Source organism: Eumetopias jubatus, unplaced genomic scaffold (genome assembly GCF_037043125.1).
Source record: "Eumetopias jubatus isolate StellerSeaLion01/CBP00866 unplaced genomic scaffold, mEumJub1_p1.0 scaffold_6, whole genome shotgun sequence".
Lineage (NCBI taxonomy): Eukaryota > Metazoa > Chordata > Mammalia > Carnivora > Otariidae > Eumetopias > Eumetopias jubatus.
Genome location: NW_028274812.1, coordinates 147,554,005 through 147,623,770, shown reverse-complemented (window position 1 = coordinate 147,623,770; position 69,766 = coordinate 147,554,005). Strand labels below are relative to the sequence as shown.

The 69,766-nt window shown below is 45.1% G+C and overlaps 3 protein-coding genes, 1 long non-coding RNA gene, 1 other non-coding gene and 2 pseudogenes across 14 annotated transcripts; 6 read left to right on the top strand and 1 right to left on the bottom strand.

Annotated features, from left to right (window-relative positions):
* The first annotated feature begins 4,323 nt into the window (after positions 1-4,323).
* Positions 4,324-4,397, top strand: TRNAT-UGU (transfer RNA threonine (anticodon UGU)). The gene has a single exon. It is a non-coding gene; the product is annotated as a tRNA-Thr (tRNA).
* A 7,963-nt stretch (positions 4,398-12,360) lies between these two features.
* Positions 12,361-13,296, top strand: LOC114199750 (olfactory receptor 2B11-like; annotated as a pseudogene).
* A 3,440-nt stretch (positions 13,297-16,736) lies between these two features.
* Positions 16,737-17,558, top strand: LOC114199751 (zinc finger and SCAN domain-containing protein 31-like). The gene is given in 3 exon segments (XM_088023783.1): positions 16,737-16,908; positions 16,911-17,124; positions 17,385-17,558. Coding segments are annotated over 3 exon segments (432 nt in total). The 3' UTR covers positions 17,431-17,558.
* Positions 17,559-27,642: 10,084 nt separating this feature from the next.
* Positions 27,643-39,216, top strand: ZSCAN23 (zinc finger and SCAN domain containing 23). 6 transcript variants are annotated; one of them, XM_088024178.1, is made up of 6 exons: positions 27,643-27,730; positions 30,799-30,960; positions 32,375-32,458; positions 33,839-34,318; positions 34,557-34,704; positions 35,044-39,216. In XM_088024178.1, the coding sequence occupies exons 4-6, from the start codon at positions 33,914-33,916 to the stop codon at positions 35,700-35,702; spliced, it is 1,212 nt and encodes a 403-aa protein (XP_087880304.1). In that variant the 5' UTR covers positions 27,643-27,730; positions 30,799-30,960; positions 32,375-32,458; positions 33,839-33,913; the 3' UTR covers positions 35,703-39,216. The 6 variants fall into 6 exon arrangements, with proteins under 6 accessions (XP_087880304.1, XP_087880305.1, XP_087880306.1 ...); XM_088024179.1 differs by having other exon boundaries at positions 32,375-32,462; XM_088024180.1 differs by having other exon boundaries at positions 32,375-32,466.
* A 2,246-nt stretch (positions 39,217-41,462) lies between these two features.
* On the top strand, positions 41,463-53,424 carry LOC114199805 (uncharacterized). 4 transcript variants are annotated; one of them, XR_003607352.2, is made up of 4 exons: positions 41,463-41,723; positions 42,094-42,362; positions 43,867-44,812; positions 50,155-53,424. It is a non-coding gene; the product is annotated as an uncharacterized LOC114199805 (long non-coding RNA). The 4 variants fall into 4 exon arrangements; XR_003607348.2 differs by lacking the exon at positions 42,094-42,362; XR_003607351.2 differs by lacking the exon at positions 42,094-42,362 and having other exon boundaries at positions 41,463-41,799.
* LOC148164215 (large ribosomal subunit protein uL4 pseudogene) lies at positions 45,938-46,551 on the bottom strand (annotated as a pseudogene).
* Positions 53,425-54,629: 1,205 nt separating the features above from the next.
* ZSCAN12 (zinc finger and SCAN domain containing 12) lies at positions 54,630-69,385 on the top strand. 2 transcript variants are annotated; one of them, XM_088024172.1, is made up of 4 exons: positions 54,630-55,668; positions 58,856-59,003; positions 60,514-61,639; positions 68,171-69,385. In XM_088024172.1, the coding sequence occupies exons 1-4, from the start codon at positions 55,255-55,257 to the stop codon at positions 68,298-68,300; spliced, it is 1,818 nt and encodes a 605-aa protein (XP_087880298.1). In that variant the 5' UTR covers positions 54,630-55,254; the 3' UTR covers positions 68,301-69,385. The 2 variants fall into 2 exon arrangements, with proteins under 2 accessions (XP_087880298.1, XP_087880297.1); XM_088024171.1 differs by lacking the exon at positions 68,171-69,385 and having other exon boundaries at positions 60,514-64,431.
* The last annotated feature ends 381 nt before the right edge of the window (positions 69,386-69,766 follow it).

Below are 69,766 nucleotides of genomic sequence, written 5' to 3'. Positions count from 1 at the left end.
ATCATAGTTATTTTGAGATTCACGTATGTCTCCTATTACCACTAGCTCATTCCCTCTTATAGCTGAGTGGTGTTTCAGGGTATGGGTAGACCCCGGTTTAACTACCCACCCATCGAAGGACCTTTGGACTTCCAGTTTTATGCTATTAGAAATAAAACTTCTCTGAACATTCGTATCCAGGCTTCAGGTGATGTAAGTTTCATTCCTCTGAGATAAGTAAGCACCAGTGTAATGGCTGGGTCATGAGATCGTTGTATTTTTAGTTTTTCAAGAACAAAACATTTTTTTATTTGCTTCAAACAGGCCATTATCTTTTTAGACATTTTTAAAACCTTACGTTTTTTGAGCAGTTTTAGGTTTATAGAAAAAATTGAGCAAAAAGTACAGTTTACATATTACCTCTTTGTGTCCCCCACTAATTTCCTCTCTTATTATCTTGCGTTAGGCTGGTGCCTTTGTTGTTATAATCAGAGAGCCAATGTTGATACATTATTATTAACTAAAATCCACAATTTCTAGTAAGATTCAACTTTTGCATTGAGCTTTCTATGGGTTTTGACAAATATGTAATGACATGCATCTACTGATACAGTATCACACAAAATCATATTTTCCTGGCCCCAAACACCTCCTGTGTTCCCCGTATTCATCCTTCCCTCCCTCCTCCAGAACCCCTTGCAACACTGGCCTCTTAACTGTCTCCATAGTTTTGCATTTTCACAATGTCATAATGTTGGAATCATACAAGATGACTGGCTTTTCAGATTGGCTTCTTTTACTTCGTACTACGTACTTATGATTCTTCCATGTCTTTTTGTGATTTGGTAACTCATTTCTTTCCATCACTGAATAACATTGCACTGTATGGATGTACCGCTGTCTGTTTATCCATCCACCTAATGAAGGACGACTCGGTTCCTTCCCAGTTTTGGCAATTATAAATAAAGCTACTATAAAGATTTGTGTACAGACTTTTGTGTGGTTGTAAGTTTTTAGTTCATTTGGGTTAAGTGCGGAGAGGCGTTACTGCTGGGTCATATGGCAAGACCGTGTTTAGTTTTGTAGGAAACTGCCCGGCTATTTTCCACAGTGGCTGCAGCATTTTGCATTCCCACCAGCTATGAATTAGAGTTCCTATGACTCCACATCCTCACCAACAACTGGTGTTGTCAGGGTATTGGATTTGGGCCATACTCATAGTTCTCTAGTGGTATCTTATTGCTGTTTTAGTCTGCAATCCCCTGGTGACATATGGTGTTGAGCATCTTTCCATATGCTTATTTGTCATCTCTATATCTTCCTTGTTGAGTTGTCTGTTCAGATCTTTGCACATTTAAAAAACTGAGTTGTTTGGGACTACCTCAAAATAAAAAAAAAAAAAAAGCTTCTGCACAGCAAGGGAAACAATCAAGGAAACTAAAAGTCAACCAAGTGAATGGGAGAAGATATTTGCAAACGACATACCTGATAAAGGGTTAGTATCCAAGATAGATCAAGAACTGACAAAACTCAACACCCACAAACAAATAACCCAGTTAAAAAATGGGCAGAAGACCTGAACAGACATTTCTCCCAAGAAGACTTACAGGTGGCTAACAGACACATGAAAGGATGCTCCACATCACTGATCATCAGGAAAATGCAAATAAAAACTACCCTGAGATATCACCTCACACCTGTCAGAATCAGCTCAACGGCTCCAGAAAAAAGAAGTGTTTGCGAGGATGTGCAGAAAAAGGAACACCTCTTGCATTGTTGGTGGGAATGGGAATTGATGCAGCCACCGTGGAAAACAGTATGGAGCTTCCTCAAAAATCTAAAAATAAAACTACTCTCTGATCCAAGAATCACACTACTGGGTATTTACCTAAAAAAATATAAAAACACTAATTCAAAAGGATACATGCACCCCTATGTTTATTGCAACATTATCAACAATGGCCAGATTATGGAAGCAGCCGAGTGTCTACTGATGGATGAATGGTTAGGGAAGATGTGGTTTATATATATATGATAGAATATTACTCAGCCATTTAAAAATGAAACCTTGCCATTTGCGGCGACATGGATGGAGCTAGAGAGTAAAATGCTGAGCAAAATCAGTCAGTCAGAGAAAGACAAATACCAGATGATTTCCCTCATATGTGGAATTCAAGAAACAAAGCAAATGAGCAAAGGGGGGAAAAAAAACAAAGGCAGAGAAAACAAGAGAGAGCAAGAAACAGACTATTAACTATAGACAAACTGATGGTTGCGGGGGGGGGTGAGTGGGGGAAAGAGGCATAGGGATTAAAGAGTACGTGGGAAAACAGTGTAAATTGAGTTGTTTCTTTTCTTATTGTTGTGTTTTAAGAGTTCTTTGCATATGTTGGGTGACAGTCCTTTCTCAGATATGTCTTTTGCAAATATTTTCTCCCAGTCTGTGGCGTGTCTTCTCGTTTTCTTATCAGTGTCTTGCAGAACAGAAACTCTAAATTCTCATGAAGTCCAACTTATCACGTTTTCCTCTCATGAATCATGTTTTTGGTGTTGTACCTAAGAAGCTATCAGTGAACCCAAAGTCACCTGTTTCCCTCTGTGTTACTTTCTAGGAATTTCATGGTCTTACATTTTAGATTTAGGTCTAGGATCCATTTTGAGTTAAGTTTTGTAAAAGGCATAGGTCTGTGTCTAGTTCTGTACTAGATTCATTTTTTTTTTCTGCATGTGGACATCCAGTTTTTCCAGCACCATTTGTTGAGAGACTATCTTTGCCCCATGTACTGCCTTTCCTCGGTGATCAGGTGACTATGCGGGTCTATTTCTGGGCTCTCTATTCTGCTCCATTGATCGGTTTGTCTATTTTTTTCACCAACACCACACTCTTTATTACTGTCACTTTATGGTAAATCTGAGCTCAAGTAGTGACAGTCCTCCAACTTTGTTCTTCAATTTCGCGTTGCTTGTTCCGAGTCCTTTGTGTCTACATGTAAACTTTAGAATCAGTTTGTCAATATTCATGAAATAACTTGCTGCAGTTCTGCTTGGGATTGCACTGAATCTATAGGTCACGCTGAGTCTGGTCTCCGGTACGCGGCGGGCCGCGTCTGGGGCCTGGTGGGGGGCAGCAGGGAGGTGTTTCGAACTCTGCCGGTGGAAGTCAGAGAGCCTCCCACCCCATCCCCGCATCCCCCCGACCTGAGCTGGAGTGGAGCTGAAGTCCCGGTTGCGCGTGCGGGACGTGTGTGTGAGAGAGAGACAGAGACAGAGACAAAGACCCAAAGTTTAGGGCAGGGATCCGTTCGTATTAGTGAGGGTCTTCAGGCCCTGCCGGTGGGAGAGTAGAGGTCCCGGCGGCCCGGAGCCCACAACGCGGTCTGGGTCGGTCCTGGGGTCTCTTCCCTCGCCCAGCCGAGCCTCCCAGCCTCAGCCCCTACGCCCCTCATCTTCGGCGGTCCAGGCCCCGCCCGGAGACCCCCGGAGTCCCAGGCCCCTGCCACCGGCGCAAAGGGCCGCCAGGTGCCACCCGCCAGCCCAGCTCTCCGCGCCCCGCGTATGAGCTAGGGGAGGGGGTGCGGGTCACCGCGGGGGTGCGACCTCGGGTAGGGGGTGCGGGTCACCGCGAGGGTGCGACCTCGGAGGATGGTGTTAGAGGGGAGATCCGCGAGCTGATGACGCATTGCCCTGGATATGAGGCCTTGGTTATGCGGGAGTGGGCAAAGCAGTGGTCCGCAGGAACCATAAAGCTCCCCACCTTAGGAGGGTCGTACCTGGACCCAGGATACACCTTGGGCCGGGCGGGGCCCCCTCCGCCTCCGCCCCCCCCCGCCCGCCCTCCACCTGCGCTTGTGTGACCGGTCTGAGACGGCGACGTGACTGACGCAGCGGAGGTCCGCATCCCCGCACCCTCTTCTCGGCCCCCGACCCCCGGTCGGAGAGCGGGTGCCGGACGCCCCAATCCTGCGGGCCAGGAGTCTTGCACGAAGCTCCTTTTCAGAGATCCTCGTGCATTCGAAGGTAGCGTCTACGTTACAAAGGACGAGGTGCAGCCCCAGCGAGGCGTGCTTTGGGAAGACTTCATCCCAGTTGGGGAGGGAAAGTGGTGGCCGTGACTGTCACTGAGGGTTATTCTCGGGCTGAGTGAAGTGTTAGGAGTCCTAACAGGCAAGCTGTGCCAAGCGGTTCCCGCTTATGTCAGCTCTGCGGCGCAGCCAAGGAAGCAAAACGTCTTCTCGGAATTCGTCCAGTTTCTCACGAGAAACCGCTCTGCCTTCCACCCGCCCTGGCACGAATATTTAATCTAATAGCAAGGACAGATCTAGCATTATCTCAGACGTGCGCGTGGGCTCCATGGCTTAGCTGGTTAAAGCGCCTGTCTTGTAAACAGGAGATCCTGGGTTCGACTCCCAGTGGGGCCTTGGCTTTTCCTCTTCTGGGAAAGCTTATTTCTGCATTAACCCCCTCTGCTCTTTATTCTCCACTGTATTCATTGTTACGCTAAATTCTGATCCAATCACACCTAAGCGGTTGTTGACTGCAAAATTCTCACTTGCAAGGAAAAGGGATGTATTTCTTTATGATCAGAGTGAAACTGAATGAAAATGGACTTCCTGTGGCTCTGAGAGCTGAGAAAGCCAGAAATCCGTACCTTCCTTTGTGATATCTTTGCTGAAGCTCCTTCCTGTCCTCTCTTTTTTGGGGACGGATGGGGGAAGAACAACAAAAATGTTCCCAACTCTTAAAGCCTTTTTCTGAATTCCCATATAATCGATTAGTGATTCGAGAGAACCTAGCATGTTATGTTTTACATATGATTTTCCAAATACTACTAAATTATAAAATAGTAATGTATATTTTCTTATATGTCTTCAGTCTTCAAGGAAGGGTTTTAGCCCCCAAGGAAATAAATAAATTAGCCCCACTGGAAGCTGAATTTTAGTTCTGCAATTAGAAACACAGAATGATCCTATAATGCAATGATTCCCAAGCTGGGTGTGCATTTAAATCACCTAGGGAGCTTGTTAAAATACAGTGTCTTGGGACGCATCCCCAGAAGTTTTAATTCTGGTTTGGTGAAGGACCCAGAAATGCATACTTTTAGCAAGTAAGTACTCCAAGTGATTTTGAAGCAAGTGAATTACATTTGCAAAACCCCACATTACAGACATAGCTGAACAAAAAGTGAGGTCAACAAAAGCCCTTAGCACTTTGTACTGATTCAGGAACATCTACTTACCCTCCTATCATCAAATTAGAATTATTCTAATCCAAACTGAATTGATCTCTATCTCCTAGGCTCTGTCTGCTTTTGCCTTGGACACCCTCTCTTCATCCCGATTCTTTCGATATAAACATAGCGTATTAGTCAGCAAGGGCCGCCATAATAAAATATCACAGACCGGGTCGCTTAAACGACAGAAGTTTATCTTCTCATCGTTCTGGAGGCCAGAAGTCCAAGATGAAGGTGCCCTCGGAGCTGGTTTCCTGGTGAGGCCTTTCCTCTGTCTTGCAGACCTCCACTTCCCTGCTGTACCCTCACATGGCCTTTCAAGGAGAGAGACAGTGAGACAGCCCTGGTATGTCTTTCCCTTCTTATAAGCCCTTATTAAGTGAGGGCACCGCCCTATGACCTCATTTAATCTTGATTAATTCCTTAAAGATCCTATCCCAAAATACAGTCGCATTAGCGGTAAAGGGCTTCAACATATGCTTTGGAAGGGGGGACACAGTTCAATCCATAACAAGTAGGAGAGGGAGAATTGTATGCCTTAGCTCTGAGTGACAGCTTCATCAGGACAGCATCTAATTCGCTAAAGTGCCACCTGAAGAGGGAGATTTGTGGATGTGATGAAAGTGTGGAGATAAAAGTATTGTCACAGAGTTAGCAAGGATTTGGCCTTTAAAGCACTTTTTTTTTAAAGATTTTATTTCTTTGCCAGAGAGAGAGAGCATGCACACAAGCAGGGGGAGCTGGAGGCAGAGGGAGAAGCAGGCTCCTGCCTAGCAAGGAACCTGATGTGGAACTTGATCCCAGGGATCATGACCCAAGACAAAGGCAGATGCCCAACCAGCTGAGCCACCCAGGCATTCTACTTTCAAAACACTTTTTAAATTACTTCTTCTGTTCTATTTTGTCCTGAGATGTGACCTGCTCTGTGATATTCTTCACATGACAGAGATGGCTGGAAATTGTACCTGCCTTTGTAAGAAATAAAAGGAGGACTTAATTTAACTAACACTGCGCTGAAGCCAGTAGATAAACAAGACGTGAACCTTGTCTCTAAGGAGACTTCAGTATATGGTTGAACAGGCCAAGTAAACACACACCCAAACACTACAGATGTAAGAAAACCCACGTTTACTCATAACATTTGCAAAGCATTCACTTCATGTTTGAATTCTGAAAATGTGTGAGCCTTGCCTATGGTGGACAAATGACACCTGTTTAGGCTTCAAGCTCCTCAACTATAAAATGAGGACAATAATAGTACCCGCCTCAAGGAATTGTTAGGAACATTATATGAGACCATTCATGTAAAGTATCTACATATATTAAGCTAATGTCATCATCATCATTATTAATGCAGTATTTGTTTGTTTACTGAAAATTGTTGGGGTAAATCCTACTCTCCCTTGCTATTAAGATGGGATTAATGAGTGGAAGAACTGATGTAATCTATAATCATAACCAGAACTGTAAATAAAAGATGGATACTGTTTCTCTAGGGAGATTCATTTGCCAATGACAGCCCCGCCAGGGCCACTGGCATAATGGGTGAGAACTGGTTTTATCTGCCTTTGAATCAGACTTGGAACCTATTTCTCCAGAAGTACATTCACCCTACCTGCCATATCAAGACCTTTAGTGGCTCTTACTGAAGCCCTAGCCAAATTGTACCTGCTTCCCTCTCTCAGGACTTTTGGAATCCAACCCTTTTGCAACCTTTCTCTTGACTACATTTCTATAGCGAAAGACACCTGTTGATACAAGTTCAAGTGAGAAGAGGTATGTTCTGGTGATGTCTCTTTCTATGCACACCAGCCTAGATGGCACTGGGTTTTGTTCAGTTTTGTCTTGAGACAGAAAATGAAGGTTCCGAATTTTGAACAAGATCAGGCAGGGTGAGATGACTCCATGAGCTAAATGATTTCTCATTAAGCCAGACCAATGGCTATCATTTGTTGAGTTCAATCTCAGAATTATGTCCAAGAATTCCTGTTATCTAGGAGACAGAGGAAAGAGAGCAGGTCAAATCACTAAAGATCAGTTCTCTAAAGGGCAATGCTCTGAAGATAAATTTGAAGATCAAACATTAATGAACAATGACCAGTAAGCCCAAGTACTGAGGATTTTTTGGGGGCGGGGTGCTGTGGGATCTTGTTTTACTCTTTTCCATCTTATATGCAGATGCAGGAACTTGCTGGCAAAGGTAGGTCAGTACATTCTCTGTCTTTGGATACGTGTTCCTTTGCCACACCTCTGCCTCAGTATCTGCCTCTGTCCCTGTCCTTGGCAGTTAAACAGCAACAACAAACCATCCTAGCAATGGATTCAGGTAGTTGCATGACATTTTGTGAAGGGGAAGTTGGTCAAGTCGACCTAGAGGTGTCTTGGGGAAGCAGGAATCCATCCTCTGGTGAATGGACTCTCAGGCCGTCTTTTTCAGGAGGCCTTTTTTGGTTGAATCATGTATTCCTATCAATTCTCACATACATGCTCCTTTCTGTTCACTGTTTTTCCATTCTCTCAGCACCTCACGCACAGCTGGCTCTTGATTTCCCAGATGACGATCTCAGCCTCTTTCCCTGGACTCCTGCAGATTTCCAGCCAACCCCCCAGCTTCCAGTCTCCTCCTCTTTGATCCCTCATCCAGTGGCTGTAGTAAATGTTCTGAGTGCTGCGCCCACTATTTCACAGCCCTTCCGAAAACATTTTCATTTGATCAGTCTCCTTAACCTAGTATTCAAGATTGTCCGTATTACCCAGGTTATTTTGACAACCTGGTTTTACTACACCACTTTATGTACCCTATGCTGCAATAATTGATAATGTGTGCCTCCATCCATCAAAAAATGTATACATACCTCCCTAATGTCCTTTGTCATCACTTAGGGATATTAAGATCCCCTTCCATTACTCCTTACCTTCTCACTTCCACAGCTGCTGTTAGTAACTTCAGGGCCATTTTTTATTTATCGTACTTCATATGTGCATTTCCCCCTTCTGTAAGTCTTTGGGATCATCTCATCCTGACTTGCCTGACTTTTATGAATAATGCCACCAGATGTGGGCCTTTTTTCTTTCACTATGCTTGGATACCTGGACACTCATGTCTTTTAGTTTTGGAATTTCTAAAGATAAATTCACTGCTGATTTCTTCCTCTATATTTTCTATATTCTTTCTAGATAGAACTCTGCCATTCACATTTGAATGTTGATGAGGGAGGAAGAACACTTATTTTCTAATCCCCGCTTTTAATACAGTGGAATAAGTTCTGGTACATTCACCAGGCAGGAAAAGTATGGGGGAATGTTTCCAATTTATCTCAACTCTCTCCTGTCCGATTTTAGAGGAGTTGATTAATAATACTTCTGTCTTCTCTTCTTGAATTCAAAACAAAATGAAAAATGGACATAGATGCCAGAGAAGATGATTAAAATTTGTTTGCATTATTGTTGTTAGAACTGTTTGAAGATCACGGTTTATGTCATGCAATCAAATCATCTTGCTTTTTCTCCACCCCTGAAAGCACTTACCCCATCAGTTACTGGCACAAATGGACAACCCCCCCTCCTCTGTCCCCAACACACACACACACACAACCACATGATGAATCTGTGCCTATAGGTCAGGCATATGGCAAAGCAGAACAGGATGAATCCTGAAGACAGGTTCGATTCAAACAGAGAGAAAGTGGCTGAGTCAAGCATACTCAGCTCCATTTGCAAGCCGACCCATCTTAATTTAACACTGTATGTTTTTTAAAAAAGATTTATTTATTTTTTAGAGACAAAGCTGCCCCTAACACCATGTATTAATTGCACTTCAATTTAGAAAAATAAAATAGGGGTGCCTGGGTGGCTCAGTCAGTTAAGCAGCTGACTCTTGATTTCAACTCAGGTTATGAACTCGGGGTCCTGGGATGCAGCCCTGCATGGGGCTCCTCACTCAGCAGTGAGTCTGCTTGTCTCCTTCTCCCTCTGCCCCTCCTCCTGCTCGCTCTCTTAAATAAATAAATAAATCTTTTAAAAATATATTAAAAAATTTTTTAAATATAATATTGTAAGTCATACTTCAATTTTTTTAATTAAAAAATTCAGTTTACCTATCTGATAAATTCCTTTTTCTTTCTCAAAACTACGAAAGCCTCTCAAGGCCTCTGCTTTCTCAGATCTTCTAAGATAACCACTGCCCAAACACCTGCTTTCCAGCTTCCAAAATACTGTTGACATTGCTTCTCTGTTGTCATCTCCTTTCCCAACCTCTTTTCCTTTGTGTTTATACCTTTTCAAAATTCTTTTAATGCCATTGTGGTAGACAACTGCCTTTGTTATATGTGTCATGTTTAACCTGAAATCCATATCTAATATTTGCGATTTCGTTCAGTAGCACTCACCTTCATGATACCATCAACATCTTGATTCCTGCCACCTCCAAATTCTCTTCACCCTTTACCTAGGATAGCACATCTAGGATAGCACTTAACACATTTTTAGTTATTCTTAGTTATTTATGCACATGTAGATAGATACTGGTGTATGATCTTCTTGGAATGGAGGATAGATCTGGTTAGTTTTCCTGCCCTGCAGTGCCCAATATTGTGCCCTGTGCTTAGTAGGCATAAAAGTTATGTTAATTTAATGAGTGAATGGATAAATGACTGTACATGAATCAGCCAAAATATTCTGATTTTAAATTTAAGGCCATATGCTATGTCTGGAGAATTGTAGGTATGTTAATTTTCTTTTATATACATTTCCTCTTATGAAATATCTTGCTTTCATGAATAGTTTACAAAGTCTTTAAAGGAAGAGGGGTAATTGTTGGATCATATGGTAAGAGTATGTTTAGGGGCGCCTGGGTGGCTCAGTTGTTAAGCGTCTGCCTTCGGCTCAGGTCATGGTCCCAGGGTCCTGGGATGGAGGCCCGCATCGGGCTCCCTGCTCGGTGGGGAGCCTGCTTCTCCCTCTCCCTCTGCCTCTACTTGTGTTCCCTCTCTCGCTGTGTCTCTGTCAAATAAATGAATAAAAAGTCTTAAAAAAAAAAGTATGTTTAGTTTTGTAAGGAACTTCCAGACTGTCTTCCAAGGTAGCTGTACCATTTTGTATTCCCACCAGCAATGAATGAGAGGTCCTATTGCGCCACATCCTTGCCAGCAGTTGGTGTCATTGTTCTGAATTTTGGCCGTTCTAATAGTCATGTAGTGGAATCTCATTGTTGTTCTAATTTGCATTTCCCTAAGGACATATGTCTTAGCCCATTTGGGCTGCTAAAACAAAATGCCCAAGACTGGGGGGCTTATAACTTTTATCTCACAGTTCTGGAGGCTGGGAAGTCCAAGATCATGGCACTGGCAGATTTGGTGTCTGGTAAGGAACCACTTTTTGGTTAACAGCACCTTCTAGCTGTAACCTCCCATGGTACAAGGGAGGTACAAGGGGTCTGTGTGTCCTTTTATTATAAGAGCACCCCTCGCATGCATAAAGGCCCACCTTCATGACCTAAGGCCTCTAAAAGGCCCTACCTCCTAACACTATCTCATTGGGAATTAGGTTGTAATGTATGAATTTGGTGAAGGGGGTGGGGATAAAACATTTAGTCTAAAGCAACATATGATGTGGAACATCTTTACATATGCTTATTTGCCACCTGCATTTCTTCTTAGATGAGCTAAGGTCTTTGGCCTGTTTTAAAATTGGGTTGTTTCTTTATTGTTTAGTTTTAAGTGTTCTTTATATATTCTGGATATTCTAAGTGTTCTTTATATATGTTTAGATATTTTATCAGATATGTCTTTTGCAAATATTTTCTCCCAGTCTGTAGCTGACCTTTTCACTTTCTTGGTAGGGATAGCATTGTCAAGCAAGGCAGCTTTACTAGACAAAAGAAACGTGCCTTGGCTAGAATGGGAGGGTGGGTGGCGCCACGAATACCCCGACGCCACATATATCCACGCTCCAGTTCTCAGAGCCCCACTCTCTCCCCATCAGTGCCCTGACGAACAAGAGATCTTCAGAACACTTCAACCCGCTTTCTGGTACTATTTTCTGTATTAGTCAGCGTCCGTGGTTGTAAACAAAGAAAATAATTCTGGGGGCGCCCGGGTGGCTCAGTCTGTTAAGCGTCTGCTTTTGGCTCAGGTCATGATCCTGGGATCCCGGGGTCCTGGGATGGAGTCCACATCAGGCTCCCTGCTCAGTGGGGAGTCTGCCTCTCCCTCCGCCCCTCACCCCGCTTATGCTCTGTCTCCCTCCCTCTCGCTCTCAAATAAATAAAATCTTCAAAAAAAAATTCTGAGAACTTAAGCAGAAAGAAGATATTGGAAGAGTGGTAGTTCACAGAATCAAAGTGAAAGGTGAAGAACCAAACTTGACAAACAGGCAGACATGAAGGGAAGCAAGATTTAGCCAAGATCCCACTCCAGAAAGACACCATGTAGGACATAACGTTAGTGCTGTCACCTGGGACAATAATCAGGAAGGCATCTGCTCCAACAGTCCCTTCCTCCCCCTCATTCTTTTGCCTCATTTTACTAAGATTCAAATCCTTTGTAGAAACATCTGATTGACTAAATCTAGATCACATGCACCCTTAGCAGCAAAGTTGCTGGGAGAATACACTGCCCACCTCCCAACAGCTTCTTTAATCATACAAAAGCGCCATAACCAATAATGTCCACTAACCTATCACACAGTGCTTTGATTTAGGGAAAAAATATTTATGTTTGAAACTTGTCTACTGAAAGGCCTTTTTTTTTTTTTTTTAAGATTTCATTTATTTGACATACAGAGAGAGAGCACAAGCAAGGGGAGCGGCAGAGGGAGAGGGAGAATCAGACTCCCCACTGAGCAGGGAGCTTGATGTGGCGCTCGATCCCAGGACTACAGGACCATGACCTGGGCTGAAGGCAGACGCTTAACCAACGGAGCGACCCAGGTGCCCTGAAAGGACTTTTCAAATGTTACTTTATAATGTTAATTGTAATTATTATATTCATTAACTTTGTGATTTCTGTTGAGGGTGTAACCCATCTCTCTTCCAAGAAAGTATACATTTTCTTCCTCATGTCGTCAAAACTTCTGCTAACTTGGGGTTTTTTAAATCACTCTTATCTTCTTTGATTTTAGCAAGTGTCTCCCGTCAAAATTCAACGAAGCACATGAATGAAAGTTTTCCAGAGGATTTCATTCTTATGGGCTTTACCAAATACCCTTGGTTGGATCTTCCTCTCTTCTTTGCCCTCCTGATCTCCTACACGTTCACACTGTTGGGAAATATTGCTATTATTCTGGTTTCCCAACTAGATTCTCAACTCCAAAGTCCTATGTATTTCTTCCTCACAAACCTCTCCTTTTTGGACCTCTGTTTCACCACCACGACTGTAACCCAAATGCTATTCCACTTGGGGGGCCCCAACAAGAACATCACTTACATAGTGTATGGCCCAGGCCTATATATTCCACTGGCCAGGCTGTACTGAATGCATCCTGCTTGGCATCATGGCCTTAGACCGCTACAGGGCTTGTGTAAGCCTCTGAGGTAATCTGTAATTATGGACCCCAAGCACTGCCTGCAGCTCTCCAGCACCGTGTGGCTCATCGGTCTGGCAAATTCCCTGCTGCAGTCCACACTCACGGTCCAGCTGCCCCTGCGTGGGAACCAGGAGCTAGACCACTTCTTTTGTGAGCTGCCAGGGCTTATTAAGATGGCTTATGTGGACACCATGATCAACGAGGTCACTTTAGCTGTGGTGGCCACCTTTCTGATAATGGGTCCCCTCTCCATGATTCTTGTCTCTTACAGTTGCATTGCCCAAGCCGTATTTCGAATCCCCTCCACTGATAAGAGACTTAAGGCCTTCAACACTTGTTCTTCACATCCACATCACTGGTGGTGTCTTTATTTTATGGCCCAGGCATCTACATCTATATGCAGCCCACGTGGGTAGCCCTCAAGACCTTACCAAAGCTCTGATGCTGTTTTACTGTGTTATACCCCAATGGCCAACCCATTCATCTACACCCCGAGGAACAACGATGTTAAAGGAGCTTTGAGGAGACTTCTCAGGGGGGCCATTTTGTCCAAAAGAATATGAGAAAATGATGCTTTATTCTGAATGGAAAAGCCCAACAATAATCTAAAATACATCCTCCTTTAAATATATGTTTCACAAAAATCATACCCGAAAGTCAAGAAAGCCTTCATGTGCTGCGTTTACCTACACCACTTCTGACACCAAGTATGTTGGGGTTTTTTCCACACCAGCCAATTCTCGGACCCCACCTGGGTGGCCTACAATTCAATTCAATTGTGACACTAACTACCTAGAGTTAGCACAGACTCCACAATTTAAGGGCTCAGTCCCACAAAAACAGCCTCTGCCTCGGACGAAAACACACATATTTGTCCATCCAGCAATCTTGTGAGAACCTATCCCCTAGAAATAAAATCATTTGTGCGTGCGGAAGAGATCATGCATAAGAATAAATATTGCCAAAAAAAAATATTGCAGACTTGTTCATAAAAAAATAGAAATATATTTTAGTATGCCTACTGATAGTAAATTAACTATTAAAATAAGTGCCTTAAGACCATTAAAAATAATGCTTAAGACTTATTCCAGATGACTTGGAAGGATCTACCTGGCCGCAGGGGCTCTTTACATGTTAATCATTCAATACTCATAACTGTCTGATGTTTATACTATTATTATTTTACAGAAAAGGAAAATGAGGCACAGAGACATTAAGTAACTGGATCTTGTAGGGGCCGCCCCAAGATGGGCCTCCTAGGCACGAAGATTATTTTGAGTTAAGGTTGCTGGAGGGGAGGTGGGTAGGGCAATGGGGTAACTGGGTGATGGGCATTAAGGAGGTCAATGGAAGTAATGAGCACACGGTGTTATATGCAACTGATGAATCACTAAATTCCACTCCTGAAATTAATACAGTATATGTTAACTAACTGAATTTAAATATTTAATGTAATTTAATGTAAATAAAAAATTTTTTAAAAAGCAATTGAAACCCAGCAGATTCTGGAAAAGTTCTTTACCTCCCTCCCAACTGGCTAAAAAGAATTTAGATAGAGGTCCCGCTCCAGGAAGAGAGCTGTCACCATGGATACCTACGTTATGGTATGAACCAGGGACGCTGGACAGGGAGGAACCTAGCAAGGCCTGTTTGATCGAAGTCCTCTATGCCCCATTGTTTCTGAGTGGCCATGAAAACATTTGTTTATCAAACATTTACTCTCTTTCATCTTCCTGAGGATTGCATTCCTTCCTTTTGAAGTCCCAGACCCCTACTAGGTTCTCCCTAATTGAGGATGACATTTGTACCTCATTTTGCTTGACTGTCTCTGGAGTTTCATGTCTGTCTGGCTTTCCCGCTTGTATGGTATCAAATTTGATTTTCTCTGGTTAATCTCTGAAAAAAATCTATTCAAAGCCCCCCCTCCCCAGCCACCTTACAGACAAAAGTCACAGGTGTCTGCGCTTGGCCCTACCTCTGTTTTTCTAGGTCACGGTGCCCTACATTCCGGGAACACAGACCTCAACTACAAAACACATTCTCCTCTAGCCTGACCACAACCCGCCCCGGAGGAGCCCCGGGCGGAGGCCCTAGAGAAACCTGCCAGCTGCCGCCCTACCTGGGCCGGGACTCGGGCCCTCCCCCACCCCCCGGGCGCAGCTGCAGCGCCCTCACACCCCGCAAAGGCCCAGCCTCGCATTTCGCCAGCTGCGTGGCCCCCTCCTCCCACGGAGTGAACGAACTCCGTCCCGCTAGTCGCCCCGCTCCTGGTGCGAGTCTCCGCCACCCGCGTCCCCGGCCTCCCCGACCACGTCGGTTTGGGTCTCTGCCCGCCTACAGGGCCTCGAAGCGGACGGGGCGCTCCTGCTCCCCGACGACCCGCCGCACGGCACCAGCAGCAGGCCGAGGCGCGCTCTGGAGCACACACCTCCGGCGCTCGCGCAGAGACGCGCACGGCCGCGTGATGACGTGCGCAGGGAGCGGATGCGGAAGCAGGCCCGCGGGGACAGCCACGCCCGCGGGGGAAGGGCGGGCCGACGTCGGGGTGGCGGTGGGCGCAGAGGGGAAGGCAAACGCGGGCGTTGACGAGGGACAGGGCTGGCTCGCCACCGAATTCCCGGGCGACCGTGCGCACCCGAGGCCCCTGCAGCGGCCCCACGGGCGGCCTCGAACCGCAGAGCCGGGGACCGCCAGAGGGGCTCGGCGCACTTCCGGGAGCGGGGGCCTGGGCCGTGGCGGCGGCCCCGGGGCTGAGGGGGGCCGCTCCTGGGCCCGGCGCCGCGGGCGTGAGGCCCCGCGGGCCGTCGGGTCTCTGGTGAACGCCTCCCCCGGCCCCGGCGGCTCCGGTCTCCCGCGCCGTCGCGAAGCGGAGGACCTCGGAGTGTGAGACGGGCCGTTCTCCTGCGATCTGGTGGGTCCCCGACGTCCAGGAGACGGAACCTTTCTGCAGTCCCTGCGTCGGAAGCGTTTTGGGACCCGAGTTTGAGGGACGTTTTCCGAAAGCGTGGCGCTTCTACGGTGTTTTGAAGGCCTAGCGCCCCAGGAGCCTGGGGCAGCGCACAGACAGACGCCCTGGTGGTTCCGTCGCGAGCCGCGACTGTTCGCGCGCACTGTGAGCTTCCTGTCGTTTCAGGGCGCGTTCTGTTGGTAGATAGAGCTGTCGCTTTGAGTACTGCCTTCAGGTGACTTTAAGGACGTGCTTCTGGTTTTCAGAGCGTGGAAAAGCGGTTGTGGACCTGTCGTAGCTAAGTTTTCCCCGTGCACTTGTCTGAGCACCCTTGTTTATCGCACAGTGTAAAGCGAACAATTCCCGAGCGAGTTTTGAGAAAGTGTGACAGCTAGTGCCTTTCGTTGGTCGTTTTTTCAGCGTAGCTGTGGATGACTTGCTACGCATCAGGCCGGCCTGGGCACCCCCTGCAGTGCAGCGCACAGAACAGGTGCAGCCCTGCTGCTGTGATCGTGGCGCGGCAGTGGCAGGGCCGCGCGTGACGGCAGGTGGTGGCGCATGGTACAGCGGACCACGCAGTGAGGGTCAGAGCGTGCTGGTGGCTGGAGAGCTACTTTATGTAGGGCGGCCGGGAGGTGGCTTCTTGAGCACGCCGCAATGGAATGAGGGGATGTCCCACGCCAGTGTCTGGATACGAGCGTTCCAAGCAGGTGGAATGCATTCACAAGTCTAAGATTGAAGAGGATTTCACTGGAGTACAGTGAACACAGCAAGGATTCGTAGGAAAAAGGTTATTCCTAATTTCTAAAATAGTCCTATAAATTTTCATTACCAAGAATGTCAAATCCCCAAGTCACCTACATCACTGTTAGCAAAATATCAAAAACCTCTTCTGTTGTGTTTTTCTTAAAGTGTCCTGGGCAACCTTTAATAGTACATAATAGATTTTCTTTTTTAACTGCTGCAGTTTTCCATCTTAATACTGGTCTCTATTTTGTGAAGGGGACTCTCCTTGGAGTATAAAGCCATCTGCAGGCACCCCTCCCCTGAGAGAAAATGGCTGCAGGTCTCATCATCCAGGATGGAGAACAAGAACCTGTGATGGTAAAGGTGGAGGAAGATAACTTTTTTGTACAAAAAATTGACTTGCAGAAAAACAGCCAGTCCCGTCAGGAGGTCTCCCGCCAGCACTTCCGGCAGTTCTGCTACCAGGAGACATCTGGGCCCCGCAGGCGCTGAGCCGTGTCCGGGAGCTGTGCCGTCAGTGGCTGCGGCCCGAGACGCACAGCAAGGAGCAGATCGTGGAGCTGCTGGTGCTGGAGCAGTTCCTGACCATCCTGCCCGAGGAGCTGCAGGCCCGGGTGTGGGAGCAGCATCCACTGAATGGAGATGAGGCTATGTTGGAAGAGAGCCTGGAAGAGAGTCTGATGATCCGGGATTTCAGGTGGGAAGAGGTGTTCTGTGGTGGCAACAAGCAGCATCTACTGGTTAGGTTCATAAGAAAGCAGTGAGGGCAGCTGTGAGCTTTTGTCCCTGTCGATGCTTCATTGTTTCTGTTGGTTCCTTTTTCTGTCTCATCTCTCCTAAGCCTGCTGAGTCCTTTTTCCCTGCCCTGTTTCTCCATGGGAAATGTTTCCTAAGGTTTTAGTTCCAGTTCTCAACAGCAGCTTCTTCCCAAGCTCAATGCTTCCTCCTTGTCTCCAGGGCACATTCCAAGCAGATGGACAGGAAGTGCTCTGGGAGGAGGTGATGTCCCTGGGAGCCACACCCCAGTCACCAAGTTATCAGCTCCAGCACATGGAGACTCTGCTCAAGGATGCCTCTCTGGAGCCCCTTCCCTACAAGAGAGAGGTGAAGAGGAAGTGGAGGAACCGATCTGGGAAGGTGGGTTAGGGTAGCGGGCTCCTGCTTGGCCAGTCAAAGCCATCCTTTAGGGGCACCTGGGTGGATCAGTTGTTAAGTGTCAGCCTTCCGCTCAGGTCATGATCCCAGGGTCCTGGGATCGAGCCCCACATCAGGCTCCCTGCTCCGCAGGAAGCCTGCTTCTCCCTCTCTCACTTCCCCTGCTTGTGTTCCCTTTTTAGCTGTGTCTCTCTCTGTCAAATAAATAAATAAAATCATAAAAAAAAAAAGCCATCCTTTACAGCTTAATCATGAGTGTGTCTACTCTAACCCTCACCCAAAATCCTCACTGGCTTATCTACCTCTCTTTTTACAAAGTACAACCTTTATTCTTGGCCTTTTAAAAAGGTTTTATTTTATTTGCTTTTCACATACCCATCTTTGCTTTTTATTAAAACACTGAATGATCACATCGTCCTGTTGGTTCTCCTTTATGGTGGCCTCCTCACTGTCTTGCCCTACCCTCTAAGTTTTATCGACCCATCTGGGATGAAGCCACCTTTAAAACCTTTCACGTTGACTGCATTTTTCCTGTCTTCTTCCACATTAAATTCCCTCCTGTTTTCACGCTGGTCCCTTCCCCTACATGTCGCTCCAGTGTACATTTGGTACCTTTTCCTTTCCACATTCTCTACATCTCAGATGTACTTCCCATTTACAAAGCTACCCCCCTCCTTACATCCTGATCCCCTTCACAGTCCAGAAAAGAGCAATAAAGTGACCAGAACAGCCAAGAAATCAGTCCTTTTCCAGTATTTCCTTTGAGTTCAGGTGGAATCTTCAATTTAATGAGTTCAGTGGGACATTTATCTCCCTCAGGCCAAATTTCACTAAAACTGTATTTTAAAATTGTGTTCATAAAGGAATACTGATCTTAGTTAATATAGGGTAATTATTGGTTTACACTGAATCTGCAAGCAATGTCCTATTTGGGGGAAGATTAAGACAAACAATTTTTTTTCCAACCAATAGAATAAATACACTTTTGCCTTTCCTCTATAATTGTATTTGAATGCAGTTTGAAGTACTCTTTATACACTTAGACTTTTAACAAACTCTTTAATAATTTGTGCCCTTTTTGTTGTAAAGATTGTTCCTGATCCTACCTTAGTGACTAGGACATAGGTTATTTATTCCAGAATATGTCTGTTTCACCTTTCCTCTCTAGCGCTTTCCTTCCTTAATTGAGCTGAAGAGATACTGATCGATTTTTGGGGCAACATGACTAAAAAAGAGAAAAATGATCCCTTGGGGTGTAATACTCTATCCGTTCGAACAGATGACATTTCCATTTTGTTTACTTCTATATATGTCTAAAATTTTCCATAATAAAAAGCTTAAATAAAAGAAAGTGATGTTTGAATGATCCATTTCCTATTTTAGATAGTGAGACCAAGCTTGAGACTGGGAAATTGGCTGGAAAGCAGGAAGTATCCAAAGGAATGGAATCACAGAAGATACTCCATAGAATCTGCAGAGGCAGGACCATTTTCCAGGGGACCCATTTTGGAGACCTTCATGAATGCAAGCACAGGTTGGCAGGCATCAAGGAAATTCAGAGGAAGGACAACAACACAGATGTGATCGGTGTGGGAAAAGCTTCATGCATAGCATCAGTCTTCTTGGATGTCAGAAAATCCACACAAGGGAAAAGCTCTTTCAGTGTCAAGAGTGAGGGAGAGCCTTTAGTCAAAACACAACTCTTTTTAAGCACCTCATAATTTACATGGATGAAAAACTATCAGTGTAATCAGTGTGGTCAGTTTTAGTCAAGGCTCAGTTCTTATTAAACATCAGAGAAATCACACTGGGGAGGAACCGTATGAGGGATTGTGGTAAAGCCTTCAGTAACGGCACAGGACTTGCTCAGCATCGGAGATACCACAGCTTAATAAAGTGTTACCAGTGCACTGACTGTGGGAAGGCCTTCAGGGAAAGTTCAAACCTCACTAAACATCAGTGAATTCATACAGGAGAAGAACCCTACGAATGTGATGAATGTGGAAAAGCCTTCAGTGGAAGTTTTGACCTTAACAGATACCGCAGAATTCACCCTGGGGAGAAACCCTATGAATGTGACAAGTGTGGGAAGGCCTCCTGTCTGAGCTCACATCTCACGGAACACCAGAGAAGCCACAGCAAAAACTCTACGTGTGTAATAAGTATGGAAAATCCTTCAGAGGTCAGGTCTCTTTCAACATTAAAAAAAGAAAAGAAAAGAAAACCACAACTAATCAAAAGCACGTTGCTTAAATTGTTGTGGTAAAGACGTTGCGCAGCATTTGTTCCTGGCAGCATTGAGATGAGCTGTGTGAGCGCTCTCAGGATGTCACTTTCCCAGTCTCCTCTGACATCAAAGTACCCACGGACTAGATTCTCCCTCTTTCAAATGAGCCAACCCCATCATCTGTTTCAAGGCCTGAAGGCCAGTTAAAAGTGCGAAGCTCCAGAATGGCCAGTTCCATCCTTTCACAATGAAAGTAAACATTCAGGAGTGTCCGCCGTAATCTGTCCCAGGATCTCCAGTGTTGTTTTCCTTCACTGCCCAGCAGCTCTGCTCTATGGGTCTCATTTTGCCCGGCCACCCCAAGTACACTCAAGCTCCCGTGACTTTGTCTTCCCTCCTCATACCCTGAATGCCCTCTTTTCCTTTGTTGGAAAAGTTTTACATAGGTCTGACTGTAACCCCATTTAGAATAAAGAAGTTTTCTGAGTGCTGAGCCTCCAAGAGGTTGTGTAACAGTGTGCTCATGTTCCACTAAAAATGGCATGGCTTAAAGACTAATGACCCTGTTGAGTACCTACACTTAAGAGCGCAGAAGGTTTGTCTGTGTGCTTTCAGTTCACTTGGTGACCATCAGGATTACCTTCTAGAAGTAAGATCTTGCTCCTTCAGGAAGAGAAGGATAGCCCCTTTCTGGAGCACTGGAGAACAGTGAGTGTTCACGGAGGCACTGGTTACCCTTCCAGGGGACAGAGGCTGCAGTGCTGACCCAGATAGAAGCCATACTGCAATGGCAGATGGAGGGACCTCCTGTCCAGTGGTGCCCCCGTGCACTGCACATCCACTTGGGATGGTCCCAAGACATGCTCCTTGTTCAGGCACCATTATGTTAATGCAGAGAAAAATAAAATAGGTTGGTTCTGGAGAGGAGTTGTGAGGTCTTCCCAAAACAGAGCAGAGGATGATTCAAGTCAAAAGAAAATATAGATACTTCCCTGGATTAGAAGATGGGTAGCAGGGATCAAAAAGAGTATACCACTGGGAGGTTAAACTGGATAAACTAGAGAATACTCCCCTTTAGCATGGCTCCCACATGGGAGGTGACTTATTTCAGGGACCGAGTGACCCTGAGGGTATTGTCTGTCATTTCTATTAAGTCTGATATTACTGTTAGTGGTAGAGCTATCCTTTTGATACTGATTAGCCAGCGTACTTACAAGTGGACAGACCCTAACTTAGGTTTCAAGGGAGAGCTCAAGCTTCCAAGTGTAACAACCTTGGAGGGTAACTCAAGCTATGGACACTTGAGCCTGGGTTGACTGACATTTGCAACATAATTTACCGAGTGGGTGACGACGAATCACTGAATACAACACCACTTTTCACCTGTTCTCTCTTCCCTTTTTTTCCTGACCATACACATTCTGCCACCCTCGGCATCATTGCTGACTAATTCTCTACCCTCTCTCCAAATTGTGTTTCCTAAATATCTGTGTTTGGGGGGAGGAAGCAGAGATAGTTCAGTCAGAGATGATACGATCACATTTAACACAAAAAGGGAAAGAAAACCCTAGTTTTCTAGGTTAGAGAACATAATTTTAGATAATATGTTCCAAATTTTTTTGATCTGTCACCCTTATTTGAAAAAACACTCCGTATTTCTATATAATCACCTTTTGGCTTGTATAATAATTTTAGGTCACTTTAGACTTTAAAACATATCTCCACCTCTATATTTGGGAAGCATCTCACATAAGAGGTAGAATAGATGAGTAAGATTATCATACGTATGTATCTAAAACTAAGTCAAGGAGCAGACCCCATATGTCAGAATTTATGATCAGCTGCTAGTAACAAAAATCTGAGGGGAGCCTGGGTGGCTCAGTCGTTGAGCATCTGCCTTCAGCTCGGGTCATGATCCCAGGGTCCTGGGATGGAGCCCCGCATCGGGCTCCCTGCTCTGCGGGAAGCCTGCTTCTCCCTCTCCCACTCCCCCTGCTTATGTTCCCTCTCTTGCTCTCTCTCTCTGTCAAATAAATAAATAAATAAACCTTAAAAAAATCTGAAAAATTCACACGGTGTATTTCTCTCATGTAAAAGAAGCCTAAAGGCAGATCATTTATGGTTGGTGGTTTATTTTGTGGGGTCATCGGGGATCCAGGTTCCTCTCACGTTGTCATCATCTGCATGCAGCTTCTTCTCTTCCTGTGGCTGCTGAAGCACCAGCCATCAATTCTGCATTCCAGTCAGCAGAAAGGGCATAAGAGGGTTTCTCTCAGCTAACTCGGGGTCTTTCATGGAGCCTTCTCAGAATTCACACATTTCCTCTTACATTTAATTAGCCAGAATTGAGTCACACGACCACACTTAGCTGCAAGAGTAGCTAGGAAAAAGGGGCGTGTGGGTGGCGCAGTCAGTGAAGCATCTGCCTTCAGCTCAGGTCATGATCCCTGAGTCCTGGGATCAAGCCCCCACATCGGGCTCGCTGCTCAGTGGGGAATATGCTTCTCCCTCTCCTTCCCCCTGCTCCTTTTCTTTCTCACTCTCTCAAATAAATAAATAAAAAAATTTAAAAAGTAGCTAGGAAATATAATTCCAGGTGCCAGTGTACACATAAAAATTGGAGTCCTGTCATCTAATAAAAAAGAATACTTATTTGGTAGGCAAACAATCTGTGCCAACAGTCCTAAGTATTTTGAGTTCTGAATTGTTAAATGTGTGCTAAAAGACTGATCTACATATGAATGAATGAATGGTAAAGGGTGCAAGAAACAAAATTAGAACTAGGAGATAACAGTGGTGTATGGATATCAAGAGATTAGGAGAATAGAGCAAGAAGAAAAAGCGGGAAGTGGGGAGTGAGAATATGTAAAACTCCTGAGTTGGAGATCCCTTAAACTTACCAGGCTTCTTTTAATGATATTAAAAAGACTTGTGAAAAAAAATACAGTTTAAATCCATTTTAATTTGGTAATAAGGGATATTTTTAAAGATTTTATTTATTTGAGAGAGAAAGCAAAAGCAGGCAGAGAGACGGAGTGAGAGGAGGAAGCCGACTTGCTGCTGAGTTGGAAGCCCTATGTGCGGCTGGATTCCAGGTCTCTGAGATCATGACCTGAGGCTAAGGCAGACACTTAACACACTGAGCCAATCAAGTGCCCCTAGAGGATATTTTTTAAAGAAAAAAATTCCTCTAGATTCCTACCTCCCTAATTTGAGAATTATTTTCACTTATTTGTCTATTTGGAGAGATTAATGTATATACACACACACATAAACACATATATAGAGAGGGAGAGAGAGAGAACATAATTTTAGATGTGTTTCAAATTTTTCTGATCTGTTCTATTTTATCAATCACCTTATTTAAATAAAACACTCCATATTTCTATATAATGACCTTAGGGCTTGTATAATAATTTTAGGTCTCTTTCGACTTTAAAATATATATATCTCCGGGATGCCTGGGTGACTGAGTTGGTGAAGCATCTGCCTTTAGCTCAGGTCATGATCCCAGGTTCCTGGGATTGAGTCCCACATCAGGCTCCTCGCTCAGTGGGGAGCCTGCTTTCCCCTCTGCCTGCTGCTCCCCCCTGCTTGTGCGCTCTCTCTCTGACAAATAAATAAATATAATCTTTAAAAAAATAAAATATATATATCTCCACTTCTGTCTATTTGAGAAGCATTTGTGGGATAGCCGAGTAAGAAGATTATCATACATATATATCTAAGTATTACTAATAACCATATTTTTGTCTAATGAACACTGTGCTAAACTTGCAACAAAAGAAATGGCCCCTTTAAGACCCATATGCAAGGATTTCTAGCTAAAGGATCCTTCAGGGCTAAGGAAGCTACCTGATCAGGAAACCTGGATTTAAGTCCCAGCTTCGCTGACCTCAGCAACATACTTCATTTCTCTGAACCTTGGTTTCTTCAACTGTAAAATGGTTTGAATTTAAAAAAACATTCATGAAAAATTTTTTATTGAAATATATCTATACTTGAAAATACACAAGTTATAGTGTACAGGTAAATGAAATTCATAAGTGAAACCACCCACATAACCACCACCAAGGTCAAGAAATACATTACCCATTCCCAGGAAGACCCACCTGTGCTCCATCCTCCTTCCTGTTGTGACTTCTAACACCAGATATTAGTTTTCTCAGTTTGAAGTTTATGCAAATGGAGTCATGAAGTATGTATCTTTTTGTGTCTGCCTTCTTTGACTATTATGTTTGTGAAGTTTATCACCGTGGCTTATAGCTGTAGTTCATTTTTATTGTTGCATAGTATTCTATTGTATGAATAAACTTTAATTTCTGTATCTATCCTACTGTTAATGGACATTTGGGTTGTTTCCACTTTAGAGCTATGAAAATGCTGCTCAGACATGTCTTTAGATGCAAATATATATTCATTTCTGGTAGCTATCTCTAAAAGTAAAACTCCTGGGTCATAGAATATGCATGTGTTCAGCTTAGGAGATATGCCAAAGAGTTTCCCCAAAATAATATTACAATTTACACTCTCATCAATAGCGTATGAAAGTTCTCATTGCTCCATAATCTTTGCTAACATGTGGCACGTGAATCCATTTTTTTTTTTTTATATCTATGAATAAACACTTGGGCTGCTTCCACATCTTGGCTATTGTAAATAATGTCACAATAAACGTAAAGGTGCATGTATCTTTTTGAATTACTGTTTTTGTTTTCTTTGGACAGATACCCAAATGTGGAAGTACTGGATCATAAGGTAATTCTATTAATTTTTTGAGGAACTTCCATACTATTTTCCACAGTGGTGGCACCAAATTACATTCCCACCAACAATGCATGGAGAGTTCCTCTTCCTCCACATCCTCACCAACACTTATTATTTCTTGTCTTTTTAGTCTTGGCCATTCTGACAGATGTGAAGTGATGGTGTGGTTTTGATAGGCATTTTCCTGATGATTAATGATGTTGAGCATCTTTTTATGTGTCTGTTGGCCATCTGTATGTCTTCTGTGGAAAAATGTCTATTCATGTCTTCTGCCCATTTTTTAATTGGATTATTTGGGGACTCTTTGGTGCTGAGTTGCATAAATTCTTTATATATTTTGGATATTAACCCCATATTGGATATGTCACTTGCAAATATCTTCTCCCATTCTGTATTTTGCCTTGCTATTTTGTTGATGTTTTCCTTTGCTGTGCAAAAGCTGATTATTCTGGTGTAGTCTTGATAGTTTAATTTTGCTTTTGTTTCCCTTGCTTGAGGAGATATATCTAGAAAAATGTTGCTCGGTCCAATGTCAAGAAATTACTGTCTATGTTTTCTCCTAAGAGTTTTATGGTATTGGGTCTCACATTTAGGTCTTTAATCCATTAGTTTATTTTTGTGTATGGTGTAAGAAAGTGGTCCAGTTTCATTCTTTTGCATGTAGCTGTTCAATTTTCCCAGCACAATTCATTGAAGAGACTGTCTTTTCCCCATTGGATATTCTTGTCTCCTTTGTCAAAGGTTAATTGACCACATATATGTGGGTTTATTTCTGGGTTGTGTATTCTGTCAATTGATCTATGTGTCTATTTTTGTGCCAGTACCATACTGTTTTGATTACTAGAAGTTTGTAGTATACCTTGAAATCTGGAATTGTGATACCTCCAGCTTTGTTCTTTTTCAAGATTGCTTTGGCTATTCAAGGTCTTTTGTGGTCCCATACAAATATTATTTGTTCTAGTTCTGTGAAAAATGTTGGCATTTTGATAGAGATTGCATTAAATCAGTAGATCGCGTGGACTTTTTAACAATATTTGTTCTTCCAATTCACGAGCATGGAATCTCTTTGCATTTGTTTGTGTCATCTTTAATTTCTTCCCTTACTGTTTTATAGTTTTTGGAGTACACTATGAATCCATTTTTAACAGGGTTTTCAGCATTGGGGTTGTGGTTGCTTAGGAAATACCCAATGACCTGTCATATTGACAAAATTCAAAAACCTGAAAACATACAGTTGGGGAGGCTATATGAAAACAGGCACTCTCACACTTTGCTGTTGAGAGTGCAAAATAATACAGTGATTGCAAAGACACACCCCTTTCTCTCTCCTCCCTCCTCTTTCTTCATTTTTCATTGTAGCATTATTTGTTAAAACAAAATATTGGAAACAATCCAAATACCCATCCCTTACAGACTGGTTGGAAAAATTATGGTATGGCCACATGATGGAGTATTATGCCACTGCAAAAAATAAACGAATAAAAATAAAATAAATAAAAAGAGGGATATTTCAGTGAACAAATAATTTCCAGGCTATTTTAGTAAGCGATAAAGCAAGATGCAAAGGAATGTATTTAATCTGATAATTCATGCGGTAAAGGTGATTATTTTTGTAAGAGAAAGGAGAGTAGAGAAGAGAGGAAGGATGAAGGGAAAGAGGAAGGAAAGACAGGATAAATCAATGAAAATGGGGCATGAGTATACAGTTGACTCTTGAACAATGCAGGGGTTGGAGTACTGACCCCCATGCAGTCAAAAATCCATGTATAACTATTGACTCCCCCAAACTTAACTACTAACAGCCTACCCTTGGCCAGAAGTCTTACCAGGAACATGATTAGTAGATTTACACATACTTTGTATGTTATGTGTATAATATACTGTAGTCTTGTAATACGGTAAGCTAGAGAAAATAAGTCTTAAGGAAATTATAAGGAAAATACACTTATAGAACTGTACTGTATTTATTCAAAAAAATCTGTGTATAAGTGAACCCACACAGTTCAAACCCATGTTGTTCAAGGGTCAACTGTATATGGAGTAAAGGAGTTAGGGATGCAAGCAAAACTGGATATATCCTTTTATAACATTTAGATTTTGAACTAAGTGTTTTGCATGTTCAGAAAAGAAATGAAAAGGGATGAAAGGAAAACAGACCCTGAAATAGAAAAACAAACAGAAACAAATGATCCTAACTGTATATCAAGTTTATAACAACTGTAAAGAGAAAAGAATTCAAATTAATGTATGTATACAGTACTCTGACTATACTCCCCCTAATGGGATATATTTCAAGAACCAATAAACAAGCAAAGCAAGCAAAGAAATTTTGAACTCCACACATCAGGTATATTGTTGCTAGTGATACCGGCACTGTAAATGTGAAACTATTTTGTTTATATTTTAAGATAGAGCAAATTGGGTGACTATATATGGATGCTGTTGGGAACCAGGTTTTCCGTGGGGAAAAACAGAAAGGAAAAGGAAAAACAAACGTGCAATGGTGTAAATGAAAAAAAAAAAAAAAAAACTACGTGGAATTGTACTTGAATCGGAGACATCCTATAAAATCCCGAAGAAAATATAATCATTGATAGGGCCCTAGAAGCAGTGCCAATGAGCTTACCTATTGGTTTCTGTATACCATTCTCCACTGAAAGGAATCAGAGCTTCATGGAACGATGGTGGATTCTAGGTCTAGAGCAGAGAAAGTATAAAAGGAGCCTGGACTATCTTGGGCAGTTTAGTAAAGTGCACAAAAACGATTTCTTTTCAGGAATGACAACAAATGCGGAAGGAATGCACGTCAGTTTCCTCATTTGTTAAATGGGGATAATTGCAGCTAACTTACAGGGTTGCTATTTAGAATGAATGAGTTAATATGTGCAAAACTCTAAGTTGGCTGTTACTACAATCGCCCCCCGGGGCCGCCCAGCGCCTCACTCCACCTGGAGAGGAGACTCCGCGGGGCGATCACCGAGGCGTGAGGCCTCCGAGCTCGCTAGAAGGAACGCGGCCGGAAGCGTCGTCCCCGGGAGGCGGGCCGCATGACGCACTTCCGGCCTTTGTAGCCTGGCTCTCCTCGGGCCGCGGTTGGCGAGGACGCGGAGGTGGTGCCGTCTGGCCTGGTGGCCTCTCCTCCCGCGGATGCCCGGTGAGCTTGGGAGTCGGGCTCCGCCGAGGGCCTTCGAAGGGGCGGGTGTGAGCGCCGCGCCGCCGGACGAGTGTGGGAGGCGGGGCGGCGGCCCGGGCCCGCCCCCGCCCCGGGGTCTCCTCCCCGTCCGTCCACCGCCTGGCCGGGGGTCCGGGCGGCTCGGCGCTCACCCCGTCGGCCCCCGCGGGTATTTCCCCGCGTCCGGGGCCCCTGCTGGGGGCCGACTTTAAGCTATGAGCAGGGATCGTTTTACGTTCCGCCGCAGCCTCTCGTAGTCCGGTGCACCGACGGCAGAGGCTCTTGTGTTGATTTTCCTTTTCTGTAGCGAATGTTTAAATATAGCAGTTGGTATGTTCCAGGCAGGCGTTGTTGAAAGCACTTTGCAAGTATTGAGGTAGTCACTTCTCATGACTCTGGGTGGTAGGCACTGCTCTTATGTAAGCTCCCCCATCTGCCCCCTTTTTTAACGTCGAGGAGGAAGATGAGGTCAAGTAACTTCCCCAGGGTCATGCAGCTGCTGTCGCCAGGGTGCACCTCCAGGCTGTCTGGCTCCAGAGTCTGTTTGCTCTGCTGACTCTGCATTAGCGTTACAGCCACCACCCAGGAGCTTACTTCTCTCACTTGAATCTGATCCTGCACCTCTTGGACCTCAGTAGTCCTGAGCTTCCAGTTAGGATTTAAGATTGGAGAAGAATAATCTGAAGACGAATACGTCTTTGAGAGTATGTCTGCAAACTTGACGAAACAGCTATTTTATTTGTGTTCACCTGTGTAGTGCACGTTTCCCCACCCACTTACCACGCTGTGCTTTGGGCAGCGGAAAACATGACCTTGGCCCCAAGGGTAGGTAGCTGCGATTGATTAAGCCTTAAATCAAAAACTGCACATTATTTCTTTAGAAGGTGGTTAATTTGCAAGGTTATTATGTGCCAGTCTTTGTGCAAAACCAGTTTATATGCATTATCCTCATTTACTACCCTTGACAGCTTTACGGAATGGTTGTCCTCATTTTGTACATGAGATTGAGGGTCAGAAAAATCACTCAGGTAACTTGCCTAAGATCCCATTGTTGGTAAGTCAGGATTCACAACTAGATCTGCTACATCATACTACCTTCTACTTATTGTAGATAAATAAGAAAGATAAGAGGTGTGTTGTGTGTGTGTGTGCACTCAAAGATGGACAGAGAAAGTCTGAAAGGATCCATTCTAATCGTTGTGTCTACTTCTGATGAAGGAATTCTTTATTCTGTATGTTTTGGATTTTTTTTTTTTTTTTTTACCATGGGAAGTAACCGCAGGATAGATTGTGACTGAGGGTAAAAGGTGGGGCTCATGATCTAAGAGCTGGAAAGAGGAAGAGGGTGGATGGAATGGGTGAGGAAGACCTCAGAGGATGTGAGATTCAAGTCAAGGTGCAGAAATTGGGTAGGGTTTGGATAAATGCAGAAGGGAAGACCATGGGCATAGACCAGGGATGAGGAAAGCCTGATGAAAGAATAGTGAAAAGAAAAGCCGAAGTGGAGCTGGCAGTTTTTGCATGTGGAATAGAGGAAAACAAGAGCGGGGCCCCACAAGTGAGGCTAGAGATGTGACTAGTCTTGAGCCAGACTTGGGAATGTGGGGATATGCATCCAGTAAGTAGTGGGGGCCTTAAATGGTGACATCGGAGGGGAGAGCGTGGGGATACGTTACGATAAAGACACATTTGTATTGCTGCTGCTTGGTCTTCAGCTACATGCCTGTCCTTGGTAAAGAGCATTTCGCCCTGAGAGTCATCGTAGATTTGGGAGTATTGAGCCTGCCGGGGCTCTAGGAGAGACCAGCTTTAAAATGCAGATGTGTTTTTTTTAAGTGCGAGAGATTATTATGCTAATTATATACTGGCATGTACAGATGGTCCCCAACGATGAAGAATGATTTTTCAACTTAACGATGATGGGAAAGTGATTCGTGTTCAGTACTACGAATTTTGAGTTTTGATCTTTTCTCTAGAAAAAATTATGAGAAACAACTGATATATACATACAACCATTCTGTTTCTCACTTTCAGTACAATATTCAATAAAGTACGTGAGATTTTCAACACTTAATTATGAAATAGGATGTGTGTTAGACGATTTTGCCCGACTAGACTCACATAAATGTTTTGAGCACATTTAAGGTAGATGAGGCTAAGCTATGATGTTTGGTAGATTAGGTGTATTTGGTACACTTTCAACGTGTGATATTTTCAACTTTTGATGGGTTCATGAGGACATAACCCCATTGTAAGTCGAGGAAGACCTGTACAATGGGATGGTGAACCTAAAAGAGATTAAAAACTGTTTGTGACCAGGAGGGCAGGATTGTAAAACAATTGGGAAGCCTTTTAGAGGCACTGGGTTGAAAGAGGAGCTACGATGTGCTGTGTGAGGCCGTGGGATTTTAGGCCACCCCACAGAAGCAAAATCAAGAGAGGAAAGCAAAAGGGAGCCTAGACTATACAGAGAATAGAGAGGCTTGATCATAGTGAAACTGAGTAAAGATTTGAAACACCATATAGCAGAACTGATTTTCTATGAGCAGAGCTCAAATCTTCAGCTGCATTTTCTGTGAATAGAAAATCTTTGACTTAAAACCAAAGTGGATGGGCAGCAAATAAGAAAAAGACATTTTTCAGGGCCTAGAAAGTTGACAGAGCAAGAGGGCAGAAGTAGGTGTTTAATCCTTTGAACGCATGCTCAGTTAATTGAGAGCACATATTCTTAATTGACCTATTTGATATTTGCACCCCAGAACTTCCACACCCTAGAACAAACTCTGCAGACCATGCTTTAAGCTCCCTCATTGCTCCCTAGATTATTAGATAGCTTCTCTCCCTGCTTCCACTTTTCCTAAAGTCTGTTGTCACAGCAGCCAGTTATACTTTTATAGTAAATGTAAGTAAAATTTGGTCACCCCTGTGCTGAAAACCTCTGATGGCTTTCCACGTGTCTTAGACCAGAGCAGAGTCCTTAAGGTGGCATCTCAGTCTGTTCCCAGCCTGCTTTTATCTCCCATGACCGTACCTTTTGTTTCTCTGTGTAGCCACGTCGGTGGTCCAGCTGGCCGTTCCTGGAAGAATCCAGGCATGCTTCTACCTCCAAGGACTCAAGCTTCCCTTTGCACGGAACAGTCCTTCTCCAGATAGTCACGGGACTGCTGCTCACGTCCCTCAGGTTTCTGCTCAGACTTTACCTTATCAGCAAGGTAAAGTTCCCTGACTCCTCCATACAGAGACCTTTCTTCCCCCGGCTCCCCATCTCCTTTACCCCTATCTTTCTCTAGAGCATTTATCACTGTTTGACATCTGCTTCATTACTGTCTGTGCCCATCGGCTCCTTCCTTCATCCTGTTCCCTTCCTGCCCACGTACAGGAGGGACAGTGGGGTGGTGGTTGAGACTGTGAATTCTCAAGTACATTTGCTGGGTTGGAAATTCAGCTTCACCACTAACTGCATGTGAGACCTTGGGCAAGCGACTCAAACTCTTTGGGTCTCGGTTTTCTCATCTGTCAATATGTGGATAATAACAAAACCTTACGGTTGTTTCAAGGAGTCAGGGAGTTAATATATGTAAAACATCTAGTACAATGCCTGGTACCTTAAAAGCAATATAAATGTCAGCTGTTACTATTATTGTGATTAGAGTGTAAATTCCATCAAAGTAGGGACTTTGTTTTGTTGGCCATTTCTAGTGCCTAGAACAATACCTGGAATATAATAGGCTCTGAATAAATATTTGCTAAATGAATGAGTGATGTGAGAAGTTTTGAAAGAAAAAGATAATGTGGAACTCAAAGTGATAGTGAGTCAGCACCAAGAAAAGTTGGGGGAAAAATAAGAGCTCAGGGATCCTGTCTTTGGAGGGAAAAACCCTCTTGACTCTTCCTGGGGTGGTGACTGTAGACGTCAATGAAGTCAGAAGTGTTAGAAGTTTGTGGAGGGGATTATGTTTGCAGATTACACAGAAGGATGCTTCCCCACCCCAGTGGTTTTTCCCTCCTTAATAAGTATAACTAATAGTGGCAATATGGATTTAACTTTTCTTATAGTGTGAGCTGTATTCAATAATAACTTAAATACACTGTCCTTAGTTTTTTGTGTTTTTTTTTTTTTTTTTTTTATTTTGCAATGTATGCCAATACCTAAGAATAGTGTTGGGTTATATTTACAGTGAATTGCAGTCAATTTACAGTGAATTATAACCATTTTACTTAAATTTGGAAACTTTTTAAAGCTCTAGGTCATGACTCATGTGGATCACGAAGTCTATGTGGTGGGCTATGACCAGGGTGTTTTGTTTTGGGGTTTAAAAAAAAACAAGATTTAAGAAATAGTAGTATGTGTCACATAATTCAGGATACATAGTGTTTTGTGAAATTATTATTTCATTTTCTTGTGTGCCTGTGTATCTCATGCACAAACATACATTCATGTGCACATGTATATGGGTGTTCTGGGTCTCAATATAAAATGTTTCTTTTTTTTTTTCATTATAAAATATTTCTTACTGAGGGTCCAGGTCAAAATCACTAGGCTACATAATATTCTTTCAGAAAATTGCTCTCATGGGGCACCTGGATGGCTCAATCAGTTAAGTTAAGTGTCTGCCTTCGGCTTAGGTCATGATCCTGGAGTCCTGGGGATTGAGTCCCGAGTCGGGCTTCTCCCTCTCCTTCTGTGTGCTCTCTCTCTCAAATAAATACGTAAGTAAGTAAGTAAGTAAATAAATCTTACAAAGAAAACTGCTTTCATTAGTTACTATCCTGGTTAAGATTCTATTGTAAGCTTTAAGTGGTCAGAGACAGTTGTCTCTTTATGAGCATTAGTTTTATTTTACGCACAGTTGCCCACTCTCCATCCTCAAGGGGATTCAGACATAAACAATTTCCAAGAAATTAAAGGACAAGACACAGCTCAAAGTCTGCCTCTGTTTTAAAATACCAGAATCAATATTTCTTTCATTTTAACATCTCTGATTCAAGACCAGTTCAGTTGACTACTTTCTGATTCTTTTGCCATAGTGTTTTGATCACTAGGATTCATTTAATCTTTCAATAAAATTTATAAGGAAAATAACAATAGTGGTAATTTACAAGATTTGAGCATTTACCAAGCTCCCAGCCTCTTGTGCTCTTTATTCATGATCTTATTTTATCTTTATCTCTTACCTCCACCTAGAAACACTGCCTGCAGAGGCTGTGCCCAGAGGACCAGGTCTCTCCCACCCCAGCAGCCCTCTCTCCTCCACGCCTCACCTGGCTGGGGGGCTGGGCCTCTCTTCCCCAAGAGCACTTCCTCTGCTCCTCATTCTTTCCTATTATCTTCCTTCCTTTCTCTCCCTTCTCCATTTTGTTTCCCTTTTCTCCTCTTCTTAGCGTCCTCTGCAACCACTTGGCACCAAAATGCTGGTTTACCTCCATTCAAGTGAAAACTTACTCTGGGTCTCCTATCTTGCCATTCAAATGGAAACCCTATATGTTCCAGCTGATTTATTTGAGACAGTTCATTCAGGATGATCAAAATGGTCCCTTCCTTTGATAAAACTGTGTGTGTGTGTGTGTGTGTGTGTGTGATCAAAATGGTCCCTTCCTTTGATAAAACTGTGTGTGTGTGTGTGTGTGTGTGATCAAAATGGTCCCTTCCTTTGATAAAACTGTGTGTGTGTGTGTGTGTGTGTGTGTGTGTGTGTGTGTGTGTGTGTGTGTGTGTGTGTGTGTGTGTGTGTGTGTGTGTGTGTGTGTGTGTGTGTGTGTGTTGGGACCCAGTTGGGGGAGGAGAGGGTTTCTGTTTCTGTTTGCCTTCCAGTATCACCTGCATCAGAATTTGCTAGTCCTTGGGTGTTGAGTTTGATGAGTTCTTTATAGATTTTGGATACTAGCCCTTTATGTGATATGTCATTTGCAAATATCTTCTCCCATTCTGTCGGTAACATAATGAAAAAAAAATGCGTAGTCCTTACCATTACTCGTGCATTCAGTGTTCTTCACTAGACAGTGACTGCTTTTGTTACAGATACTCCCCGTGCCTGCCAGCAGAAAAGATTTTCAACATTTTAATATTTTTTCTCTGCAATTATTTTTTAGATTTTGGGATTTCTAGAAGAAAAGACCAAAGAGGAATCATTGAGAATAGACTCTTTCTGAAGCGTTAAGCCTAAGATGGCCACAGCCTTGGCCCTTCAGACTTCAGAGATGCAGGAAGGACTTCTGGCAGTAAAGGTAGAAGAGGAGGGGGGTTATGCCTCTGGGCAGGAATCTGGCCTGTTGAGAGAGAACCCTCATACCAGAGAGCTCTTTCGTAGACGCTTCCGGCAGTTCTGCTACCAGGAGACTCCTGGGCCCCGCGAGGCGCTGAGCCGGCTCCGGGAGCTGTGCCATCAGTGGCTGCGGCCCGAGACGCACAGCAAGGAGCAGATCGTGGAGCTGCTGGTGCTGGAGCAGTTCCTGACCATCCTGCCCGAGGAGCTGCAGGCCTGGGTGCAGGAGCAGCACCCGGAGAGCGGGGAGCAGGCGGTGACTGCCCTGGAGGACCTGGAGAGCGAGCTGGACGAGCCGAGAGAGCAGGTGGGAGAGGGGAGGACAGAGGTTCGCACCTGCAGGAGCAAGGGTGGGGTTTCAGCGCAAGACAAAGAGGAGAAGGCTTTCTTTGTGCCTCACGAGGCCTGCTGTGGGCCCTCCATCTCTCTGCCTCTTTCTTGTTGCTGGTTTCTTGGTTCTTCTTTTCCTACACGGTGGACCTGGGAAGGCCCCCTTACAAGGTGTCTCTGATGTTTGATTCCTTACTGTCCTTAATTTCCACCAGGTCCCAACCTACGCTTGTGAACAGGGAGAGTTTGCGAAGGAGGAGGCAACTCGGGAAGCAGCCCAGGAGCTGTCAGGTGGCCGGCTCCAGCCCTTGGAAGAGCTGCATCCAGGCAGTTCGCGAGAGCTGTGCCCGGTTCAGGATATCGGTGAGGATCAGAATTTCCTCAGGAGGCCTCCCTCACTCCCCGAGTGTCCATCAGTTCAGCACGTGTGTTCAGTGTCTGCTGTGCACCAGGCGGTGTGCTTGGTCCTGGGGAGACTGTGACAAGCAAGGTGGACGTGCTCCCTGCCCTCAGAAGGTCTGTGGTCTGGCGGAAGAGGCAGACGGCACACGGGCAGTACAGTTCAGCCTGTCTTCTTCCTGAGGGCAAAGTGAACGTAAACAGAAACCGTGCTTATTCGTCCCCTGCCACTCTCTCTCCCGGCTGGTGTTTCCCTTTTTCCTTTGGAAACCTAACATTCACATGATCCACTTATTATTTCAGGTGATGAGGCTGGGACTTGGAATGTGGAGTTAGCCCCAAAGAGGGAGCTTTCTAAAGAAATGAGATCTCTTGTGGAAGTACCTCAAAAACTGAATGGTGGTACTGCTCGGATGCCTGAATGTGCAGACACCTGTGACCACGAGGGCAGATTGGAGAGGCAGCGGGCGGGCTCTTCTGTGGAGAGACCGTACATCTGTGGTGAATGTGGGAAGAGCTTCACCCAGAATTCCATCCTTATCGAGCACCAGCGAACCCACACAGGGGAGAAGCCCTACGAGTGCGATGAGTGTGGGCGGGCCTTCGGCCAGCGGTCAGGCCTGTTCCAGCACCAGAGGCTCCACACCGGGGAGAAGCGCTACCAGTGCGGCGTCTGCGGCAAGGCCTTCAGTCAGAACGCTGGGCTCTTCCATCACCTCAGGATCCACACGGGGGAGAAGCCCTTCCAGTGCGGCCAGTGCAGTAAGAGCTTTAGTCGACGTTCTGTCCTCATGAAGCATCAGAGAATTCACACCGGGGAGAGGCCTTACAAATGTGAGGGATGCGGCAAGAACTTCATCTACCACTGCAACCTCATCCAGCACCGGAAGGTCCACGCCGTGCTGGGCCCGGCCGGCCCCTTGGAGCAGGTAGGGCAGCCTTTCCTGGCGTCCGACCGCTAGCGCGGTCGCAGGGTGGGTTCTTCCTTTGTCCCTGAAGTAAGCAATGGTAAAAAACAGTTTAATCCTCTTGAGGAAGCTCCAGGTAGAGCCAGCGAAATTGTCCATGTTTTTTGTCCTGAGAGAAGCATTATATCTTAAGTACGTCTGTCGAGTTCTCTGGGGTCAACAACATCCGCGCTTTGCAGTACTGAGTCTTGTTGTGTTGACTTCATCAACAGAGTCTCCAGTCTGACACACATCTGTGCAAGAAGTTTTCTAGGTGTACTTCAGGAAAACTTCTTAAGGTTTAAGAAACTTTTTAAAAAAGTTTTTAAATAAAATTATGTGCTGCCTGAACACAAAATTATGTTAACTAGTATTTAAAAATTAATTTAAAAATAATTGCAGTAAAACCTGTAAACGATTTGACTATTGTCTGTTTTCATAAGATATGAGAATTTCTTTTTGACCTACAACAGGGGGCAGATGAATCCTCCCTTAAATACACAAAAGGCTTTTCCCTGCAGGAGAACTCTGTAGAGTTCCAGTAACTCAGTCTCCAGTTAGGATCCAAGAAATTGAAGCAGCCATGTGTTACTAGTACCTCAGTGGCTGGATGTAGCAGATACTGCTCAAGATTTTAAATTTGTGCAGATCAGGAAACTTAGCTAAAAATCTGATATCTCACTTCTGATCTTCGTTAGGAAAATACAGGCCTCTGCATTTTTCCTGTGACTTAAAAGCATTTTCAGTTTTTGCTTTCTTTAACTCTTAGTTATGGAAAATTTCAAACACATACAAAAGTAGAAAACTATGATCAGTCTTCCATGTTGATTGCTTTTTATAAGCTCCATGCTGCTCAGCATTACCTATTGATTACCACCAAGATTATGCATTAAAAAAAAACTTCTTTCCCTTAACAGTAATTGAGTGTTTATACTAAGCCCAGGACACAAAGAAATGGAAAATCTCTGGTGACGACAATCTGGATCCGAGTACCAAATACACAGCGGGTCACTTAACAATAATAGAAACACTGTAAGGGACCTTAGAGATCACTTCTCTGTCCCCTTACATGATTGATGCAGAAACGGAGGCTCTGGGAAGTAGCTGTAGGATTATACGGACAACTAGTTAATGGAGCTGGAGCTAGAATCCTGTCTTCTAACTCCTAGTGCTCTTTCTACTAAGCCACTGGAAGGATTTTATCTCCAAATAGAAATTACTAGCCTATTGAACTTAAAAGATTTAGAGGGCACTGAGGTTTTGCTTTTTAGCTCAACAAAGCCTCCCATCCATGTGTTTCAATAAATGCACAGCTCCTCTGTTCAATTTACAGTGGAGTTTCAGGAAAGACTTACCACTTACCCCTCATTTGGGGCACTTTATTTTATTTTTAAGTAATCTCTACACCCAGCGTGGGGCTCAAACTCACAACCCCAAGATCAAGAGCTGCATACTCCATCGACGGAGCCAGCCAGGCAACCCGATTATTTTTAACCTTTAAATTTTAATTTACTTAGAGGGACATTTCAAGAAAGATAACTCATTCTTCATCCAATTCAAGAATCAGAACAACATTAAAAAGGGAGCCTATCTTTTCCCTTATATGTGGCCATTTTTCTAGTATCTTATGTATCTTCAGTATTTCTTTATGTAAATACAAGAAAACGTGACTCTATATCACCTTATTTCCTCTTATTATACAGAAAGATGGCATACTGTTGGCACTTTTCTACACCTTGCTGTGTTCGTGAAACAGTGCAGTCCTTAGAGTAACAGAGCCTCCTCGTTCTGTTTACAAGTGGACAGTATTTCATTTGTTGGTGCCCCAGTTTTTAACACACTCCCATAGATGCACAGTCACTACTTTAAAAGGTCACAGACTGTTTCATTCTTCCCAGATGTGGTTCAAGCCAAACTCTGTTTAAAATAACAACTTCCACATGAGCTAGGAAACAGAGCTTGGGCCACTATAGTTGCACCTAATTCTTCTACAGAGAAATGCAGAAATGATGGGGGTGGTTTTCAGTCGCGTGTATTTGGCTCCATTATATATCCTTAGTCATAACATATCAAACCATTTCTCTTGCCATTTGTGGCTAATTATAGGTCTAATCAAAAATCTTAAATTTTCTCAAGAGTGTATTTTAGTGTGTCTTGAGGTTAAATTATTTCTAAAAGAAATACATATGGATTTTAAAGTGAGGAAAATATAGTAGACTTAAGTTTGAAGTAAAATCAACTTCTCTGGTAAATATATATTCCATATAATAATATAATACATATACTATTATAATCTGAGTTTGTAAGTATCTCAAATGCCTCTGCATATGCCGAAGCAGCATGTTTGGATAATTCTATTATATGAGCTCTTCAAAGATTTAAAATATGAACAGATCAGGATTTTAAAGGATGTATTTCTAATGGACTGTTTTTACACCTGCAGTTGAATATTGGATGTTTGGTTTGTTTTGTGCTTGTCGTTTTGTTTTGTTTTGTTCACAGCTTCTCAAAAATTCTAAATTTTCTTAACAACTGATGAAATACCAAGAAACAAAAGATGTTACATATGCTGTAGAGACATATACCACTTAGAATGCAGTGATGGTTAACATGAGTAAATGACTTACAGTTCACCAAACTAACTACTTGTTCTCTGATACTAATTGTTCTGATTCGCTTATGCTAATTCTCTTATCTGGGATGCACATTTGTCATTAGTAGTACACTGATGTTGGCTGTATCCTGTGGGCAATGGCCTGTAAGGGCCTCATGCTGTATCTGTCTGTTGTTTCCCTTTTACATTCCTGCATTACCCCCACTTCTCTCTTTTCTGTTTCTACCCTGGCTGTTCTCATTCAACCCATGAAGTCTCTGGCATTGATCTCCTTTCAGGTGCTCCGTAAACCAGTAACCAGCCCTCCCTGTGCCTTTGAAAGTCCAATCTGAAAGAGTAGTCAGTTTTACAGCCCAGCAAGGTGTAAGAAATATTAATTCAAATCCAATTAAAATGCCTTATTGGTTCTTGAGGGATAGTCCAGCACCCCTCTGAGCACTGTTAGGAGATTGGACACCGTATGTTAAGAAATTGGCTGACAATTTGCAAATAACACCTGTCTGGAGCTGTAGATAAGAGCCCTGAAGACTCTCTTTCACTGTAATTTTTATTTGAAGTCAGGACTAAAGGAGAACCAAGTCTCTGTCCACATCTTGTATTTGGAAATGACTCCTATTTTCTATATGTGACAATACTTTTCCTTTAAAAAACATAATTTATAGTGGAAGATTGTTCTATATTTTTCCTATGTAAGACAAAAGTTATCTCTGAGGATATTTTAAAATAAAAGTATATCTAAAGTCCAGGCACCTGGGTGGCACAGTCGATTAAGCATCTGCCTTCAGCTCAGGTCATGATCCCAGGGTCCCAGGATCGAGCCCCATTTGGGCTCCTTGCTCAGCTTCCTGCTCTTCCTCTCCCTCGGCCCCTACCCCCACTCGTGCTTGCTCACTTTCTCAAAAAAAAAAATCTTTAAAAAAGTGTATCTAAAGTCAAAATTATAAAATATGAAGTACTTTCTCAGGAGCAATTTTGAAATATAAAATCTATACCAGTATACATATGTGTAATTGGTTAAATGTTGAGTTAGAAGTTGAGAGAAAAGTAGATTATTTGTAGAAGGAGATGGAGGATAGAGTAAAGTATTTTAGGCAGAGGGAACAGGGTGAGGAAGGCCCAACAAAGATATGCTCAAGAGCCCTGCGTTTTCCAGTTTGGCAGGTCATGGAGCTCTTACAAGAAAGCACAGGAGTGGGGGGCAGATTGAGAGGTCCTTGAACACTTTCCTGTGCGCTTGGTCTTTGTTTGGTAAGCATAATGGGATCATTGAAAGTATTTTGTTGTGGTATAGGGGCTTTTTAACACAGAATCAGAGAATGTTAGCTTTAGGAAGAAATTTTGAATTTACCCATTTCATACCTACATGAGAAAAGTGAAGCCCAAAGTCGTTAAGCACTTGTAGTGATCTATTTTTAATTGCATTAACATTTTTAAGAACAAAACTATGAACAGAGATCATTGTGAATTATATGTAGTTTCACAGACACTTACACTTGGAGCCTGGGACACATTTTAGGCATCTCCAAGCAGCAACAGCAACAACAAAATAGGAGGGAAAGAGAAAAGGGAAGAACAAAATGTGAGAACATAAAAAGGACTCAGACAGGCAAAATTACACGTTAAAACTGGATTAGACCAACAAATGGTGACCAAAGAGAAGGAAAAATAAAAAGATGCAGAGACACCGTTACCAAGATATGTGCTTTATCTGTATAACAGCTGTTACTAGAGCTCGCTCTGTCTCTCAGTCCACGTGTCTCAGCAGTGAAAACAGTCCTACTGCTCTTCACTCCTCGCCCATTTCAGTGCTTTACATAAAAAGAAGGAGAAGAGCACAGTGTATAGAATCACTGATTTTTGTTTTCAGGCTCTGTGGAGCCACACCCAGTTTTCCATGTGAACGTCTCTGCTCTATGATGAAGCCACTATTTCTGAATATATACCTGTGTTAGAATCACCTGCGCTGTTTGAACGCCAGTTTCCTGGGCACTACCCCGGACTGGCTGAATGTTTCTGAGAGCAGGATCTGGGAGTCTGCATTTTAGCTAGCTTATCAGTGGTTCTCAGACATAAGGTAACTATATATAAATTATTGCCCAATCTGGGACATTTGAGAATGAAAGGGATTGGTATTAATAATTACACTCAGACAAGAGGTAAGACAGGATGGGTGGTTTTCCCAGTTTGGACATTTCCAGCCGAGGAGATGGAAGATGAGATAGAATCAGAAAGAATACAATGTGCTCCTGAAAGCTAAGGCAGAACATCTATGAAGGGGGCTGTGGGAGATGGAGGTGTAGCCACCACCCTCCTGGTTTGAAGTAGCTCCTGTTAACACATCCACTGGATTAGGTAAGAAAGGGTGGGTAAGCCTACAAAACCGCATTCCCCTTAAGAGGATCCCCCGAAACAACAACGGTAAGAACACTGTTGAGACAGCCAGTGCCCGCATGTGAGCCTGTCGAGGTCGTGGTTTAGCAGACAAGATGGGTCGGCTCCCGGAGGCGGAAGGAGCATCTCCGTGTATAGCATGAACTGGTGTAAGCGGTGGAGCAAAGCGTGGTCCCGGGCGTCAGGAGAGAACTTGCCGGAATCGGGCCGACGGTGAGCCCTCCTAAGCAGCTGGGATGCGGGGCCCAGACCCGTGTGCTCGGCCGGACCGCCGCAGCCGGCCCCGCCCCCGCGCCCGCAGCCCTGCGTCCCTCCGCCTTCTGCGGTCCGGCCCGGCGGGGATCTGGTTCCCTTGCTCCGAAGGACAGGGCTTGGGGCGGCGGAGGGCAAGCCCGCGGGCCGCTGTGCTCAGGGCGCTGCTCGTTACTCTCCGCCCCTGCGGGCCCAGTGGACAGTGGGATCCGCACGAGGGGGCTCTGCAGGGACCGGAGAACGGAGGGCATCGCAGCGTTCCGTGAGAGCGGACAGGTGTCCTCGGGGGCTGGAGAGCTGGGGGCCCCGGCGGAGTGGGGCCCCGCCCGGCGGACCGCCCGCCTGAGGCATTCACGGGCCGCGGGGCTCGCGAGGGTCGGCGGGAGGTGGGAGCCGAGCCACCACCGAGACGACGGGGCCTCTAGGCTTCCTAGAGAGGCGGCGAGGAGGCGCGCCCGGGCGTCGTGACGTACTTCCGGGCTGCCGTCGCGGGGTTGGACGGGAGCCGGGCGCCCGCTGCGCGGGCAGCTCCAGCGCTGGGCTCGGCTGTTCTCCCTGCGTGGGTCCCCGGGCTGCGGGCGGCCCCGTGTCGGCGCTCGCGGGGGTTAGCGGACGCGGCCTTCTGTTCCCTGCGCGGGTCTCCTAGGGTAACGGCCACGGTCTGGCCCCTAAAATAGGGTCACGTGCCGCGCAGAGACTGTCGCGGAACAGGGGGAAGTGCCGCGTGAGTTCAGTGGCGAGGACGAGAGTTGGCGCGTCCGTCAAGTACACGCAGACCGGTGCGTGGATGTGCGGGCCCTAGGGCTCAGACCGGGGGTAGCCCGCTCGAGGCGGCACTCTTCGCCTTACCGTGCGGTGAGGAGACGCGTAACTTGCGGTCCAGCGGCAGCCCCTGCGCGGGGCAGCCTTCAGGTCCGAGGGCCCTCGGAGGTGGGGGTGGCGAGCTGGGGTCACGTCCCTGCGGAGGCGGTAGGAGACGGCACGAGCGGGGAGCCATGGCTCCCCTACACACGTGGGTGTGCTGTCGCCGGGGCCAGAGGAAGAGCGCCAGTGACTGCAACGTTCCGGGAACTTAGACGTTAAAAGGCCGTGTGCTGCTCCATTTTCAGTGTCAGCCCATAAAATGTCTGTATGCACACTGCCTTGCAGAGGGACCCGGCCAAGGGCTTCCGCTGTCCTGCTCGGCCGCCGCGGTAGCTGAGTTCAGCGACGAGCTAGCGCCCGGGGACCTGCGGCATCGCACCGTAGACGCGAAGGGCTCCTCTACAGAGAGGGCTACCTGTCTTTAAGCAGGGGAGTAGTGTAATCCTACTAGGCTTCTAGAAATATTCTAGGAGAAAGGGTAAATGAATTGGAAGGGGGCAAGACTGGAAGCAAGAGAGAAGAGACGTGCGGTCGTCCTAGAAAGAACCAGTACTGTAAGTTGGTGAAAGTAAAGTGGTGGCTATGGAAGTGAAGAGATGTGGAATAGAATTATGTGGAAAAGGTGGATTTAACTAGACTTGAAGACCAAAGATTGAAAAGTGCGGAGCACACTGTGTAGCATATACTTAGTACTACAAGCTTTTTTTTTTTAACATTTGGTTTTTATTTGACGGAGAGAGACAGCGAGAGAGGGAACACAAGCAGGGGGAGCGGGAGAGGGAGAAGCAGGCTTCCCGCCGAGCAGGGAGCCTGATGCAGGGCTCGATCCCAGGGCCCCGGGATCATGACCTGAGCCGGAGGCAGACGCCCAACGACTGAGCCACCCAGGCACCCCAGTGCTACAAGCTTTTTAAAAAAAATACAGTCAGGGCTGGGCCCCTGGGTGGCTCAGTTGGTTGAGACTTTGAGGATCTGACTCTTGATCTTGGCTCAGGTCATAATCCCAGGGTCCTGGGATCGAGACCCGCATCAGGCTCCTCCTACACAGGGAAGCCTGCTTCTCCCTCTCCCACTCTCCCTGCTTGTGTTCCCTCTCTTGCTTTGTCTCTGTTAAATAAATAAATAAAATCTTAACAAACAAACAAACACCTGACCTAAGATCAAGAGTTGGATGCTTAACCGACTGAGCCACCCAGGTGCCCCACAAATGTGCTGTTTTAAAAGAAATGGGTTAAAAAAAAGAAATGGGTAATTCTGGAGGAGGCATTGATTATGAGAGGAAAATGAGTTAATTTTTGGTGGTGTTGAGATACACCATTGGGCTATAATGGTCTGGAGTTCCAAAGCAAGACTGGAGTAAGAGAATCAGATTTAGGAGTTCTTAGGTGACAACATTTCAGGTCTCATACTACTGAATAGACAAGGTTGCCCAGAATGAATGTGGAATGAGAAGAAGGCTGGGTCTCAACTTAGGGTAACCAGACATTTCTTGGCAAGCTGAAGAAGAGCCATAAAGTAGACTTAAGAATGAGCTATTTGACAAGCCCTTATATAATACTGAGTGCCAGGCATTGGTCTAAGCACTTTACAGAAACCAACTCATGGAAAACAGCCAGAGGATTATAGTTCTTATAAGATTGGGAGTGGCTAGCAGTGTTAGGTGCTGCAGGGGCATCTGGTAAGCAAAGGACTGAAAAATACTCCCTGGGTTTGTGTACAAAGCAGGCCTTGGTTAATTGACTTGGGCCCCCTGACTCAAATGTGGGACACATTTGATTGACACACACACTGTTCTTTTCTGAAACTAAAGATGCCTTTGAAAGTATCTAGCAGCTGATTTGTAAATATAACTGACTAAATCTGTGACATGCAATTTAAGCAAGCAAAGCTGTTTGCATTTTCTTCATTATCTGAATATTTCACATTATCTGAACATGTCACTGAAGTTTCTAGATCTAAAAGTCACTAGTATTGTTCTTTAATCCTAAAGTAACTGAATTGTCTTTAATTTTCTGACATTATTCTAATAACATTTTGTGCTTGTTTTATCTTTTACAGAGCATCTTTACCTTCAAATCATTGGCCAGATGACAGCGATTCACTCTGACTAAATATGTTCCTAGTTTGGAGTTGATCTAACAGTGATGTGTTATGTGTTATCATGAGCCTTAAGCTCCCCCTACTGTCGTAGTGAGCCAGTCTTCTGAGCTGTTTTGCCCAGGAATGGATTCAGTCCAGCCCTTTCGGGCTGCAGAACAGAAGGAATGTCAACTAGTTACAGAATCTAGCCTGCACAGAAATGGTGCTTCTGACAGGAGTCCTTCAGACAAAACTTAAGGCAGTTCTGGGAGGATTCCCTCGGGCCTCAGAAGTCCAGCTCCGGGAGCTCCGCCGTCAGTGGCTGCGGCCTGAGACGCACAGCAAGGAGCAGATCGTGGAGCTGCTGGTGCTGGAGCAGTTCCTGACCATCCTGCCCGAGGAGCTGCAGGCCTGGGTGCGGGAGCAGCCCAGAGTATAGGGAGGACACGGTTCCTGGACTGGGAGGGCTTGTCGAGGAAGCTGGATAATCCCCAAGGACAGGTGAGATAAGGAAGAAATGATCTGTCATCAGAAGGCAGGTGTTGTCTCCAGAGAGCGATAAGAGAGGCGAGATCTCCTCCCACACGTAGTGAGGGAAATGGCCAAGATGCACTGGCAGAGTGCGTCCCCTCCCGATATTCTATGTGCTTTAATTCCCCGTCCTTGCAGGTCAAGGGAAAGTGCTTTCTGTCCAGCTTTTCTATGTTCCCCATTAATATTGGGATCGAAGCTCTAGAACTCTCCGCATATATCACCCTGGTCAAATTGATCCCATTGTCCCTGGATCCTAGTTCTACAGGGACAGGAAGGGCCCCAGGGGCAGAAGCTTTATATGGCAGCAGCAGAGGACGCACGGGGTCCAGCTCCGGCCAGAACGGGTTAGCTCAATGCTGAACCTTGGGAGCTGCCTCCATTCAGGAGAAAGGTGAGATCCCACCGGGGGAAAAGATAGGAAATGTCTTCTTGTGTTTTTCCAGATGAACCTCATCACTAAATTTTTTGCCTACCTTTCCCTTGATCTTTTGTTCCACCTTTAACCTGTTCCTCTAAGCACATCATTTTAACCTTGTGATTCTTCCTTCACTTCTTTGCACTAAAACTGTTGAAAATCCTTCTCCTATTGAATGGTTCAGTTTCTCTATTCTAACTCAATACTACCAACTTCCGTGACCCTGACTTCTTATCCCAGAGGCAGGAAAACATTCTTCTACATTGAAACCAATGGAAAATGATACAAAAGCCACGTGCAATAGAGAAAATTTTAAATGTGCGTTTAAAAAAAATTAGTGTAGGAAACAAAATTTACAATTTTTATGTGCTTGTTGGAGAAGCACATGTATATGCCCAAATATAATCATACTGAACTTATCAACTGCCACTACTCTTAAATTCCATATTATGTTCTGGACACATTTCCAAGAGTTACATGTAATGCATACATATAGCTGACGTAGGTTTCATTGTATGGGTATCAGATTATTTTTTTTTACCTTTATTCGGGTCTTTATTCAAAATCAGCTGTCCAAAATGATTCAACCTTTATGGAACAAACAAATTCAAGCTTATGCAGCAGGCTTCTTGTCTTCCTTGGTGGGTTTCTTTCCTACAGGCTTCTTCTCAGCTGCTGGTTTCTTGGTATCTGCAGCCTTTTTACCACCAAAGGTTTCTTCTGCTTCTGAACACCAGTAGCCTTCTTTCCTTTCTTCCATACCATGGGCTTCTTGCCTGGAACCACCTTCTCATCTGATTTGGCTTCTGAGGCTGCTGCCGCTTTATCCATCTGGAGCTTGTGATTCTTGGCCTGGTGAAGAATGGTGTTCTAGCACATGATCTTTGCACACAGGTTTAGCTTCAACGTGATTCTCAGGTTTTTCAGTGGATTCCAGACTTTAAGTTTCTCTCTCTTCCTTCCTTCCTTCCTTTTCTTTTCTTTTCTTTCTTTCAGATTTGTTTGAGAGAGAGAGGGAGAGTGGGGGTGGGGGGGTGGATGGGCAGAGGGAGAGAATCTTCAAGCTGACTCCCTGCCGAGTGCAGAGCCCAACACAGGGCTTCATCCCAGGACCCTGAGATCATGCCCTGAGCCCATATCAGGAGTCGGCTGCTTAACCGACTGAGCCACCCAGACGCCCCAGGCTTCAAGTTTCTTAAGAGACAAAACAGCCTCCTTGGTCTTCTTATAGCCTCAACTAACTTTATCTTCAACCAACAAAGGAAGTTCAGGAACTCCTGCAGTGCAAGAATCTATAGACATGGCCAGCATTGGAAAGGCTCATGCAGCCAGGACAGAGCAGAGGGAATATCGCTTCTGTGTTGTTTTGGTTGGTACAAATGTGCAGTCCCCATGACACGTATTCGCAAAAGCACCCTGGCCACAACGGCAAGTCCCATCATCTTGTACTCTGGGAATTTGAGCCACGGCTTGGCCAGTACCCCAAGACTCAGCACTGGTTTGATGACCTGCTAATTCACTGACAGCATAGTCATCTGTTGTTTTTGCACAAGTTGGTGTGAACAGAGTTCACAGTATCAGGTCGAATGGGAGCCTTGAACACAAGCAAAGTCACATTTTTGCCAGATGACTCCCCCTTTTCACAGTACATGGATATCAGTGGACGAGCACACACCATGGGGGTGGAGAGGAGAGGGCCACGCTTCTCTCAACCTGGTGGCTCCTACAGAAAAAGCTCAAATTATCTTTTAACTAGGAGGGTTTGTAAGTTGCTTCTTTTTTCTTTTTTTTACATACTACCAACTAAAAGCCACAAACTCATCTTTTTTTACTTTTTATTCTGAAAAAGTACAAATCTATATAAAAGAATTGTGTAATGAATCTCCATGAACCTGCCACCCAGTTTCAACATTATCAAATCATGACTATGTTGTCTCATAACTCTTACTCATTTCCATGTTTTTTCCGTATAATTTTGAAGTATGTCTCAGATATAATCTTTCAAATGTAAATATTTCAATATGTAGCTCAAAAGATGAATTCTTAGAGGCATGACTAAAAGACAGGAATTTCTTTAATGTAACCATAATAGTATTATCACACCTAAAAAAATTGTACCAAATTTCCAGTTGTCTCAAAGATGTTATGAATTTTTAAATTTCTTTTGTTTTAGCTTGTTTGTTTGAATTGGGATCCCAAGAAAAAAACACATTTTGACCCATTGATATATCTCTTAAGTTTCTCCTAATATATAGACCCCTCTTCCTTTTTATCTCCCCACTTGCAGTTAACTAAAAACATCAGGTTAGGGGGCGCTTGGGTGGCTCAGATGGTTGAGCATCTGCCTTTGGCTCAGGTCGTGATCTCCAGGTCCTGGGATAGAGCCCTGTTGGTCTCCCAGCTTGGCGAGGAGCCTGCTTCTCCCTCTCCCTCTGCTGCTCCCCCTGCTTGTGCTCTGTCTCTCTCTCTCTAAAATGAATAAATTAAAAATCTTCAAAACAAAACAAGGGGTGCCTGATGGCTCAGTCGTTAAGCATCTGCCTTCAGCTCAGGTCATGATCCCGGGATCCTGGGATCAAGCCCCACATCGGGCTCCCTGCTCAGTGGGGAGCCTGCTTCTCCCTCTCCCTCTCCCCGTTTGTTGTGTTCTCTCTCTTGCTGTATCTCTCTCTGCCAAATAAAATCTTAAAAAAAGACAAAACATCAGGTTGGGGACACCCAGCTGGCTCAGTCAGAGGAGTGTGCGACTCGATCTTAGGGTCATGAGTTCAAGCCACACCTTTTGGGTAGAGATTATTTATTTATTTATTTTTTAAAGATTTTATTTATTTCAGAGAGAGAGAGAATGAGAGACAAAGAGCACGAGAGGGCAGAGGGTCAGAGGGAGAAGCAGACTCCCTGCCGAGCAGGGAGCCCGATGCGGGACTCGATCCCGGGACTCCAGGATCATGACCTGAGCCGAAGGCAGTCGCTCAACCAACTGAGCCACCCAGGCACCCTGGGTAGAGATTACTTTAAATAAATAATTTTAGAAAAAACTAAACACACCAGGCTATTTCTCAGATAGAGTCCCATAGTGAGAACTTTGCCATCTGCATCTAGTTCTGTAGTTTAATGTCTTCTGTTCTATCCATTTTCTATAAATTGCAGTAAACTGGGGGCTTGATCAAAACCAAGTTTAAGGTTTGGGAACAAGATAAGTTTAACTTGGCAAGGTGGTGTGTTCTATCAGGAGTTTACAACATCTGGTTGTCTCTTTCTTCGTGATGTTAGCAGCTCTTGATCCTCAGTACCTACGTACATGACTCCATTAGCGGTTCCAGAATGTTGGTATATTCTTATTTTGTCATTCCTCATTTAACAAAGCTAGAATATTTATATAAAGAGATACTTCCCCTGTCTTCCTACTTGGTTACCCAGTGGTTCTTATAGAAGAAGCAAGGTAATTGATTAACTCCCTCCCCACTACCTATTTTTTTTATTTTTTTAAAGATTTTATTTATTTGACAGAGCACACAAGCGGGGTGGAGGGGCAGAGGGAAAGGGAAGAGCAGACTCCCCACTGACCAGAGAGCCCAATGTGGGACTTGATCCCAGAACCCTGGGATCATGACCTAAGCCGGAGGCAGAGGCTTAACTGACTGAGCCACCCAGGTTCCCTTCCCACTACCTGTTTTTAAAAATCAGTTTCAAAATGAATTCATTTTGCTGTCATTCTCTAAAACAGTGGCCAGTTGTTATTATTAATAATAGTATCATTTAGAACTTGTGGATTTAGGGACACCTGGGTGGCTCAGTTGGTTAAGCGTCTGCCTTCAGCTCAGGTCATGATCGCAGGGTCCTGGGATCGAGTCCCACATTGGGCTCCTTGCTGAGCAAGGAGCCTGTTTCTCCCTCTGCCTGCCTCTGTCTCTGTCTCTGTCTCGTTGATAAATAAATAAAAATCTTAAAAAAAAAAAAAACTCGTGGATTTAAACATATTTCGTATTTTTCAATCCATTGTACTTAAGTATTGTTATTGAAGCTCATTTGTCTCATCTTTGGGCAGTAGGAGCCTGTTGAGTTTGACTCCTCTGTTTATGACACGAGTCTAGGCATTTTAATAGCTTTCTTGCTGTCTGGTATAACAAGAGGTACAGACTCATCTTCCGATTCCTTCCCACTCTTGGGATCAGTCATTTTTCCAAGGCCCCTTGATTCTGTTTAGTGGGAAACAGTATTTCAAGACCAAAAATAAGGTACTAGGAGTGTTCATGGCTTTATTGGACATTGTTCCTAGGCCTTGTCAGTGCTCAAAGCTAGGAAAAATTTAAGATAGACTATGTATTGTGAATTCATATTGATAGTTCCAATTCAAATTGAGTATTTCAGGGTCTTAATCTGTCTTTCATCTGTATCTCCTTTTGGAGAATTCTCAAAGACACCAGGAATAATAGAGTACCAAATACTCATTTGCTTTATCCCACAATATATACACAATAACCTCAATAAAAATATTAGCACTACCATCAACAAGTATGATTATTATAAACAGCTTCATGGTTGTGCCTGTGTTTTCCCATTCTTTTTGTTCTTAAGTTATAGATCTTTGGGTAATACAAAAAAATTACTGTTCTAAGGACATTGGAAATAATTCCTCTTTTCTGTGCTTATGTCACCAACAGGTACACATTTAAATTCAGTTTGTTTCATTACTTGTTCAATGTTTAGGGACTGATTTTTTATTTTATTTTATATTAAAATGTTTATTTTTTAAAATTATATAAAGTATAAAATTTTACATATTAAATTTGTAAAATGTTTTCAAGGAAGTTCTCTTCCTGTTGCACCCTTCTGTTCCCTCTCTTCCCCATAGATAATCCTTTCTTGCTCTTTACTTCTGTGGTTTATTCTTTTATTGTGTTTATCACAGGCACATATATACATACATACCCCTTGCTTTAAAAAATAACACAGTATAATTTAAGTCATAAACTGAATACACACCTGTGTTACATAAAACATTTTGTTTTCTTTCCTTTAGCATGTACTTTTTTTTTTTAAGATTTTATTTATTTATTTGAGAGAGAGCAAGATTGAGGGCGCACAAGCAGGGGGAGGGGCAGAGGGAGCAGCAGAAGCAGGCTCCCCGACAACATGGGGCTCGATCCCGGGACCCTGAGATCTTGGCCCGAGCTGAAGGCAGACGCTGAACCAATTGAGCCACCCAGGCGCCCCTAGCATGTACTTTTAATGAGTGCTTGTTCAATAAACAAGTAATCGAGTAAGGTGTGTGTGAGTAGGTGAATCATGCTGAAATGTTCAGTCTCCTCTTTCAGATGATTTGGTTGAAATGGAGAATGAGAAGATGCTTCCAAAGTAGAAGACATCTGAAGAAATAACATGCCAACAGGGACACATTGTCAGATTAGATGGAGGTGTTGCTCAGTGCTTTCGTTACATAAAAGTCCAGAAATACCAGGGAAGACTAGAAGGATACCTATGATGGCGTAAGTGTGATGAATGCGGAATGAGTTTCACTCAGAGCTCCATCCGAGCTACACACTGAGGAGAAACTCTATGAATGTGATGAGCGTGGAAGAGCTTTTAGTCCAGAGTGCAGGCTTCACTGAAGATAAGAGAGTTCACGCAATTTGACTCACAGATGTGGAGGATATGGGACAATATGCAAACTGGACTAGTTCATCACAGAGAAGCCATCTTGGAGAGAGACCCTGTAATAGAAGTGACAGGTAAAGCCTTGGAGAGTGGTCAGCTCTTAACCAGCACCAGAGACTTCACACCAGCGAGAAGTGTTACCATCCGAACAAGTGTGGAAGAGCTAATAGAACACAGAGCTTTTCCACTGTGTCAGAATCTGTGTTGGAGAAAAACTCTTAGTGTAATTGTAGTAAAAATTTTCCTGGACATTTTATTCCTTATTCAGTATCAGAAAAGTCACTCGAGAGAGAATGTGGGAAGTTGATAAATATGGATGGAAAGGCTGTGAACAGTAGCATCTAACACTAAAAACTTTTAAGTGTCCAGCATCTGAGACTGGCAAGGCAGAATCTCTCTTCATTCCAGACCTGTAGGTGGTCTTTGATGGGAACTGGCCCTTCAGAATGTCCCTCCAAACCTGGTCAGATTCAATAGAGCAAGCCAGTTACTTTTTCCTTAACAGCCTCATCAAACAAGCTACATTATTTTAGTGATTCAAAGGGCTGCCTATGGTCCACCACTTCAGATTTCCAGATGTTTTATTAGTTGTTCCTAAATACAGTTCTTACAAAAGCTTGGACTATTTAATTTTTTTTTTTAGTGAAAACTTAAGTTGTGTATAAAATACAAATAGCAATATTACTAGATGGTTAATGTATTTTAAAATGTTGCTGCAGTGATTTGTCAAGTCAAAAAAAACTTGTTCAGCATCTTTTTAGTGACAACATGGTGGATCCTTGGGCCTTCCGTTCCTATCTAAGTTATGATGTGTGACACATAGCCCCCAGCCAAGACCCCAAACAAGAAAGATGCATCTTTTTTTTTTTTAAATAGAGGTGTGTTAATTTGCATTAGGAAAACAAACAGATCCAAGTTAGTCTTCATGGGAGAATAAGCAAACTCAAATGCCCAGGGGACAGGCAGGTAATATAAATAAATAAAGCCATCCTAGAGTCAAAAACAAGTTAAAACTAAAACCATTATTTTATTTACATTGCATTAAGTTCAGGGAAATTGACAAGATTCTCTTTATTGATTTTGAGTTCTGCACGAGAAAGGTGATCAAGTTAATTGTTCATTGCAACCACCGTAAACATAATGATCTCTTCATACTTTTGAGTATAGTACAGTTGACCCTTGAACAACATGGGGGTTGGGGCACTGACCCCCTTCACAGTAAAAAATCTGAGTATAACTTGACTTAACCACTGATAGCGTACTGTTGACCAGAGACTTACTGATAATATAAACAGTTGATTAGCACATATTCTGTATGTTATATGCATCATATACCGTATATAAAGAACAAATTTTTTTATGATTTTTTTTTTTTAAGTAATCTCTACCCCCAATGTTGGGCTGGAACTCAACGACCCCACGATCAAGAGTCACATGCTCCACTGAACAAGCCAGCCAGGGGCCCCAAGAAAATGTAAAGAAAATCATAAGAAAATACATTTACAGGGGGCCCCCAGGTGGCTCAGTCGGTTAAGCCTCAGACTCTTGATTTCAGCCCAGGTCATGATCTCAGGGTCATGGGATTGAGCCCTGGGAAGGGCCGCGCTCAGTGTGGAGTCTGCTTGTCCCTCTCCCTCTGCTCCTCCCCCACTTGCTTGCTCCCTCCCTCTCTCTCAAGGAAATAAAATCTTTAAAAAAAAAAAAGGAAAATACATTTATGGTACTGTGTACTGTATGAGAAAAAGTCCAAGTATAAGTGACTTGCATAATTCAAGCCCTTTGTTGTTCAAGAAGCCAATGTATTCAGTAGTTCATCAGTTAAGATACAAATTGATTGTATAAAAAAAAAACAGCTGGTTGTGGACCTGGGGAACTCAGAAACATTAGGCATTTTACCTTTTAAATAACATTTTGTAGAACTATTTGTCAAAGTATTTGAGTTGCTCAGAGCCAAACCCCTGGGACTCTTTTTAAGGGTTCCCCCCCCGCCCCGCAACTTTCCTTACAGCTCTCATTGCCTTGGAATTGGTTCTATAAACAGCCTTTGTCTCCTCTCCACCTTTGGTGGGGGGCTGAGGGGCAGTCTGGCTGAGACACTCATGCCCTGGGAAGGTGGCCACCTTGCCAGGGAATTGCCAGAATTTCGTTGCTAACCCACCAGTTTCTTGTCCTTTTGGGGAGGTCAAGGTCAGGCCCCAACTTGGCTTGAAGGGACATTTTCAGAATTTTCTTCCTGTTACTGGGTTGTCACTGCCTCTCATAGTTCCCTAATAAAGTCCTCAACTTAAAGATGTAGCATGTCCTCAATACCTTTTTCTGGTTTGAAGTCAAGAAATCAATTACAAATTTAAAATTCCTTGTAGACTATACCATCTAATCTAAGGAAATTTAATATCCTCAGGAAATAGTCTGACCACGCTGTTATAATAACATACTGGATGCATAAAAAGTTACCCAAAAACTGCCTTAGAATAAACATCCATCCCATGATGTTTTGGGCCAGGAATTTGGGGAGGGCTCAGCTGCAAGGTTTTTCCATTTCATGTGGCATCTTCTAGTGACACTTGGTGGTATTCATCTGGCAGCTGGGTTTGCCTGAAAAATCCAAGACAGCTGCACTGCCATGCCCAGTGCCTTGGGGCAAGGACAGCTAGAAGGGTGGGCTCAGGGCCTCGTTATAAGATCTTTCCAGCAGGGCAGTCAGCCTGTTCCTGTGATGGCTCAGGACTCCAAGAGCAACTGTTCAAAAACACAAAAAGTGAAAGCTGCTGCTCTCTAAAGGCTCAGGCTGGGAAACTCAAACAGCATCACTTTTGCTGTATTTTATCAGAGCAGTCATCAAACCCACTTAGACTCAAAGGGAAATGACCTAGACCTCCACCTCCTAAGGGAAAAATGCTGAAGAATTTGTAGCCATCTTTAATTTTCCAAAACACCCTTGTCCATCCAGATTTAAAGCCTGGGGGATAAATAATAATAAAGTTTTTTGGATTCTCTTTTCCTAAATTATTGTTCAACTTTTTTCTCCTTTCTTGCCTCCTTTACAACTTCTCTAAATACACCCAACATGATTATGAGCTAATCCAGTGTATATATAGGTTTATTTTTTAAACACAAAGTAACTGATCTTCTGAATTAGTTTCACCATGTCTTTCTTGAGTCCTGGATCTCAAAGTCTGCTTTTTCCCCCCTCTTTTGATTTTAGAAGTACTTAGAAGGATTATCAAATATCTCAAGAATCATTTCTCTTTTTTAAATGTTGGGAGTTACCTGGCTTATAAAATGGCCAAATGTTATCAATGAGTTTGGACGAAAAGTATGAGAAATGAGTTTTTTGGAGATCCCTTTTTACCTTTGGCGTCTGTTCCGCACCCCTACATCCCTGAGTTTCCCCCGCGTGCACGACGCGGAACGCTGTCCCTGGGCCTGCCCTGTGTCTCGCGCGCTCAGGGCTCGGAGGCTCTTCTGCGGCTGCATCGCACCTGTGACCGAGGCGGACTGCTTCGCCTTGGCCCCTTGTTCTGGTGCTGGCTGACTCCTTCAGCGTCAGCCTCCTGCAGGAAGCCGCGCGTCGTAGGGCCGTCATTACCCGAAGACATTACAGAAAGGAAAACTACGGGCCAGTATTTCCCCCGAGCAGAGATGCAAAACCGCCAACAAAACACTGGCAAGCTGACTCTAGTAATTTATAGAGAGAGTTACAGGACAAAGTGGCACCTACTGCACGTGTGCCAGGCCTCGCCCACCGTGGGGCCGAGGTCGCGGGGGCAGCGACAGGGGCAGGAGCTGGGGATTGAGAGTAACGACGCCCGCAGCTCGCCCGCCTAGCTTCCCCGACCTCGCGGGGCCGCGCCCGCCCCTCCCTGCGGCTGCGGCGGAAGTGCGCGCGCGCCCACCGTCTAACTCTCGCGAGCTCGCGGGGCCGCGCGGGAACTGCCCGGCGAGCGCCCGCCCCCTCCCTGCGGCTGCGGCGGAAGTGCGCGCGCGCCCACCGTCTAACTCTCGCGAGCTCGCGGGGCCGCGCGGGAACTGCCCGGCGAGCGCCCGCCCCCTCCCTGCGGCTGCGGCGGAAGTGCGCGCGCGCCCACGCCGCTCGCTTCCGGCCTTTGTGGGGCGCTGTGGGCCGCTCGGGCTTCGGACCGCCTGGAGGCCGCGGCCTCTCGTACCCCGGGGGCGACCCATGTGCTGGCCGCCGCGGGCCGCGGGGGAGCGAGCGTGCGGCCCTGTCCCGCCCTCGGAGAGCCGTGAAACGCGGCGTGGCCTGCGCGGGGGGAAGGAGCGGAGACAGCGCCCGAGGGGCTGGAGCCCTGCGCTCCTGACGGCAGGGTTTCCGCCGGACGCCCGGCCGTTACAGGAGAAAGGCGACTGAGCGAGGGTGTCCCGACGTTTTATTACTGTTTATTTGCTCTAAATGTTGGTTGCATCCCCTTGGATTGCCCTTCGTTCTAGGACTCAATGCAGGTGTTTCCTGCCGGCCCGGACTGTTCGTTTGTAGAATCCTCAGACCACTTCGCAGCTTTTACCTAATCTTTTCCTAGATTAGTTTGTTCCCAAGTCTTTTGTAATCGGAGCGTTTCCCTGAGTCTCGTAAATTAACCTGGAGGTGGCTTGCAAAGCACAGAAGTGAATTCTTAGAATTTGCGATTTTGGCCGGTGGTGTAGCTTGTGTGAAGAGTGACGGCTTCTGCCTCAGGTCCGCCCAGGGGGAACTGAACAGGGACTCTTGCTTGCGGCACCGATAAAGCTTTCGCACAGCTCTGATGGCATCTGCTTGGGCTCTCGCGGCCCGCGGGGACCAGGATGAGCCTCTGGAAGTGAAGATCGAGGCGGAGGAGAGGGAGGACTATGCCACCGCCAGACAGGATCAGAACCTGCGAAAGAACAGCGCCCACAGCAGGGAGGTCTTCCGGCAGTACTTCCGGCAGTTCTGCTACCAGGAGACGTCGGGGCCCCGCGAGGCGCTGAGCCGGCTCCGGGAGCTGTGCCGTCAGTGGCTGCGGCCCGAGACGCACAGCAAGGAGCAGATCGTGGAGCTGCTGGTGCTGGAGCAGTTCCTGACCATCCTGCCCGAGGAGCTGCAGGCCTGGGTGCGGGAGCAGCACCCGGAGAGCGGGGAGGAGGCGGTGACTGTGCTGGAGGATCTGGAGAGGGAGCTGGATGAGCCTGGGGAACAGGTGCGAAAAAGAGATCTGCTTAATGATAAAAGGTGAATTATGGATTTCGAGGCCAGAGTGAAGTACAACGTTGTTTTACAAGGTGTGTGGACACTTCGGTGCATCAGGCCCGAGCCTCTTAGAAAGTTGGTTAATGTAGTCCTAACTTATTTTTGGCTTCTCTGCGGAAGGATCATGTACTTCTGTACTAGGCCTACAGAGTTCTATTTGATAAAATGCTCAAAAACATTAGAAAGAGATTTCTAAGAGCAAATGTTTGAGAGGTCATGGTAACGGGGTGCTCAGCAGTCTCTTGAAAGGGGCATTGTTTCTGTTGCGCAACAGTGTATCCACTGCCCTGCCTCCATTAAAGGATTAAACGAAGGAGAAATCAAAGTCACCAGCTTGGAGGAGTGGGAGGTAGGAGCCGAGTGGAAGGTTAGGAGGGAGGGGCCGGGCAGGGATGGGAGTTCCTGGGAGTAGTAGAAAGCCCAGTTAGGTTGGACAGGTGAGGTGTGAGTAGAGGGGTTGAAAACAGAGTCCAGGACCTTGAATATCATCTGTGGAATTTAGATTTTATTCTGTAGGACACAGGCGTCTAATGTTTTCTCTTTGAGTCTAAATGAGCTTCTCTAACCCCAGGATGTAACCAAGGTATGTAGGATCTTGTTCTGTTTTGTTTCAGCACTGATAAAAGACAGTGGTTCTCAACCAGTGGCAATTTTGTGCCCTAGAGGCATCTGGCAATGTCTTGGGACATTTTTGGTTGCCATTTGGGGAGGTGCTACTGGCATCTAGTGGCTAATGGGCAGGGACATTACCCGGTATCCTACAGTGTATAGGCAGCCGCATACAACAAAGGATTATCTGACCCAACTTGCCAGTAGAGTCAAGGCTGGGAAGTCTTGCTAGGAAGAATATAAACCAGGGAAATAATAAAACAAGAAGTGCAGCCCAGCACTGGGGCGCCAACAGTGGAAGGGGGGAGCCTGTGGCAGAAGATGTGAGTTTGAGAGAGTTGTGACGGTGAGACTACAGAGGACGAAGCATGTCATAGGTAAGTACTAATTGCAAACGATGACAGATCAGTGGATGAAAAAGGAAGGATGAAGGGAAATGTCTCTACGGAGCAGTCACTTCTAGGCTGAGCACTGGGGACTTCCAGCTTGAGAGACTAGCGTGATCCAGGTGCTCCTAACAGAGTTCGAGGGTTTAGGGGAAAGTGGATTGGGGAAAAGTTCATTTGTTCAGGAGACATTTACTGAATGGAGTTTTGTACCAGGCACCATTCTAGGCACTGGAAACGGAACCGTGAACAAAGTGCAGAAGTTGCTGCTGTCTCATAGATAGATTCTAGTCTAATGAGAGGAGGCAGACAGTAAACAGGGGGTGCTGAGTCACTGGAGAGTTTTGAACAGAGAAGAGGTTTGACCTGACCTAAATTTTAAAAATAATCAGCTGCTCTGTTGGAAGAGTTGTGCACGGGGGCTGGTGGTGGGGGTGTGGGAGGCTGGGGGGTCAAAGATAGAAGCAGGGAGACAGGTTCAGCACCAATCCAGGCAACAGGTGCTGGCGGCTTGGACTAGGGCAGTAGCCGTGGAAGTGGTGAGATGCCATTGGATCCTGCCTATTTTGGAGGTAGCGCTTGAAGGGATTATGTTTTTCTGTAGGATGTGGGGTAGGAGAGAAAGTGAGCTCAGGATTCAACTAAGGTTTTTGTTCTGAACGTCATGATTTGTGGATTCGTCATTCATGGAGTAAAGTCTGGGAGAGAGGAAGGTTTGGAGTCAGGACAGGGATCGAGGGTTACTAGGTATTTGGATGTGTTGATTTTGAGATTCCTATTAGAATCCACCTGGAAAAGTTGAGCAGACAACTGGGTATAACAAGCTGGGATTCGGTGGAGGGATCTGTGCTAGAAATGCAAAATTGGAACTTGTCAGAATATGGATGACATTTGAGGTTATGAAATGAAGAGAGGTCATCAGGGCAGTGGAAACGGAGAAGCAGCCAGGGAGACAGGAAGAGAACCAGAAGAAAGAAGGGGATTCTCAAGTGCAGGCAGACGTAATGTGGTTTTAAACATGTTGAGTTTGTTTTGCCAACCAGCCCCTTCCCTCGAAGCGTGCTGGGGGCAGCTAACGGAATTTAAACTTGATTTCTGAGGCCTTGCCAGAGATCTGTGGATAGAAGACACAACCCACTGTACTGGCCTTTTTCTCCCTCCACATTTGAAGTTGAAACATCTTTTTCTGGGCATCTCAGCATCCTGCTGATTTTGGCTCTTATTCTGGGGGCAGAGGTTACACAATGAAACTGTCAGAATAGAGGCAGTGTGCGGTGATTTCTTATTTACAGAATGTAGCCACTGAAGGGGATTGGGGAGCAGTTTGAGGGCCTGGTGTAGCCGTGCCCTCTGTGAGGTGCTTTGTGTGCATGGTGCCATGTAGTCCAAGTAACCAGTCCCTGCTCACGGGGCTCCTGAACTAAGACACAGACTAAGGAATGAGAGTTGTCCCAGATCCCTGCGTTTCATACCCTGCTGGGGAAACCTGTTATTTTTAAATACAAGGGGAATGATTCCATGCAAGCATGGAAGCTACAGAGTGGCTTAAACTGCTAAATAAATGAGTTTGTTGCAGGAGCAGGGGTCAGGGGTGCAGTGCAGGAAGGGATGGGGTTGAAAGCGAGAGTAGAGATATGCACCTTGAATGAGAAAAGGCCTCTTCCTCTAAGTGGAAGGGGAAAAGGGTGTATGCAGGGGCGGGGGGGGGGGGGGATGATGAAATGAAGGGTGGGTGGTCTCTCATGTGACCATGACCTTGGACAAGGAGAAAATAAGGTCATCTCCTGGAAGGAAGTAGGGTGGGGGCCTGGGAAGGGCAGTCTGTAGGGAACAGCTTCTGGAGCCTACATGGACGATTTCCCCTCCCTCCCTCCCCCCCCCCCCCCCCCCGTCGCTCCTTTGTTTCCTTCTGCCTTTCTCCAAAGCATAAATGAAGTGAGGGTGGTACAACCAGCATTGTTTAGCTGTGAAGAACAGGAGAAAGGAAGGTTTCTTAGAGGAGGTGCCATGAGGAGGGTCATGGCAGGCTGGTGTCTGGAAGGAAGTTGAGGTGTCAGAGAGCTGGGTGTCACTGCCATGATTCGTATACTCTTATTTTCTGTTCACAGACTGAGTGTGTGAGCTGTGTCTCATTTGCCACAGGTCTCAGTCCACACTGAGGAACGGGACCAGCGCTTGCCGGAGATGGCCCCTCTGGGAACAGAACAGGAGCCCAGCATGTCCTTCCCACCCCTGATGGCACAGCTCAAGTGTGAGTCTCCAGAACCTGAAGCCCAGCTGGAGGAGCAAGGTAAAGAAGACAGACCCGTCTTGGGAGGAAGGCGAGGTTGGGGCTAGCCCAGGCCTCTGTAGTACTCTGTACTGTTTCTGATCATCAGAGTCAGGACGTCTCTCGTGCACAGCCACTTTGGTTTGTCACTCTTCGGGTTATCAGGACAATGGAAATAACTATCAGAATCACGCAGTTAAGTGATCTCAAGTAAAATATTTTTTTTTGAATTCTTGCACTGTTTTACTTGAGATCACTTAACTGCGTGATTCTGATAGTTATTTCCTATTGTCCTGCTACCCTGCTTTCCCAGCCTTTATCCTGTCAGACGGTACTACGGTCTTCACTTTGGCTGTATCCTTTCTCCTTCAGTAAACAAGCCTCTGCCCCACGATGTCTGCAGTTTTCAGATGGTTCAGGAGAAAATGTATATATGTGTACGCTTACAAAGAGAAGAAACAAAGCAAATGTGGCAGAATGTTAAAAGTTGGTGAATGGATGAAAGACCCCTTATCGTCCTTGTCTCTATTTTGTCTATATTTATTCTTTCCCATTTAATTTTTTAAAATAGGTAAAAATTCATGCAGTTCAAAAACAAAAACTTAAAATTATCCAGTGAAAAGTTTTCATTTCACCTTGTTCCCTCGGCCATCTGGCCTCCTAGCTCTGAAATAGGTTGTCACTGTTCTAAGTTCTTGTGTGTCCTTCTCAAGATATATAGTTTTTCATATTCCAGTAAATACCTTTTCTTGTCTTTATCATAAAGATGATAAAAGCTTACATTTTTTTTTAAAGATTTTATTTATTTATTTGACAGAGACACAGCGAGATAGGGAATACAAGCAGAGGTAGCAGGAGAGGGAGAAACAGGTGGGAAGCCGAGCAGGGAGCCCGATGCGGGGCTCGGTCCCAGGACCCTGAGATCATGACCTGAGTTGAAGGCAGCCGCTTAATGACCCAGGCGCCCAAAAGCTTGCATTTTTTATTTCTTAGCAGCTTAATAGTAAAATGTATGGGTGAACCACACAGTAAACTTATCCATCCCCCAGGTTGTCTCCAGTGTTGTATTGTAACAGGTGGTGCTGTGGTGAATGTGTGTAATTCTGCAGTATAAATTCCTGTATGTGAAATTACTAGGTCAAAGGTTAAATACATTTGTAATTTTGACAGATGTTGTCAAATTGCCTTCTATAAAGCCTGGGTCAGTTTACACTCCCACTGGCAACATGTGATACCCATTTCATGAACACAGTGTTACATCGTAACTACCTCCTACTGGGCAGGATGACGGGTGAATATTGTGTCTCAATATTGTTTAAATTTGCTTTTCTCTTATTACAGTCAGTTTTTCCTTTGTCCAGTTTCTATTGGGTGATTGGTCTTTTCCATAACAATTTTTGGAGTGCTTTCCATATTGTGTCTGTCCTGTGTTCTAATACATTTCATAGTCCTGCAGAAACTCTAGGTTCTTATGTACTTTTCACTGACGAATCTTACGTTGGAAACTAGTTGACTTGGCAATCCATTGTAGTTTCAGGTGTTGAGACTGGAAACGAGTACAGGAATTTAAAGCAAGAAGTTTCTGAAGAAATGGAACCATATGAGAATATGTCTAGATTTGAAAGTGAAGTGTCCCAGCCCACTTGGTGCAGAAAAGCTGATGAATCTGAAGCAAAAACAGAAGAATCTTCTGGACACTCCAGGGAAGGTGAACAATCTACAGGTGATGAAAACAGAGTCAGTCTGACTGAACAGCAGAGGGTCTGTCTGGGAGAAAAACCTCACGAATGCAAGGAGTGTGGGAAAGCCTTTAGTCAGCACTCGCGCCTTATAGAACATCAGAGGGTCCATACTGGAGACAGGCCCTACAGATGCGAGGAATGTGGAAAAACTTTCCGTGGGAGAACTGTGCTTATTCGGCACAAAATAATACACACCGGAGAGAAACCGTATAAATGTAATGAGTGTGGCAAAGCCTTTGGCCGGTGGTCAGCTCTTAACCAACATCAGAGACTTCACACAGGAGAGAAGCACTACCACTGTAATGAGTGCGGCAAAGCCTTTAGCCAGAAAGCAGGCCTCTTTCACCATCTCAAGATCCACACAAGAGACAAACCGTACCATTGTACTCAGTGTAATAAAAGTTTCAGTCGGCGCTCAATACTTACTCAGCATCAAGGAGTTCACACTGGGGCGAAGCCCTATGAGTGCAGCGAGTGTGGAAAAGCCTTTGTTTATAACTCATCCCTTGTTTCCCACCAGGAGATCCACCACAAAGAAAAGTGCCATCAGTGTAAGGAATGTGGGAAATCCTTCAGTCAGAGTGGCCTTGTTCAGCATCAGAGGATCCACACTGGGGAGAAGCCTTACAAGTGTGACATATGTGGAAAAGCCTTTATTCAGAGGACGAGTCTTATAGAACATCAGCGAATTCACACTGGGGAGAGACCCTATAAATGTGATAAGTGCGGGAAGGCTTTCACTCAAAGATCCGTCCTCACGGAACATCAGAGAATCCACACTGGAGAGAGGCCCTACAAGTGTGATGAGTGTGGGAATGCCTTCCGTGGAATCACCAGCCTCATTCAGCATCAGAGAATCCACACTGGGGAGAAACCCTACCAATGTGATGAATGTGGTAAAGCCTTCAGACAGAGGTCAGATCTTAGTAAACACCAGAGAATCCATAGTAGAGGTGGTCCCTGTAAATGTAAAGAGTGTGGGGAATCGTTCAGGCAGACCTCAGCTCTCATTCAACATCAGACTATCCACAGAGGAGAAAAGCCTGTTTCTCTCTGATGGCTACAGGGAAGCTGTGTGACGGAGTGCAGGCTGGAGAGAAATCCTAGCTTTGAAATCATTTGGGAAAATGCCAGTCACTGTTGCTATAAGGAAACCTCAGCTATTATATAAAGAATTCCCTGTGTGCTGCCTGTTCTGTCAGGTGCTGTGGAGATCAAGAAGCATAACACCAAATTCCTCTTCTCCAAAGTTTACAGTTTAGCTGGGGATAGCTAAATACCACGTGTGAGGTTAGGTAAGACTCTGCAGTAGGGCAGGAGAATTGATGGTGCGAGTGCCGTGTCTTGGAAGTGGCTTGTGGCGCACAGTAAGTGCCGTCCGTCCGGGAGGACGGACTACCGACGCCTCGGGGTCAGGAAAGATCTTACAAAAAGGGTTGGATGGGCAGAATTGGAAGGCAAAATGGAAAGCATTTAGGGTAAAGGAAATGCAGGCAGAGTGCTTGTGGTTTGGAGGCGTCCGAGCCGACCTGAGGTCGAGAGTCCGTCCGGTTGGCAGTTGATGGCAGTACGCTGGCTGCAGAGCTTGGGGACAGACTGCGGGAGGGCGAGCGTGCGTCTTAGCACTTTTCTGACTTCATTCCTAAAATATCTCTGTAAATTAAAATCACTGGCCATTGGAAAGGTGAGGACTCTTGCGTGTGGAGATGGGGACATAACTGCCATGGCGCAGAGGGAAGACCAGCCACTGAAGGGTAGGTCTCCGGCTCCAAGTCCTGTCCGTGGCTCTAGGGATGCTTCCACTTCACTGGGCATCAGAATCGCGTGTGGAGCTCGTTTAAAATGCCCACGTCCCACTCACAGACATTCTGCCTCATTAAGTCTGGGATGGGGGCCGAGAATCTTCATGTTTGTAGCCGGTCACCTGATTCTGCAATTCGAGAAACACCGCATTGAATCCCAGCTGCCTTCATGGTTGCCTGTGGCGTGCGGACACGTGAACCGCTGCTGGATTAGAGCGTAAGGGAAGCCCGACGGAGGACAGGTGCCACCGGTACTTTAGAGAGAACCTGACCACCGGCCAGCCACAAGGGCTTCAGGCTGGCCTTCCCACCTCTTCACATTTAAAGGTGTCAAAATAGTCTCCTGACCTACATTCAAAGGCTCCGGGAGTCATCTGAGCACAAGGCTGTGTGTGTTTAGTTAGGGGAGGGCGCTAGTGTTCTCTCTTTGGCTTCTGACCTCTCTTTTCCCCCAATTACATAGTTCTCGTGTTCTGAATTCCCTAATAACTGTTCTTCAGAACTGGTTTACAATTTTTTTGGTTTGTAAACCTTCTTGAGCACATAAAAGAGCCAAAGATTAGTGACTCTGTCCTTTGGGACTTGTGAAAACATGAACCGATAACTGGTTGACTTTACTCCTGTTTTACTGAGTAAACAGTTCGGTCCTAGATGAGGGCCTGTGATGATTATTTCGGGTAGTCAGCAGCTACAGAGAGGCTCACATGGCTCCTGGTCTGTTGATCTTTTTATTTACAGAGACTGTTTTTAATTTTCACTCAGCTGTCCTCTGATTTCCCTCCCTTGCTACCTTGCCACGGCAGACTCTGCAATTTCTGGGACTACCTCCCCACCCTACCTCATCCCACAGGACTCCAGGATCCTCTCCACCCCTCACCTCTAGCTGGTTAGTGGGTTTGAAGTGCTGAGACAAAAGGGGGAGGGGAGAAATGGGTCATCGCCTTCCTTTAACTACTCTTAACTGCCATTGTACCTAGCCCATCTCCTCCCTGCTCCTGTAGTGTACTCTGCCCCCTTTCCCTTCGGCCCTCGTCTCCTGCCCCCTCTATCTGTAGCCTGATCCAGAACATGAGAGTGTCATCACTGGCTTGGAACCAGAAGGGCCCCTGGAGAAATAGCTCTGTAGCTTTTAAGCTCTTAAATGTGAGCACATTTTCCCATAAGAATAATAATGGTATTAGTACTATAATTTAGGCATATTATGACACATGTGTCATTTGCTTTTGGGATTGGAATTTACATGACCATGGGAAAACATCCTGAGTTCACAATAGAAGAAAGCAAATGAACATTTGAAAAAACAACTCAGTCACAAGTTGAGGACTCTTTATTTAGGTGTTTATCCTAATACCAACATGGGAGCTGCACACATGAGACACTGAGGCAGCCAGGGTTGGGGAACTAATTTTTTACATCCAGAAAACAGTTTGTTGCCCTGAGTGAGCCTGAGAGCTTTGAGCTGTGTGTGTTCCTGCCCCCTTCCCCAGCTCACCCTGCCTTGCATTTCTCACTCTGGCAAGCTCCTTGCTGCTTAGTGATGAGAACCCGTATGAGCACGTCCTCTTCACCAGCTGATGATATTCGTGCTCGTCACCTGCTCACATGTCAGACACGGTATCCAAACTGAAGTTACTCTGACCTCTCTCGAATCCTACTGCTCACTGGAACGCAATTTCTTATTTTAAACTTGCTTTCTGTTCACAGTGCCTTTACTTACAGGTTATGTAGTTCATCTTCTGCTTAACACGTTCTCAACGCAGATGCGTGCCTCCATTTACCTCTAACGCCTTTAATTGCCTAATATAAAGGACCCATAGATAGAGACCCAGAACATCGGGATGTGCCTGTGATGTAGCACACAGTTCATAACTTGTTTAAAAATAAAGGTGGGAGTTTTGTTCTGGTTGTTTCTTGTACTTAAATATAGTTGCAGTACCAAGAAAGGGTGGGGTGGCGTGGAATTTCCAGGTAGGCATCAAAGGGGTCAAACTATCCAGGATAAGGAGAAAAGAGAGTATAACTGGAGCTAAATTGGCAACACAGAAGTAGAAGGCCCTGAGGGGCAAATGGAGGACATGACAGGTTAGAGATGAAATTGGGGAGTGTGGCGAACAGAGAATGATGAAAGTCCAGAGTGCATCTTTATGGATAAAAGCTGGATGTGGTCTAATAGGGACAGGAACTAGGAAATCAGGGTCCTTTGAAGCAGCTTACCTTTGTGGATTTTGAAACCATTGGCAATAACAGGCAGTAGGATGGAAAGGAAAAATGTGAAATTAAAGCAAGTCCAAGGTAGAAATAATGTCAGTCAAGAGTAGTAACAGCCAGGTTGAGGAACTGGTGTAACACTGGAATCACAAAGCAGTGGCTTAGAAATAACAGTAAGGATGAGAGTGAGATTGACTGGCTTCTCTTTTCTAATTGATTCAAGGTAAACAAGATGCTGAGTGTTTAAGACAAAAAAAGTGAAGGGGGCTTTGAGGAGTAACCTGACAAACGGGTTTAGTGGATGTAATAGAAAGGGACTCAGTTGTAAGAAGAGGTTGCTGGAATTTTAGGTGTGAGAGAAAGCTACTGAGGAAACGGATTGAGCAGGGCTCTGAATTGAGAAATGTCAGTTGTGGGGTGAGGCTGGCAGTGGAGAGCAGGTCTGCACCCCTGTGCTCTGAACAGAAATGGCCTCTTGTTATTTGCCATAGATTATTCATTATAGAGTTCTTACGCCCTTATTGGCGTCTTTGGGAGTCGAGAATAGGATTTGTTAATAATATGTAACATATACGGCTTACTAAGGGCCGGGCATTACCAAGTGCTTTATTTTCTTTTTAGCTGGGGAAACTGAAATCAGGGAATTGAAGCTGCCTGAGGTCACAAAGTTATAATATAGTGGAGCCAGGCTTTGAACCCAAGCAGCCCAATTCTAGAGCCCACACTTCCCATTTCAGTTGAAGGAACCCTGTGTTGCAGTGGTAATCAATGTCCTGAGTAATGATCTGTGCAAGCTTTTCTACTGTCATTTCTTTCGTTTTTTTTTTTAAAGATTTTATTTATTTATTTGAGAGAGAATGAGAGATACAGAGCACGAGAGGGAAGAGGGTCAGAGGGAGAAGCGGGCGTGGGACTCAATCCCGGGACTCCAGGATCATGACCTGAGCCGAAGGCAGTCACTTAACCAACTGAGCCACCCAGGCGCCCACTACTATCATTTCTAAAAGATACTTCAGAAACCCCAGAGTCCTAGGTAGTATCCAAGGTAGTATTACCACCCTCTCTGCACACCAAATCTCGGATGAGGTTTGGTCAATGTAATGTGAACCCTAATGCTTGCTGCCTACACAAGGAGGGTGTCCACAGGAGACATTCCACTAAAAATGGACTCTTTATAGGAAAGGATCAGCTTCTATTGTGACAGAATACGGGATTTTTGGCAGTCTTCATTAATACACATCATAAAGATGATGTCCGGGTATGGATCTATCCAATAACCCATATGGATCTATTCTTGATAAGGGTTTTATATTTGTAGCTAACACCACTTGTAGGATTAAAGGAAACAGAATTATATAAAATAGTTCTTTCAGGTGCCTCTCCTGACTCCACAAGCCCACAATTTATTTGAGCAACAAGTTGCCCTATTCAGTTTAGGGATAATCATTTGACAACCTTTAATTAAATATTCTCAACTTTCATCCTTTCACCCTGAAAAGTTCTCATATCGCAGTCCCTCTAGCAGTTCATTTTATTGGAATTTCTTTGGGTCCTCTCTCATGCCAAATGTTTTTGGATGTAATTGGTAAGGGGTCCTTGCACATTTTTTATACGCACATATATATGTAAAGTACATAGGAATATATTTTATAAAAATGTGTTGTACATAGGTTTTATTTTATACATATAATTTGATTTTGATAAAGCCAGCCATGGTAAGTAAACTCAGTTGAGTAGCTCCTTGGCTCACATTTTAAGAGCATCATTGAGAGCCAGCGGTTTTCCCTTGATTTCGTGGAAACCACGGACCGTTCACCCACACTTCCAGGTCTGAAAGCCCATCGGTCAAGGCTCCCGGAGCTTTCAGCCGGCACAGCTGAAGGGGTCCATGTTTGTTCCACGGACCATCTTATAAGCCCAAATGTGTGTGTATATATAGAGAGAGAGAGAGCCCAAATGGTCCTTCTGGGTACCCAGAAGGACCTCTAAGTGGACGGTATTTGTCACCTGTCGTTTATGGTGAGCTCTTTACTAACTCCTCTTCAGGCTTGATAGGCATATTTTACTTTTTGATCTAGTTGTGCCTACCTAAGTGATGATCTCATTTCATACCCGCTAAAAAACGTGCGTTTTCTGTAGTCAAACTGAATTCAGGCAAGTGATTTACTACGGTTGTGTCTCACTTCCCCGTAGGGAACGTGGAGACGAGGAGCCGCCGACCGGGCGTGACGTGGGCCAGGTGGCTTCTCCGCCCCGTGCTTCGCCCCGGTGCGCGCGAGCCGTGTTCCCGGGACGGCCGCGGGCACTCGCCTGCCTCGGGGACAGCCCCCCAGCCTTTGCTCAGCGTCGTGCGAGCCGGGGCCCCCCTCCCCCGCGGGCGCCGCCCGGAGGCTCTGCGGGGCGGGGTCGCCGCTAGGCAGCCGCAGAGAGGAGAAAGCCTCCAGGCCCCGAGAGGAGCCCGAACGGCGCCGCGGGGGTGGGGGCTGCAGCCGGCCGGGAAGCGCGGGCGCCGCGAGCCTCGGCGCGCCCCGGTGCGGGGGCGGAGCGCAGCCTTGCGCACCGCGGGCTCCGGGCTGGGCCGGGGGTGGGGTAGGGTCCGGCGACGGAGAGTTGCCGGGGGAGTCAAGGACGGCCTCGAGGGTTTGAGCTGTATCAGGGCACCTGGACTGTTGAGAAAAAGAAGGTCTGGGGTCCCGGTTTTGTAAAAGGGAAGTGCGGTTGGTCGGGGAGAGGATCTGACGCCTGACCCCGTGCGGTGGCTGCCGCGACGCCGGAAGAGGCTCGAGGCCACGTACTGGTTGTGTGACTTAGCAAATGGCTTGATCGCTCTGTACCACAGTGTCATTCAGGTGTCAGTGGGATTATAATAGTACCTACTTAACTAAGTTTGCAGTTACTTTTAAAGAAATATTAGCTGATACTGTTTTCTCATTTCTGATGTTATTTTCTCTACTATTTCTTCGGGATTCTTTGAAGGGGAGAACCCAAGGGAAGAGGGTCATGGTCTTTCAAGTTTCATTAACAAACATTTAGGAAGTAAAAGATTCAGCACATGGTGCTATAGCTAATAATTTGCAAAGTCCCTCCCACTCTATTTAGCTTCCTGACAGTTCCTTTTTCTTTCAGTGCCTTGTCCGGGTAGTGAATTCTTTTTTTTTTTTTTTTTTTTAAAGATTTTATTTATTTATTTGAGAGACAGAGAGAATGAGAGAGAAAGCACATGAGATGGGGGGAGGGTCAGAGGGAGAAGCAGACTCCCTGCTGAGCAGGGAGCCCGATGCGGGACTCGATCCAGGGACTCCAGGATCATGACCTGAGCCGAAGGCAGTTGCTTAACCAACTGAGCCACCCAGGCGCCCCCCGGGTAGTGAATTCTTGAGTAAAAGAGCTGAACAAAAATTAGAGTTTCTGTTAACAGTGTTATTTTGTGCCCCAGGAAGAAGACTAGCCACAAGGAAATACTTCTGAAAAACCGTTGTGAACCCCAGGCTGGCGTGAATCTTCTCCTGAGTGCTCTCATTCCAGAATGGCGGTCCTCCTGCGGAAAGGTCCCTAATAGTGACTGATGGCAGAGGGAGAGGGCCGTGCCTGGGACCACGCTGGCAAAGAAGTCATGGATAGTCCTTCAGACTTTAAGTTGCTACTACCAGGAGATAGCTACCTGGGCCTCCCAGGGCTGTCAGAAGACTCTCCGAGCTTTGCCCACAGTTGCTGAGACCAGAAACAGACCAAGGAGCAGGTGCTGAAGCAGGTCCTGACCCCTCGCTGGGAAGCTGCGGACCCAGGCAGGGATGATATCCAGGATGTGGAGAAGAGGCATCACTTGTGCTAGAGAAGTTGGAGACAGCTTTTTGGAGGAAAAGCCATCAGGTGGGAAGGTTTGGGATAATCACATATGTTATGGCTTGAGTAGTGAAAGTCTTCTGCAATAGCAGAGAAAGCAGTGAAACTGAACTTTAGCATCCACTACATGTCTCTGCAGCCAAAACCCAGCCCCTCCCTCATGGGCTTTAATTCCCCTTATTCGTCTGCACCTCTGGAAAGTTTTTCAATTTTGGGTTGTTGTTGTTTGGGCGACTTCAAATTCAGTTTTCCAAGACCAGCTTCATCCCATTGCCTTTACGGTCCAGGCGAAAGAATAGAACAAGAAATGCTTATGGCAGAGATAGTACTTTGGAATCCAGGGTTTCAAGTGCAGCCTGTTAAGACCCTGGTCATAGTTTGACTTTGAGCATTATTGCCTTTTGAAATGGAAAGCAGATGAGAAAGGGTGTCTGCAGAGAAAGATGAGATCCTTGAAAGGAAGCTTTTTAGAACTCTCAGTAATGTCCTTTCCCTTGAAAATTTGCCCCTATCCATCTCCTTTTCATTATCTGCCCGATTCTTGAGGTAGAAAATCTCAGCCATATTTGTGAGTGGTTTTGTTTGAATTGTTTTGACCTATTCAACTCCTTTAACTTCAAAGTGCAGCTTTCTTCCTATGTTTTAGTCCTGAACATTACTGGAAAAGTTATTTTCCCCACTTTAGTTTTTCCCCATCAAAACAGTATGTATTTTGAAACTGTTCTAGCTGTTGCTTCAAGTTAACTTTTATTATATACCACTGTTCATTGATTGACTCAATAAATATTTATGGAGCATTTTGCTTGTCTATAGTAGTGGCCTGGGTACATTTCAGTTGGCATAAATGGTCCTTTTAACTCGCACTAACAAATTAAAATTTCTCTTGATTTCATGATACTCCATTTTTCATCTCTGGATTCAAACTTATCTCCTCTTAACTTTTTTGATTATACCTTCCTGATTCTTTGTCACATTTTGTGAGAAAATCCTCCATGTTCTCCCAAAATTTCTGCCCAGCTGTCTCTTCTCCTCACTCAAACTGGAACCTCGCATGCCTTTTTGGGCACTTCGCCAAATGGAGACGACAGTTTAGATACATAGAACAGGCATGCACTTTAGATAAAACTGGGTTTTATTTTTATCACTGTTCTTCATCTTAAGTCTCATCTCAGCAGAAGAGACACCTGAC

What these genes read in the sequence shown, in the direction of transcription:
- ZSCAN23 (XM_028091745.2), top strand. Translation starts at nt 33,914, where the DNA reads ATGGCCACAGCCTTGGCCCTTCAGACTTCAGAGATGCAGGAAGGACTT. An exon ending in TGGACGAGCCGAGAGAGCAG is followed by an intron (nt 34,319 to 34,556) that starts GTGGGAGAGGGG and finishes AATTTCCACCAG; the next exon opens with GTCCCAACCTACGCTTGTGA. An exon ending in GTGCCCGGTTCAGGATATCG is followed by an intron (nt 34,705 to 35,043) that starts GTGAGGATCAGA and finishes TTATTATTTCAG; the next exon opens with GTGATGAGGCTGGGACTTGG.
- ZSCAN12 (XM_088024171.1), top strand. Translation starts at nt 55,255, where the DNA reads ATGGCATCTGCTTGGGCTCTCGCGGCCCGCGGGGACCAGGATGAGCCT. An exon ending in TGGATGAGCCTGGGGAACAG is followed by an intron (nt 55,669 to 58,855) that starts GTGCGAAAAAGA and finishes CATTTGCCACAG; the next exon opens with GTCTCAGTCCACACTGAGGA. An exon ending in AGCCCAGCTGGAGGAGCAAG is followed by an intron (nt 59,004 to 60,513) that starts GTAAAGAAGACA and finishes AATCCATTGTAG; the next exon opens with TTTCAGGTGTTGAGACTGGA.